At 41.5% G+C, this 72,089-nt stretch overlaps 3 protein-coding genes across 5 annotated transcripts; 1 reads left to right on the top strand and 2 right to left on the bottom strand.

Moving 5' to 3' along the window:
• Window positions 1–468: 468 nt before the first annotated feature.
• On the bottom strand, window positions 469–10,441 carry LOC100696142 (L-threonine ammonia-lyase). Its single transcript, XM_003458694.5, has 11 exons — window positions 10,166–10,441; window positions 6,848–7,175; window positions 5,417–5,533; window positions 5,084–5,325; window positions 4,802–4,967; window positions 3,611–3,710; window positions 3,369–3,444; window positions 2,660–2,785; window positions 2,217–2,384; window positions 2,054–2,111; window positions 469–1,465 (listed from the first exon to the last, which is right to left on the bottom strand). The coding sequence occupies exons 1-11, from the start codon at window positions 10,279–10,281 to the stop codon at window positions 1,367–1,369; spliced, it is 1,596 nt and encodes a 531-aa protein (XP_003458742.3). The 5' UTR covers window positions 10,282–10,441; the 3' UTR covers window positions 469–1,366.
• Window positions 10,442–15,434: 4,993 nt separating this feature from the next.
• On the top strand, window positions 15,435–23,258 carry LOC100695883 (placenta associated 9). The gene is made up of 3 exons (XM_003458693.5): window positions 15,435–15,741; window positions 22,328–22,419; window positions 22,778–23,258. Exons 1-3 carry the CDS (start codon window positions 15,678–15,680, stop codon window positions 22,925–22,927), a joined length of 306 nt encoding a protein of 101 aa, XP_003458741.1. The 5' UTR covers window positions 15,435–15,677; the 3' UTR covers window positions 22,928–23,258.
• Window positions 22,803–60,352, bottom strand: stk32c (serine/threonine kinase 32C). 3 transcript variants are annotated; one of them, XM_019367013.2, is made up of 10 exons: window positions 60,267–60,352; window positions 51,205–51,378; window positions 43,917–43,954; window positions 42,919–43,008; window positions 42,402–42,505; window positions 42,153–42,269; window positions 37,226–37,351; window positions 36,736–36,864; window positions 31,690–31,757; window positions 22,803–28,243 (listed from the first exon to the last, which is right to left on the bottom strand). In XM_019367013.2, exons 1-10 carry the CDS (start codon window positions 60,269–60,271, stop codon window positions 28,036–28,038), a joined length of 1,059 nt encoding a protein of 352 aa, XP_019222558.1. In that variant the 5' UTR covers window positions 60,272–60,352; the 3' UTR covers window positions 22,803–28,035. The 3 variants fall into 3 exon arrangements, with proteins under 3 accessions (XP_019222558.1, XP_019222556.1, XP_019222560.1); XM_019367011.2 differs by having other exon boundaries at window positions 60,199–60,346; XM_019367015.1 differs by lacking the exon at window positions 22,803–28,243 and adding an exon at window positions 28,251–31,158 and having other exon boundaries at window positions 60,199–60,346.
• Between the last annotated feature and the right edge of the window lie 11,737 nt (window positions 60,353–72,089).

Genomic DNA, 72,089 nt, shown 5'->3' with positions numbered 1-72,089 from the left:
TAAATGATTATATGTAGATTATGTAGCTTATCTAGTTATGTTAATTATGTAGCCCAATTAGCAAAGTAACAATCACTGTTAATGTAAGAAGTTATCGTTTCCTGGCTAGGAGCTTTAGCTGTTTCGGGAAACCTTGGACTCATCAATCACAGCTCTGAATGTATCTCTTCTGACAAGAAGGTGTTTGTGTGTGACGTGGGCCAAATCAGGCTAAAGCAGTAGCACGGGGTCACAATGTCCTCTGCTTACAAACTTAAGAGCATTAGCTTGTCTTAAATGGCCCAGTCTCAACTAGAGCTTTGTCCAGACATTGGTCAGTTGGACAGTGCAGACACTACTTATTTTTAAATCCTGTGTTACTTATACTTTTGGTGAAAGTAGACCAGCAATGAAGAAAAACTCAAGCTAGTTGTCTAGTCTAGCTAGTCCCCTACTTTGCATATAAACTTCGCAAATGTGAAAACACGGTTACGGTTCATTTGTCTGGAGTTTTATTTGGAGAACGGTTTTAGGAGGGTTGAAACTGCCACTGTGGACAGAACAAATACAGAAATATTTACAGCATTTTAAAAAGAACATTCAATGAAAAATAGACCTTATATAGTGATACTCTAGGAAGCTGTACGTGTGCTACAGAAGTCACACTCCACCCTTTAGCTAATGCAGACTGATCCAGGTTCTGCCAGGGGGCGGAGCCACAAGTTGGCCACCCATGACAGCCGTTAATGAAGACCCAGAGGGCTCGACACACACTCACAGAACTCAAATAATTTTTTTTGCAGAACTGTTTCTCTATAGGGACACATTTTAATTGTAATTAGCTTATATGCTTTACCAACAACTGGGGAAAAAAAGCTTTATCCACTGTTACAGATTTATTTAATCACTTGAGGATTACATAAAAAGCTTATATAATAAGAGTAAATGAAGAAAAATCTTGGCCCTACAGTAATTGAAAACACAGAAAAATACTTTATTCTGTGCCAGCCCAATGTTAACCCATTAAATGGCCCAAGTTGGGAACCACTATAAAAATAGTGTGAATCCGCCATAGCATTCAGTTAGAATTAGCATCATCAACTGGGATGCAGTTTAACCGCTTCACAGTATATTTAAGGTGCCATGATGAAGAAGAACAAAAGCAGCATTAGTAATAGAAGGAACATGTAGATTTGCACTATAATCTCAAGGCTTTTCTGTTTACACTTAGGTTTGCTGACCAAGCATTCTCTTAATGAGTCTCATATAACAGAGCTTGCATATCATAAGAGTGTGTGTGTGTTGCAGGAATGGTTTGCATGTGTTATCCCGATGGCAGGAATCTGTTTTCAGTCAGTCTAGTTTTGTGTTCAGGATTTCGCTGTGATCACCGGTCCAGCCAGCATATAGAGGGGTAGCGCTCGCTCAGCGTCTTGCGCAGATGAGCGGTCTGCATCTTATCCCTGGTTTCCACCACACACTCCACCTGTCAACACACACACATACAGTTAGTCTTCTTACGTCACTCTCTGTCTCACACACACACTCTAGAATTAGGGCAGTGAGAGGTTTGCTTGTTGCATTATGCAACACCTTTCACCTCCTGACACTAGTTCTGAATAAGCAGTACAAACTGTCAGTGGAGACTGTGGGGGTAAGAATGCAGAGCCAGGAGATTACATGATAAGTCTGCTCCATCCCTGAGCTTTAGAAACGAAGGAGAATAAAACAAATCCATTATTTAAAAAAGCTAAGATGGCCCAAGATTTATAGTCATTTTACAGTCAAGTTACGTCATAACTTGACTGTTGCATAGCAACACTGTGTTTGTAACTTGCTAAAACAACAGCCAAAATTGGCTAATGGTTGTACCAGACCAAGTAAAGCTGTAGGTGGGTAGTGAACTGAGCAATGCTACTTTTTTATATCTTTTAAATATGTATTTGTATTTTTGGTCTTTTAATTCCCGCCAACTCCAAGCCAAGAGTTCCACGGCAATAAAGGAAAAGTGGATGAGCGGATTGGAGAGGAGGAGGAAACAGAATGAAGTGAAGAGGACAGATTAGTCGCCTACCTTTGCCTTGAAGAGCTCTGACTTATCGCTGTGTCTACGATGGCAGACGTCCAACAACCTGGGAGGAAAAAGACAAAAGAGGCGAAGGAATGAATAAACTAAAGGTGGCACAGGGCAACGTTAAAAACAAAACCGATTAAGCCCGAATACGTTCCTACTCTACCTGACGTCCTCTCTGGTCAGAACATCCAGCAGCTTAGCCATGTCTCCTGGCCACTCTCCCAGCTGCACTGAGAACTTACTGATCCGGTTGTCCAACACCAAAGCTCGGTCCATGCACTGCCTCACCACTTCCAGCTCCATGTTAGCGCTGCTCACCACCACAGCCACCCTGCAGCAGACACAGAGGAAGGCTTAGTTTATCTGCAGCCAAAAGGATTAGCACTGCTGACATTGTTATGTTGCCAGAATGTGAGCTTTTCAGGCGTTAAGGAAAACATTTGAGCCCTCAGAGTTAGGACTATATTTAAAATACATGTAGGTATATATATATATATGTTTCTTTTTTATTGGGAATTTGCACTGTTTGAAAACTAGAAGGTCAATGAGTGAAGAGAAATTACATGGTTCAGGTAGGAAACCGTGAAATTAATACACTTGACCCACTTTTTGCCTTTTAGTTCTGGTAGCTGTCCGGCCAAAATGGCAGCCAATCCCATGGCTCCCTCTGTGTCCACAGTGGAGCGTTCGAACTCCTGAAACCGCAGCATTGCCACCAGAGAGTCTTCCTCACTGTAAGAAAAGGAAAGAAAAATGCACTCCTTTGATATCCGATTACCAAAATTAGACTTCGACATGGGCCCCAACATCCATAAAGATATAACTGACAAGATGATGGACCTATCATTTGAGGTGATTCACACCTGAATCTTCAGAGCCAGTCCATAACCAGACGAAATTAAATGTGATTGTGTTCACACCAGATGCACTTCTTGTGATTATTTGTTGAAATTCTGAACCCTAGGCAATCTCCTGTCGACGATGGCTCTGGTCCACTGTGTCTCCAACGCTGCTTGGTGTTTTTCTCTCTCCTAACACACTTGAACAGCAGTCTCTTTCATGCCTTTTTCCATTGATGTGTGCTTGTGCCTACTGTAGAACCACAGGGTTTCCAGCAGAAAGGTTAACAGCCTTTTTGGTGTGAAGCCTGAAGGAGTGAGCCAGCACCAAGGCAAATCTGGCTCTGCACGAGCACCACGTCAGTGTAAAAGAGGTATTTGTGTTCTGGGAGTAATAATACATCTGTACAGTGAAGTCAGATATTTTAAAAACCACAAAAGTTTAATTCTATAAATGTGATGTGGACGTGCAGTACCTGACAGTGATGACTTTGTCCACCAGTTTCTGTGCCAGCTGAAAGGTGTTAACACCAAGTGAATGCTCCATAAGATCTGAGGAGAGACAGATGATCAAGCTCCTTTATTGCAGGAGGAAAAAGTAAAAAGGAGTTTCTAACAATAAATAATGTGCACATAATCTTTTTTTTTTTTTACTATCTTCCCCTTCATGAGGGGAAGGTGTGGTACGTGACTTCAGCAGAACAAGAAATGAGTTTACCTCCATAAAGTTTCTTATTGGGGTTGCTGTGCATGTCTTTGATTGGACCGTTCATTTTCAGAGATTGTAGCAGCAAAGGGAAATCTTCTGGTTCAACTCCCTGTTGAAGAAAGGTGAGTTAGTTATTGTTCTCAAGTTTTGATGATGATGATTTCTAACCTGCATTTCACTGTGGAGTAAAACTGTTGAGATCGCTTTTGCACAGTGTCCTGGATTGACATAGTCAAGATCAAGCTAGCATTTTTGGAACTGAGTTTTTGGATGGTGGAGAAAAAACAGACAATCTGCACTGTTTTGAACCCGGGAACCCCTTCCTGTGAGCCAACAGTGCTAACAGGGCCACTGAAGCACAGTCGCAGTTTGAGCTAAATGTTAGCATTAGCATGTTCAAATGATACTGACATGCTAACATTGAGCATGGTAGTGTTTACCATGTTTGCTATCCATATTTAACATACAGGCAACCTGACAGGCTAATCAGGACTGAATGTTAATGCTAATTGTGCAGACATGTGTTCATAGGTAGTTTCACAAAGGCATCACTAAGTGATCTTACGGCAGTTCATCCTCATTCTGAACAATATTACTGGACTATATAACAAAAACAGACTAGCACTTATTTTGCAGTGCCTTATATTTTGCATGCGCACCACTTTTCCTACTGTGAATATATGAATATATTATAAAATGGTATACACAGTATTAATTATAAATGTGAAACTGTTGTATGAATATTGAAACAGGACCATCTCTGTACTGACTGGGAGCCCTAATCAGCCTCAGTGTTGCATAATATATAGGTTTTCACTACTGGGTCAAATGTGGTAATATATTTGCTTGAAAGCTTCGCAACACAAGCTGTACCAGGATATTTCTTTATAGCTGAAAATAGAGCAAGAGGGCTGTTCTGTGCCTTCAGTGCAAACAGCACGGCAGCTCTCAGAGGTTCAGCTGTGGGCAGATGGAGGAACAAGGGAAACCACTTCAAATACAGTCGCCTTGTTTCGTAACCCGTGCAGAATGAAAAACGCACTTGTGTCAATACGAGGGAGCAAGAAGCAATTGTGCAATAAAAAGTAAGGATGTAGATCTACTATATGATCTGTAACCAGTGATATGAGATGGGACAAGCAATGAGCATACAGTGAAGATGTGAAGATATGAAACTCCAGCTTCTCAATGTCTGCTTACTATGACAAGAATGCGAGAGTCGAGGTGTTTGATGGCTGCAGCGGTGCCAGCCAGTAGACCATACTGTCCTGCAGCAGGAATGACCACTGCCTCCAGTTTGGGCACCTGTTCATAGATCTCCATGCCCACAGTGCCCAGTCCTGCCAGGTACGCTGCATTTTCATCTCTGCTCAGCAGCAAAAAGAGGAAGAGCAGCCTTATGTTAAGATACTAAAACATCAGTTAGTACTGCACAGACACAGAAACTCTCATTCCAAGTCCTAATATGAATGTTAGACTGACTCTTCCAGGTAGAGGTATCCATTCTCTCTGGCCAGATGGCAGGCGTGGTTCTGGGAATCGCGGCCGGTGCTGCCGTAGGAGATAACCATGGCGCCGTAGTCTCTGTAGATCCTGAGGCGGGGCGAGGAGCAACTTGACGGCATGATGACAAACACCGGGATCTTCAGCTCCACCGCGTGGTGCGCCACGGCCATGGAGAAGTTACAGTCAGTGGCCACGATCACACCCATCCTCTGCTGCTGCTGCAAGCACAGAAACACACGCCTGACATATAATCACATGCAACAAATATGCACGCACAGCGTCTTTTTCAGCTCCCCCGCCCCAATGTACCTGCGTGAGGGAGGTGAGCAGGTACAGCACTCCTCTCTCCTTCACAGAGCCGGTGTAGTGCAGGTGCTCCTTCTTCAGGTAGATCTCCATCCCATACTGTTTGGACAATCTGGAGTACTGAGCACACAAAAGAAGCAGCATATTTCAAGAGCTCCAGCAGCAAAAAACCACTCAGGTGCTCACATGCATGCTGAAATAGTTTTCACTTCATATAATTACTCCTGACGTATGAAATCCATGGTCTTTGCCCCGAGTCATGTTCAATTTTTATGTTATTTTTGCATGAATTCACCTAAACGCTGGTGCTCATCCAGCTCCAGGAGTCTCTGCCTGCTCTTTGCTTTTTGCCAACAGCCGTTAATCCAATCTGCTTCGCACTTGGTGGGCATAATGCAATATAAAGTATGAAGCAGATATGAGGGCTCCTCCTAACTTGGCTAAAAGCTGCAGTGCATTATTAGCGATGATGTCCCCACGAGGGCTTCACCTTTGGGTGATCTTTAGTTATTATCACCTGTTCCGCTAACAGTTTCATCAACAGTAGTTATGTCAAAGCAAGCCTCAATTAAAAGAGTTTTTCTTTGTGCGTTTTGTGGTTATTAGCAGCGACACACAACCACGCACAGTGAAAATGCAGAGATGTGCAGAGACATTATAAAAGAGGGACATGGCACTCCTGATTTGAAACTAATGGGAGGGTCTTGAATCAGCAAAAGTATAACGTCCAAGGACCCAAACCCACTCTAGAGACTAACTGAAACTAAACCCACCTAACCTAAAAATGTAACTCTACTTCTGGGGGGGATTATTTGGGGAAAGCAAAAGCACATATCGGAGTTTTTTGTTTGTTTGTTTTTTCCTGGTGACTACTGAGACGGAGAGAGGTGGTTCAAGGTGGGTGACAAGTGACAAGGCCTTCTTCTAGAGCGACTCTGCCTTCATCACTCCATCAATTTACATCAATTCTGACACTTCTGTGTATCCAGTTTGCACTCAGATAGCATTACACTGTTGTCAGATCACATTTAACTTAAGGCATACTCTAAAATGAATCCCTAAAAACCCAAATGTTAAACTTTCCCATTTTTAAGCAAAAACAAACATGTTTAGAACCTGGTACAAAAAAGCTCTGCACAACTTAATTCTAACATAAAATCATCTATTTAAAATGTATCAAAGTAACACAGACCATGAATGCTTTGTTCAGTTTTTCCATGAGCAAAAATCTGCATCCCATTCAGACTAGTTCTGATATTAGTTCACCCTCTTGTGGTCCTTTTACAGCAATCTTCCTTAGATATGTGATGCCTGGCTGCTGTCCTGTCAAATTAAACTTCTGTCTAAACTGAAGGAAGTGATGTCAGCTCCCAAACAAAGGTCAAAGGTCACCTTTATTGCACGTTCTCCTGCACTTATTCTGTGTTAGTGTACCGTGCAAGGCGTCTTCTGCATCCCTGACTGGATCCTGAAGGCTGCCGCGCTGATGTCCTCGAAGCGGAGGTACTGGGCAGGAGGTCTCGGGATCATCCTGAACTCGCTGACTCGCCTGGTTTTGGGGGGGTCCATGAGGACAACCTCAGGAGCCATCACTACTTTGGTTTCGTGGACTTTCACATCACCGTTGAGAAGTTCTTCCACACCAAAGTCCTTCAGACGCTCCGGTTCAATAAGGGTGGGTCTGCGGCCCACGGTGCCGTTACTGACGGGACCATATTTGTAAGAGCTACCGGGCTGACTGGGGCCCAGATACAACTCCTCTCTGAAAACCACAAGCAGGCATTGGGGGTGTCACTTAAAAATCATATCAAATCATATTCAGAAAACTAAAGTGTGCTTCTGCACAGCTGCTGAGTCCTTCTCATTTAAAACCATAAGATTACAGCTCCTGATCCTACATTGGTCTTCTTCACAGTGTAAATTTGTAATTTTCTGCACACATACTACTGCAAGCTAACACAGCAAAATAACACACGGAGGCTTTAGCAAAGTACCACACAGTCATGAGCTGGACCGCAGCGAGATTTGATTTGCATCTTCCAAACCCCGAAGATAAAAAGTGAGCAGATGTGAGAACGCTGATGTGAATATAATAGCTTTTCCAATTAAGCAGGTTGTTGGCGTCCACTAGCTCTCAAATCATGAGGGTTATTTCTCCCAAGTACGTAAATGCACCACCAGAGGGAACTTTTAAAACCGATTACTGTTTTCAGCTGCATGTTTTTCCACAGTGAGTAGCTTTGCAATCAGCTTGTATCTGGTTTCCAGTATTAAACCAGTCGTTTCGGAAGGATAGGGAATTTTTTTAAAACATTTTTTAACAGCAGGGTATACTTTGGAAATAGTAACATAGTACTATATATAGTACAATAGAACATCTGTCAAGCAGATCTGATTTATTACTTGATTCATGACAAATTAACACAATTTTAAGATATAAAGAAAAACTAAAACCGGACCAACAGCTTAAGAAAACAATTTAACAAAAGTTTATTGGCTCAAATTCTAATTTCTATCCTCTGGATGTCAGCCAGAATCTAGGGCGGAGTTGCGAGGCCTTTGGCAGACAGTATCAGCTGATATTTTCTACATTTTAAAAGTATACATCATCACTACAGCTCCAAGTTTTATTAATAATCGCACATCGTTTGCCCTCATAGATGTGAAGCAACAATTATGAGCATAATTCACCTGAAATATATAAAATCAAAGGTTTATTTACTCAAATAATTAATCATTAAGGAGAAAGTACTTGGTATAAACTGAATATGTTTCAACAAAGTGCATAAGGAGTAATGCATAAATGTTTTTTGAGTGTAACTCGATGTAAGAACTTTGAAAAAGTGACAATTTCGCACTTTGCTTCGTCGATACGACCACTCTCACCGGCAGTCCGCTCACATTCTTCAGGCTAAGATGAATTGATTCACCTTTCACGTCGACCCTGCTTCCACTCTCGGTGACGGATTACTATTACAAGTCACCTTATGATTCATTGGGTCATTCAGCTCCTCTTTTAGGAGACACACAAGCGATTAAAAAGGCAATTTAGTGGTAATAGCAGGACAGAATGATTTATAAACGGCCGTTGGAGCTAATCAAATTGCGCGATTCATTTAAATAGCTTATTACAAGTTAGGTTGGGTATGGTCAGATTTACTCAAATGACACAACACAAAACTGGATCAGACTCCCGCGGGATGTTTCTGTCAAACTGTCAACGGAGAGGCCTTTTACACAGCATAGACGTAGTAATAGGATTATACTGATTGGGGATTAACTCAGTCACTCAGTAAAGCAGATCACATATAGTTATCAGCTACGTTTGAAACTTTGAAACAGGTTGGAGCCATGCCGATCATCGTCAGTGAGGTAAAATAAGACAACTGACTGACGAGGGTGCTTTTGCGAGCGTGCAGTTCTACAATAAGATCAATAGCCACCAGGTGGAGTAGCTTTCCCAAACAACGGTCTGAATATCCTTCAGTGGTGCCAGCTCTCTCTACAGAGAACATCTCGCTCTATTTATATCGCAATGATCTTGCCGTAGACAATACGGCAACCTTTCACCTCGTCTCCTGGGTCCATTACTGCTCTCTGCCCCACTTGTCCTTCACTCTTTTAGCCCCATCATTCAAGCACACAGTGTGTGCTCTTAACACGGCTATGAATAAGAAAAGTCCAAGGCTGCACCTGTGATTAGGGTGCTTTGCTTCAAAGGCAGAGTTCAAAAACAGCATCAAAGGAGGGCAAAGAGCAACATGGCAGCCTCAGAAAGCCTCATCAAAAGGGAAGATGAAGCGCTGAAACAGTAAAAAAAAAAAAAAAAGTAGCTCATTTTATTATAAAACAGCACAAAAAGTAAGGACAAAGCTAAAAGTGAAGGAGATATTTAAGCCCACCAGGCTTTCATCAGTGCACTATCTCAGCTTCTTTATGTCCTTTTAAAGACAAAATGCCCTGTCTGGCTGCTGAGCTGCTTCCTTTTCTGATTGAAGAATAAAAAAAAGTTCATCATATGGGAAAGGAAATGTCTCCTGGCACTACATGACTATATGTATTCCTGATGTTGCATCACTGAGTGTGCAGTTCTGCATCCTTTCGGGCAACGCTTCGACAACTTTCTTACATTCGTCGGCTGCTTTGTTTTCAGCTCTTTGGGTATAACACGAAAAGCTCCAGAAGTTTTTAATGTGCTCAAAGAGGCAGAGGAAGATCAGTTTGCTTGTTAAATCTTGACGGTCGTAATCTTCCGTATAAGTCAAACACTGAGGTGTACTTGTAAAATCTGTTTGACCCTGAATGTGATGTAATTTATCAGCGGCACAAAGAAATGCCAGTTATCCACCAAAGCTTAAAATCAAAGCTTCCTTCCTTTCTCTAAATCTGTCACAATATCCTGAAATGAAAGAGGATGCTATGGTCGAGAAAAGCAGAGAGGGTGGACTACCAAGGGTTGGGATGCTGGCAGGAAGAGCAGGGAGAAGATGGAGAGATAGAAGGAGAAGGCCAGAGTATGTGGATCTTTGAGTTTGAAGTCTGCAACAGCCAAGCATGAACATACGGTGGGTTTTGTTGAGTTTCACTTATAATTAAAGCTGAAGAAGAGACTGGACACAGCAGACGAGGAATGGAGGTAATTTAAGAAGGAGGAGCTACCTCAAAATTCTGAGGGTAGATCTGAATCTAGAGGGTTGATCTGGTTGGGGGAGTGGTCTGGGGCTCCGAAGAAGGCTACAGGTAATTTCCCACCTCTGCCAGAAGGGGTCATTCTCCTCGCTGTCTTTAAGGGCCGGCCGTGGTGAGTACAAACGCTCAAGTCGCTCGCTCAAATAGCTCGAGTAGAATAATTGAGCAGCAAAGTTCATCCTGGTCAGAGGACCTTCTTCCTAGAGTCCAACAAGTGTCTGTATCTGAATCCCTCTCCTGTCCCTGCTGCTGTGTTGTGTCCGAGGGATAAGAGGACACTGACTGGTGCTGCTCCCACGGCGTAATGTCCCACGCCCCAGCTCCTTCCTTTTCCTGTCAAGGGGCTATTTAAGAAGGGATTACCCATGGACATGTGCGCGGTGGCCATGTAGTGCTTCTCCGGTGGCACGGCCCCTCCCAGAGCTCTATTCCTGTGCTCGCACCGAGATTACTTCCCCTTTTTGTGACGCAGTGCTAATCAGACTGTCTAAGGAGATAGATACAGACTTAGGGTTTATCTAGGAAGCAGTGATCTGGAGCAACACAGAGGAGACAACAATAGATGGAGGATCAGAAATGCATGATTTTTTTTGCCACCAAAATCAATTAAAAAAAGAGACACTTGCAGCAGTTTCATCATTATGTGGCATTTCTCGTATCACAAAGTGATGCAGTCGTTGCAGCCTCTGTGAGATACAGGGAGGGAAACTGCAGGAGATTTTCCATTCAGCTGTCAGATGTAAGTGCTTACATCTGTAAGAAAGTGTAAAAGGATGTTGCAACAGGAGAGACTATGTTCTGGCACCACAAATGAACAGCTGAACATGGTAGAACTGTAGAAAGACAGGCTGCCAGACAGCAGACGCTAAAGGGAAAGCTGAGAACTTGCCCAAACCGGCGGTTTAGACTGCTCAGCTCTGATCAGGCGTCAAAATCTAAAACCTGAAGAGCAGCAGTGTTTCCAGCAGTCACCAGAGTCTCACTGGCAACTGATAAGCTTATTTTCAATTAGTTTCTTAATGAGTTGTTGCCTTTTTAGACAGCTGTGTGTGGAAAAAAGCTCCAACAACAGTTAGGAAAGTGGAATTGGGACTCTGTGCAATCAATTTTGCAACTTCACTGCAAATGGTCAATTTTGGTTAATGTTTTTCATGGTCCAATGACATCTTGAAAAACCTGATTTCAAGGAAACCTGTACAAGATAACTGGTCTCATATTACCTTCAGCTTATACACACTAAACCTGCCAATCTGCTTCGTCAGAAGTGTCTGTCAGGTGGTAGTTTGGGGAAACCATCTTCTCCAAGACATCCAGAGTTGGACTGGCAGCTGAGAACTAACAGTATATCATTTACACCCACTAACTCCATATATTGTAAGTTGTGACAGAACAGCTAGAGTTTGAACTCTCAGCTCCTTTTTATCGCTGTTGACATACACATGAAATACCACTCAAACAGAATTACCAGACGGGTACAAGATAAGATCACAACGTAGGCTATTTGTAGGCACTATAGGGGCGGCACTATATCTCTGCAGAGTACTTTCACCACAATCTGTACTGAGCCATAAGGAAAGTCAAAGTGACCAATGTCTAAAAAAAATTTAGCTAAAATAAAACTAACAAAGGGAGCAACGTTATAGATCCCATCTCTGACGAGAGCTTTATAAACACTTCAAATACAAAATTAGCCAAACAACCAGAAGCCAACTTAGGCCATAGTGTACTGAGGTTTAATGTCATGCATGCTTAGTGTTTGGTTGTTCTAAAATACTTTATAAGCTCTGCAATTTTTCAGTAAGCACATTTTGTGTAGCAATAAACCACCACAACACATATGCTAGTTTTTCTGTTTTGATATATTGCATCAGTGAACAAATGCCAGTCATCAGCCAAAATCATGCTGCTGGTGAAAATCAGGTGATAAAAATACAACAGCCATCATGTAAGATGATACAATGCTAGGTTAAGATCATATCCATTAGGACGTTGGACGATGGTGGTGTAGTGGTTAGCAGTGTTTTGTCATAGTAAGACATTTTTGGGTTTGAATACAACTGTTTGCACATTTGTGGGCTTTCTTTGCATACCCTGCCTTCCTCCCACAGTCCAAAGACATGTAAGTTGGGTTTAAAGGTGATTCTGAAATTGGTTTTGAGTGTGAATGGCTAACACGATGGCCTACAGTAGATACCCTGCCTATCCTGTCACAGCTCCATCCCAATCACAAACCTTAATTGAATACGCAGAAGAAAATAGATGGACGATAACAACTGTTTACTTTGATTTAGTTTGATCATTGTCGATGAGACATTGACTTGTCTCTAAACCAGACTTCACACACACCACCACACATCTCACTCAGATTAGATTTAGCTTCTTACAAAAGTGGCAAAAACACAGTGTATGCCAGAGAGCTGAGGTCACATATTGGCAGCGAGGCGCAATAATGAGATCCGTGTCGAGGTGGAGACGATGAAATGACCACCACCGAGGGTCCCCTTAAGCTCTCCACGACTGTGGTGACATCTGGTCATCATAACTACTGGCAGGCGTCGCAGTAGAAAACAAAGAGACGTATGGACAGGAGGACAGAAATAGGCAGTGGGAAGGTGACCTCGCTTCCAGCAGTCTGTCACACGGCGGCTCAGCGTGATGCTGGCTGTGATCCTCTGGTTGTGAGCTCCTGCAGATGCTCTGTTCTTTACGTTGCGTCTGCTGCCTGAAAACATGCATTAGCTAAATGATCCCAGGGTGAAGTCTGACACATATTTACATTTATTAGCCTGTTGATTGTAAAAAGGGGGGTTGGGGAGGAGAGCTCCAAATTCCAGTTCTAATTCCAGTTCTTTAAAATTATAATGGTACACATATATATGTGTGTATCCATGCAACACCATGGTGACTATAATATGTGTTTGTGTGTGGATTTCATTCATATTAAGGCTAACTGCTACATTTACAGTTGTTGTGTTTTCTAAATAAATGAAATAGCAACTGGGGAAATTGTCTTTATGTTTTATTAAATGTGTCCAACCTTTTGAACATGCAGCATATAAAAGTTTGCGTGTGATTTCTGGCATATTAAATTTACTCTGACAGGATGAAATTATTGTTCTTTCCTTGTGTTTTTGCCCCTTTCAGTTTTTCTTATCCTGTTTTCCTGTTGATGCTTCTGTAAAGGCCGGCCATGTGTGAGACACATAGCTATATTTTCCCGTGTCCTCGGCCTGTATCTGTGGTTTGGATCGGCTAACAGACATAAATGTCCGCTGACTCTCTTTCTCTCCGCTGATCCCTTTGCTCACTTTCCGCCAGTGTTGTTTTCTGCTTCTTAACCTGTAGATCTGCTTAAGCGGCCAAAGAAATGAGCACAGAGCAGGAAGGCTGTAGACAGTCCGGCTTAATAAGGTTAGATAATGCGTAACAGTCTTTGCTGTTTGTGTGTGGCAATGTGTGTGAGTCATCGACACAGAGAGAGCGAGCAGGAGAAGTCAGTTTACTGGGAATAACAGGAACCAATCAATGCGATTATAAAGGGCATTGTCTGCTGCTGAATTGATTTTGATTTCTTCGTCTTCCTGCTGAACAGAAATAACCTCCTGGTGGATTTTCTCAGATAGCCTCAGACCCTCTCTTGATTTGATCAAAAAACTGTTTGAATAATAAAACTGAAATTAAAAGAAAATTGTCTACATCAGTCTTACCTTGTGTCTGGATAGAGATAAGATTGGATGCACTGCAGGGTAGTGATGTAAATCAGTGTAATACAGCACTGCTATGAGTTATAAATAAAACCTTGAAATCTTGTACTTTGGGACATACGCTCACTGGTCACTTTGTTAGGTACACCTCGATGATACCGTGTTGGATGTCCTGTTGTCTTCAGAACTGCCTTAACACTCCCTTTCAACAGGAAAAAACCTCCAGCAGAACCAGGCCCAGGGAGGGGCGGGGCCATCTGCTGCGACCGGTTGGGGTGAGAGAAGGAAGTTCTTCTGCATACTTTGGTTGTAACAAGTAGTTATTCGAGTTACTGCTGCGTTTGCTAATTCTATGATGTCAACAAGGCATTTTCACCCAGAGGACTTTAACTCACTGGATATTTTTTCCTTTTTGGACCATTGTTTTTAAATCCTAGAGACGGTTGTGGGGAAATCACAGAAGATCAGAAGATATCAAACACTTAGTCCTGTGTGTCTGCCACATTCAAAATCACTTTAATCACTTTCCTTCCATATTCTGATGTTCAGTTTGAACTTCAGTATGTTGTCTTTATCATCTCTAACAGCCTAAATGCACTGAGTTGCTGCCATGTGATTGGCTGTTAGCCCACCTGATGTGTGTCCTTTTTGCTGGATAACAGCCTGCAGTGTCTTAGCAGTTGTCTCCTGAGCAATCCCAGCCCATGCTGCCGTCTCGTTGGAAGACAAAATCAAATAAAGTCTTCATATATCCTTCTTTCTTCATGATTTCTTCAAACTTTGATGAGATTCCCAGTTCTAGACACAATGAAGAATCCCCACAGTCTAATACTCCCACCACCGTGTTTCATTGTGGGGACAGTGTTCTTCTGATTGTTCTTTCTCCAAATATAAACAGTTTCATCTCATCTGACCAAAGGACACACTTCCAGTATGCATAACCTTTCTCCAGGTTGTCCTTAGCACACTTTAGTCTGGCTTGAGGGCATTTTTCTCGGTGTGTAACCTCCTCACAGTCCACTCCTGTGCAGAGTTCTTAGTGACTGTCTTCTTTGAGACTCCAATTCCTGACTTGACTAAGTCGTTCACGAGTGTTTTAGCAGTTGTCATTAGACACGTCTCTCACTAGTTTTCTTTCCAGTCTTTAAATCTTTTCCTCCCTCTGCCAGGCTTCTTCTATACTGTGTGGCTCTCCTTGAATTTCTTGATGATATTTCTCACTCCACTTCTTGATGCTTGGAAATGCTGTGATAACTTTGTGTGTCTATCTCCTGCTTTGTGGGCATCACCAATTCTTCTCAAAAAGAAATCATTTATGCTTTCTAAAGAAAACTAGAATGCTTAGAAATACTGTGTTGAAAGTCCCTTGTTCTGTTGAAAAAGCAGTTGGGAAAATTTGGTGGGGGGTCTAATAATTTTGTCCTCACCTGTACCTAATAAAGTGGCTAGTTTGCTGTCTTCCAAATAAACAAAAACAACAAGTCACCACAGGTACTTTTTAGGATGAATGCCAGTAACTCAAAACTAAATACAACCTTGTTTAAAGGCTTGCCAGTGTGCAGCTGTAAAAGACGAGTCCCCTCCCCAGAACATCTCTCCCGCCCCTTCCCAGAATCTGAACTTTTTGTCCCGCTTCTAATGTTTTCATTAGGAAAGTGAGCTCAACCAAGTCAGGGAGGGAAGGATTAGAGAGCAAAGGACCGAACACGGGGCAGAGAGGGAGAGGGGAAGAGCTTTATGGGAGCAGAAATCTTTGGTTTTTTGTCCTAATTTTGAGTTAAAGTGATTTCGGGGCTCTCACTTCTTTGTTTCTTTTCTCTCACACTCCTCACTCTTCGCCACCAGCTGCCCACCAGGTTTCTGTCTTCATCATGAGCTGCCCCTCTAGCTCCTCGATTGGATTCCTCCTTCTCCTGATTGGCTATGCCACAGCAGGTAAGGGATGGGGTTAAGTGTGGTGGGGGTGGGGGTCACAGGTCAGACAGGAAGAGTCAGAGAACACAGAACAGAGATCAGCGTTTTGATTCGCTAAAACTGATTTATGGATCAGCTTAGTGGAGATACATCCGATCAACTCCATTCTACTACATACACTATGTGTTTGTAGCACAGTGCAATAGACTTTAGAGGTTTACAGATGTGTGTGTGTGTGTGTGTGTGTGTGTGTGTGTGTGTGTGTGTGTGTGTGTGTGTGTGTGTGCGCGCATGTGTGCTCACATGAAAGCCAAACTGACATCATGCATGTTTGAGTGTGTTCGGGATTTTGCCAGCACATCTGTTACTAATTTAACTGCAGCTCTGGCTACACTTGAGCGAATACGTTGCCAGCATTTCTCAAACAATCACCTCATGTATCGTGTTCATCTGCCGCTTCAAACCAGCATTTCTAAGCTCTGCGTGTTCCAGTGTCACCGAAATCTAATGGAAATTCAGAAATATGTGGGACAATCCCTCAGAGCCAAATCTGTGTGTGACAGCCTCAGAGTGTGAATTACACTGACTTCATACTACAAGAATGGCCAACTGCAGGAAGCAAACAGAGTGAACACACACAAACACACACGCAGCAGTTGATGTCATCTAAAAAGCTTCGTTTTTATTTCACACACTAAGTATAAAAAGATAATGGGGTCATACAATAGTTATAGACTCGTGTGTTGGGTTTTCTTGAAAAAAGAAAAGATGTAAATGCTACAAATAGAAAAAGTAGTGAAAACTGTTGAACTGTCACAGAGCAAGAGGCAAAAGCAGTGGACGTGACAGTTGACTTGTAAGCACAGAAACCAGATGGCTTTTCTGATGAACTTAACACGCTGAATATAGTTCAAGTTTGTTTGTTTTTACATGAAAGAATGGAAGCGTCAGCCTGAAAGTCAGTGAAAAGTGAAGTCAACTGAAATCAGCTGATTATATTCAAGTGAAGCAGGGGTAGTGCTGTCTTTAGTTATTTCACAGTCAGCTGAAAGTAGCATTCAGCTGACTGATGTGTCAACTAAACTGGAGTCACTGCATGCCACTGAGGCAGCCACCCATCCATCCATCCATCCATCCATCCATCCATCCATCCTTCCATCCACCCATCCATCCATCCATCCTTCCATCCACCCATCCATCCATCCAGCAGCCATCCATCCATCCAGCATCCATCCATCCATCATCCATGCACCATCCATCCATCCATCCATGCATCATCCATCCATCCATCCATCCATCCATCCATCCATCCATCCATCCATCCATCCATCCATCATCCATGCATCATCCATCCATCCATCCAGCCAGCCAGCCATCTAGCCAGCCAGCCAGCATCCATCCATCCATCCAGCATCCATCCATCCATTCATCCATGCATCATCCATCCTTCCATCCACCCATCCATCCATCCATCATCCATCCATCCATCCATCCATCCATCCATCCATCCAGCATCCATCCATCCATTCATCCATCCATCCATCATGCATGCATCATCCATCCAGCCAGCCAGCCAGCCATCCATCTAGCATCCATCCATCCATCCTTGGCAGCAGTCTAAAGCTTGATTTAGACCTCTACAATAAATCTCTGTCCTAATTTATGCAGTAACCGGAATCTTGTATCCCCACACCACAACCTTCCACACCATTCAAGTCGTTGTGGTATGCATCGACCTAGCATGTAGTTATACTTCTCAGGAGGTGCCTGCCAGGTTACGTAGAAGGCTGTAAAAATGGGGTTCTGGTTATGGCATAAGTTACGACGTAGATCTGACGCAGAAGTATAATTCACGTGTAAGCAGGGATGACCTCCCGCTTCCCAGTCACCTCCTCCAGCTCTTCTGGTGGGATACCAAGACCAAGCCAGCCGAGGGATGTATTCTCTCCTGCTTCTGCTTCTAGGAGGCTTCCAGGAGGCTGTTTTACTCTGAACCCTTTCCAAATGTCCAAGCTTCTCCCTCTATATCTATTTGAGAGTACCACCACCCCAGAGGAAGTAATTTCATTCCTTCTGTCATTACCAAAAGCTCATGACCGTGGGTAGAAGTAGAAACATGGGTCCACTGGTAAATCACCAACTGTGCTTTTATGCTCAGATCTTTACTACAACAGACCAGTACTGCAGAAGGTTTTAAACTGAAAGGAGAAGGTAAAGTTACCAAACCGAAGTGTCAGTTTGGATGTCAGCAGTGTGGAAGCAGCTATAAGGAGTAAGGAGGAAAGGTCTGAAATGTCAGCTGACGTGTAGCTTAAACTTTAAAAGTAATGCGGCTGTCAGTTAAACAGTGAGCTCTGACCTGTATTGACTTCTCAATTTTACACTCAGCTGAACTGCTCTCCTATAGAGAGCCACGAAAAGCATCACATACAAACACGCTGAACACACACACCAGGTCGTTGACCTTTGTCCTCAGCTGCAGCACGGTGCTGTATTAGATCATCATATCTGTGTTTGCTTTTCCTGTGGTGTGTTTTCTTGATGTGTGTTTACGTGTGCATGTGTGTCGGGAGTAGTGGGGTGTTTTGTGATTTCTTAACCTCTTGGAAGAGCTCTGAAAGAGCAAAAACAGTCTTCAGCGAGATGGCCTGAAAGCACATGCCAACATAAACAGGAACAAATGCCTTCTTGCTGTTTGTTAACATAAGCTGGCGATTTCGCATCCGCCCCTTTTTATCGCATCTGCATTTTTGCAGACTCAGTGAGCGCCACATACATCACAAACTTCAGCATGTAGCTCCCCGTTGCAAGTTTTACTCTAAAAGAGCAGGCTGCGCTGTGTAGACGCTGACACTTAGATGGAAGCGCAGCTGTGGTTTGGAGGAATTTCAGCCCCCCTCACTCCCAACCAGATCCCTCCGTTTCTTCCCCCCGTTGTTTTTGATTTTGAAACCAGCAGCACATTCACTACAACAAAAGATTGTGGCTGTTGTGAGATCCAACAGCGAGAACCACCACTTTGATAAATTCACATCTGGCTCTTTAGTGTAGATCCAGTGTAGGAAAACTTCATGTCTTTTGCAGACTTTTCATAATTCATCTGTCACTGTCAAATCAAAGCAGCGAGCTTTGCCAAGTCCTCATACACAAGAGCGAGTGCAACAAAACCCCCACTGCAGAGCACACAGCGAGGAAGACATCTGCTTAGTCCGCTCGCTGGGAAGCCTGATGAATTTAATGTACCTTCCATCATCCATCGCTCTTTCTTGGCCCGTTTCCTGCATGTACTGAACTTGGCACTCTCTGGACACCATAATGGTGCTTGTAAAAATGTTTCCATGAGAGGTTGTAGTAAAATCAGGGCAGCTTGATGTTCAGGTACAGCTGAACAGAGGAGTACAATGTACAGAAAGAGATACAGACCAACTGCTGGGGGAGGCTTTAGTTTAGTTGTCAATGTTGAACTAAGGCGTCAGTAGTTTGTATATAACTTTATGATGTATTTATTCACTGCTCCAAATCATAATACCTAGAAATTACCAGCTCTTTAAATGACTAGAAGATGAACAAAGCCACAGTATCTCTGCTTAACTTGTGCTGTTTTTGTCTAAGATGAATACTTCCATACGTTTGACCATTTGAACCTTTCATACTAAATATAGAGGACATTACAATGTAGAGGCATGAGATGAGAAAAGATGTAGTCTTGTTAAACAAAGGATGTTCATGCAGTTGGAAATGGCTCAGTGAAAGTCGTCAACTCTTTGTGTGTTGGCCACAAAAGAAAAAATGACTAATTGACCCCTAACTACAATACTTAGTTAGGGGTCAGGGTCAGCCAAACACTTCATAAAGCTCACTAATCCTCAATAACTGCGCATGTTGTCAAGCTTTAGCCGTCTACATTCACACCAAGTGTTTCATTGTTTCTAAATGAGAGTGACGGCACAGCTGCAAGCATTCAGCCAATGGATGAGACAGTCACTTTACTTTATAAAGAATAAATACTATCAAGGGGAGCTTGGCCTGTCGCCGATAAGAAGACATTAAAAAAGAAGCAGAGAGCTGCAAGTGAACGGAAGCTTCCCCCAAATACCCGGGCTTCAAAGAGAAACAGATAATTGGAAACTTAACTGTGAGAAGGGAAATGCCTGGGACAATGCATGTGGCCCTCTCTGGCCTGCTGAAGCGAATTAACACCAAGCATCATGGCTGTCTCCTCAGCATACTAACTGTGGCCTTCAAGTACGCCTGATCAATCAGCTGCTGTTTAACTAAAGAGTCACATAATTCAAGAAAATATAAACTGTTAAAAGGAGCATTGCATTTGGAAACAAGCAGATAAGCAACATAAGCTAAAAGCACATTTCCTCTGGTTAGGTTTCAGCTCTACCTTAAATTCATGTCCTTTGTTTATGTATAGTGAGATGACAAAGACTTGTTTCTTTATAAGGACATGTAACAATAATATATACTTTGATATTTATTTGTTTTCTTTGCAAGCTAAAGTCAAGCAGCACAGAAACCTTTTCAGTTTTAAAGACAAACTAAACCCAACCTGTAATTCTTGAGCTTGTTTACATGGAGTACCATTATGTTTGCATGGCCAAACGCTGCATGTAACATATATATATTTAAAAGACACATTCAAGGGACTTAAGGGACACAGCACCCGTAATGATTTCTTTGGTCAATAACTTAAAATCCCATTAATAGTACACATGGTACCTCACTGGATTCACATGTTTGCAGGCAATCTGAAGGTTTTATCTGCAGGCTGATTATTTAACCTTCAGAATAATTCATTTATATTTGACATATATTAATATTCTCTATAATATTAATGTTAATGACACAGAAAAAACACAAAAACTTAAAAAAGAAAAGTTTCACATAGTTTTAGTAATACTTGGCTTAGGGTTTACTCGGTCCTGTTTGTCAAAAACATCTTCAGCTTGACTAGAAAGAATTATCGTCTGTTAAGCTATATGTCTGTGATATATAAGGACTTCAGTTCTAATTCGTCATCATGTTTTTAGTGTTTAGTCAAACAAAACTTCAAACTACAGTCAGTCGTTTAGCTTAGCTTCATAGAAATAGTGGAAAACATAAGAAATAATTAGACTGGCTTTGTCTGAAGGTAACGAAATCAGCCACAAGCTCCTCTAAAACCTCTCAGACAGAGCAGGAAATACATTTTCATCCTCAAACACTCAGTGAGAGAAATGTAGAGATGATGATAGATGTGAGCTAGCTAGCACAGACACCAGTTTGGGAGTGTTTTTTGTCCTTAGACTAATTCACCTCACCATGAACTCTTGTTCTTCTCATATTTCCCTCCAGTCTTGTTGTCTATTAACTCCTCTTCTCTCTTGGTTTTTGAAACAGTTTGACAAAGCCTCGATCTGCCACTCAAGCCAACAAATCCAGAGCCTTTTTGGTGGCATGGATGGAAAAAATATTATTGGGTAGCCACAAAATTTTGCTTGACTTGATACATGAGAATGTGATAATGAAGTCCTAACCACAAGTTAATAAGGCACTGTGGCAACATCTTAGTAATGCATGGCCACAAGATAGGAACTCTATTGTTTACCCACCACACCAGCCAAGTACGGCTATTATCTCATAAAGCACGAATGAACTGGATTTAATTGGATTTAATTTTATTTCTGAATGATTATCCTTCAAGACCCATCAAGATTTTCATCAGACTGTTAACATTTCCCATGATGTGGTAAACTCCACAGGGTTTGCCAATAAAGGGTTTTAGGTTGGCAAATATTGTGTATATAAAACACTTTGGACACATAGATAGGAGCAATGTTGACAGGAAGTGCCTTTATTTCTTATTTAGGGGTTTCTGGGATGTTAGAAACAAGAGGCAAGAGTTTGTACATTATTCTTCGTAAAGCTACAGTATGTTGGCAAGAATATTCAGTTTGAACCACACCCATGTGGTTATTATTTGAAGTTTGCACTATTTTTAAATGCATTCATGCTTTTGGGGGATAACAGCCCTATTAAGATTGCCCAGAGTTGTAGGTAAATGGCAGATTCCATATCTTATGGCTATGCACTGCTAAGACACGGTCATGTTTAAATGATATGCTTCCCGTGCATTATTAACCTGTGACCAGCAGCTGCATGCCACCATGGTGGTCCTGTAAAAACATGCCTGCTTTTGCGTTATCTTTGCATGCAGTTGTATTGTTCTAATTTACCTCCAGTCCTGCGTGAACACAGTGAGCCTAGGATTACACAACTCTGAGCTGATATAAAACAGATGAGTGATCGATCTTTTAGTTCAGCTCTCCTAATCAGCTGGCTGCATTGTGGCGTGACAAAGGCACTGATGTTAACTTTTATACCTCAGCAATAATGTGACCTCTCTCTTTAACTTCCCATACTGGAGCAGTTCCTTTAGTGTGTGATTAAAGTTTTGTTAAGCTCACAGGAATAAATACATCTCCTTATTCTCGTCTCTCATACTGTGTTAAAATCAGCATATTATTAAAGCACGAGTACCTTTCATGATTTATTATTACATCTTGTTTGCTTATACTGTGCATCTGTAACACTGAGTATACATCTAATGTGTTTTCAGGTCCTGAGCCCGACCTTCTGCCTCGAGCGGTGCGTTCAAGCGCCTGTCAGGAGCACACGAATCTTCACCACCGCCTGGATGTAGTGGAGAAGGTGTAGTTTCTAATTAACCTCACATTTAGGCCTCAGTGGTTTGAAACCATCAGGGTTTGGAACTCCTTCCCTCCTTGGTTTTGTCAGAATGAATACCTAAAATTCCTCAAGATTTCCTACAAAATAAATTTTTTTCATAACTTTTTTAATACACTAGTGATCTACTCCAGATCTCTACATTCATCTCATCCGGCAAACCCCAGTCTTGCTCAGATCTTACCTTACGTTACCAGCAGTTTTGGGAAACTGTTTTATTCATTCAGATTCATTATTCATCAGTGATGATTCTATTATTCATACTACAACTTATTAATGTATTATTTATTTGTCAACCGCGTATGTCTCACGCTTCCTGCAGCAAGTGGAGGACACGGTTGAAAAATTGGAGGTTGAGCTGGCTGCTCTTCTGGATGCCATTGAGGCCCCAAAGTGGCGCCACCTGATGGACAATGTGGGAAAGACGGCTGTGGACATCCTTGAAGATCCAGGGGAGAGAAGCCAGTCCTGAGCCAAGCAGACATCCATATAGGGTGGACTTTGAATTTTCTTTTTAAAGAAAAAACTCAAAACTGTGTGTCCATTGATTCTTTATTTTTCCATATGAAGTTTGTATCGTACAAGAAAAAAAAGAGGAATTGTTTTGAACAAAGCCAAGCCTCTGCATTATGTATAGTTACAAATCCTGTGACAGCCTCGTCTCTATTCTAGCCAGTCCTGGATTCCTCTTCACTGTACACTGCTATTTAGAGATCAGTTCACTAGGGATGCCTCTGTTCACCCAGTACATGCCCCTGCTCTTCACTGCCCCCTACTGTCCGCAAACAAACTTTGCCATTAAAGCTGCATTTGGGTAAAAATGACACACACACACACACCAAATTACTGGAAGGAGATTTATTTTCGTTATCAAAGCGATTGAAGCAGCATGTTTTCTGAACACACGGAGCAGTTTCCGTTTCAGCAACAAGGCCTTTCACTGATTCCCTGTAAAAATCCTGCAGCACAAGAACATTATGCAAAGTAGGATCATAAGGGAGGAAACGAGTGGCATGGATCACATTTTTCTTCTCGATTTCTTTTCTCGATGGGGCACTGAGTTTCAAACTGTATCCACAGAGTTAAGACACCTACAGAATCTCAAAAGAGTTGGTGAGAAAATGGTTGAGACATGCTGCTGCTGGTCAAACCCTATAGCACGACGGCTCGTTTTAAAACACAGAACATTAATACATGAAGAAATATGTCAGGAGGGTTTGCAAGCACGATCCAAGTAGGAATGATCACTGATATCAAGGAACGAAAGTCTAGATCAGTTTGGTGTAGCTTTGAGAAAAGCTACGCCTAAATCAACTGTTGAAATCAAATATTTTCCATTTACATAATTAACACATTTTTCCACACGCTCCTCGGGCCTACGATGAGTCTGATGCTGTGCCGACAGAGTCTGAGAAATAACCACAAATGGAGACAATCAGTTTTATTTTGTTTTTTTCCTTTTTTAATGCAGCAATTTCTGTATTGAGGTGAAGTGAAAACTTGCCCCAGTTTCAAATCTTCATCTTCTGCTGCAGAGACAACAATGCAACACTTAATCCACAACAGACACACAGCTGCTGACCTCATTCCACTCACCATGAGGGTACGAGCCTGTATACTTGGAACAAAGCATTAAGACAACCTACAGGATGTCAAAAAGGTACTGCATATCATCTAAAATATCATGCCATCCATGTAACACTGGGATTATACGATTTGTACAGCTTAAAGTTCACAAAACTCACTGTCCAGAAACAGTCACGCAGGCCGGTTATACTCTGATTTTGGACTGTGTCGATAATCAGGTGAGCGTCGAGGTATGCTATTACCAAAAGCTTGTGCATGCACAAATCAGCCGGTAGGGCTCAAGCTCCAGGCTTTGGCAAAAAACAGGCTTATACTGTAAAGGTACATGCAAAATAAAAGCACAGGGCTCAAGACTATTCAATTTCTCACACGTTTTGGCAGACTTGGAAGATAACATTTCATGTCTCTTTAAGAAAGCTTCTTAATCTAATCATAATGTAGTGTTTTAAGAAACAGCTTACTTTTGGGAAATACACCTATTTGCTTTCCCTTTGGGAACAAGGTCACAAAGCATCTGTCATTCAGGTTTGAGCGTCAACTGCACAGCTAGAGCTGGGAAACCGTTAGCCTAGCTTAACAGTGGAAGTTACATCATTTTATCAACTTCCTACTTGTCTGAGTTTTATTGGAGATTTAAAAATTCAACAAGCACTTAATAATAGATCCATTTTATTTAAAAAAAACAAAAAAAACTTTAACAAGCAGTCAGCCTGCGTTTTGAAAGTATCAGCTATTACGTTAGCTTAAAATTAGCTATGGTGACCACACAGCAGCCATTTTGACATAAAATGCTAAATAAACATAGGTCAACTTATCACATTAATTAAAGCTTTTCAAAGTTTAAATAACAGAACCTTCATTAATGGCATTTGTAGAACATGTTTACCTGGTATTTCATATTAAAATGGCTGGTGTGAAAAAGCTGTAATTACAAGTCTCCGTATCCTAGCGTCTAATGTTAGCAAGCTAGCTAAGAGCAAACATGTCATAAGCCAAATTTGATACCGTCTTTTGTCTCTTTTGATAGAGGTTAATGCAATGTTCACATCATATCAGAGTTACTGTGAACACTGTAAATATTTTTCAACCCTGCATGTGCGAAACTGTAGTTTCACGACTGCGCTCCTAGTAAAAATATACCCTCTGTGCTAGGCTAACACATCGATCTGTCAAATTGTGAAGCAGCCCATACCTGAACTAATGAGCTAATGTATTATTACAGTAGAATATACAGAGCTCTGTGTGCTTTGGATTTCATCTTAGATTCATATTTAAGTTTCCATTTGAAACATGTCAACTGGTAACACTTTACTATCAAGTGACATTACTTGAATAAAATGTATCAGAGTTTGGCTTTTTTTCATAATTATGTTAGAACAATCTGTTACTAGGCAACTCTCACATTATAACACTGAAAGAACATTAACACAGAATTCATCAAGTTCTTATTTGTAGCTTTAAAAACAGAAAGACGTTACAAAGCTGGAGCAGCCCTGCCAGCAAAATCACAACTCTTGCCTGTCAGATGACCATCGCCTGAAATCCCTCCACAGCCTGCTGTACAGATCCATCTGGCTCTCTTACGATCTGCATGTGATGTTTCAAACTGGAAACTAAATCAAACCATTGGTGGTTCAGCAGCCCAGTTAGTGGTGTAGCTATATGTTGAACGTTTTATCCATCCTTTAAGGACCACTCATTCACTACATCTAGCTGTTTAACCAGCAGAGCACATTAACACTACATTAATATTTATATAAGAATTAATCACACAAGACAAATGGTAACTTATAAGCTTTTACAGGTTTTGGTAAGGTGTTTTGCCCTGTGGCTACTCTTTATGTTAAGCTAGGCTAATCACTACCTTACTCTAGCTCTTTATTTAAAACAAAGACATGAGTATTGATCTTCCTCGGAAAGCCACTGGGCCTAAATTAATCCCCCTGTTGGGCACAAGAACATCATTTTTTTTAATACGAAAGCTTCAATCACCAAGTTGGTTAACAGCTGGGCATTAACTAACTGTTTCTGTTAGCTGTTTAGGCGAAAGTAAAGAAAGAGTGAAGCAAATATTGTAGCTAATACTGTTTTACCTGCTCGTGTGATATTTCACTCATGTCCACTAATTACACTGTGGAGACTAGACCATTCGTTGACCGAGCAGAGTGGCAAAACTCTCTGGTTTCATCCTCATCATCCATTAGGAGTGCAGAGATGCACTTAAGCCAACACTGTTCTGTCTGCACCTCACAATTAACATTACAGCAGGCGATGGCACAAAATTAACTGAGTGCAACATTAAATTGTGGCTCCAACCCCCAAAGGTTAGTCAAAGCTGCCGGGGTAAACAGCTCTACTGGTGGAAATGCTGCATCAAGACAGCAAACAGGTGTATTTCCCAAGATGCATTACCTGAAATAGACAGTTTGCACATCATCACATTATGATTGTATAAATTACGGTGTCTTCACTTGCAGAAATAACTGACTTTATGTTATCAGAGGGATAAAGAGACATACATTCACACACTCAAAGTTCCTTAGAAATGGTTGCAAATGGTAGAAAAGCTTTGGCATATATTGCCTACAAGTTGTGCCTGCACACTTGGAAAGAAGAGCGGGATGAAGTGGTGTGAAGCTTCACACAGCTCTTCCTTAAGTTTACACGTCGAGTTAGCAGTCCCACATAAAACTGTGGTGAGTTTAATTACCTACACTGTATGCTATTTACACGGTTTTTCAATTTGTTAGGCCTTCGGGTTTTTAAGGTGGTCTTTTGCTACATATTCTCAGACTGAGATTAACGGCGCCACCCTAAAATGTACCACTCTCACTACGACAATCAAAGAGTAGCTCATCAATGCGGTTTGACGTTCCGACAGGGCACAGCTACCCCAAACCAACCTCTACAGGGAGATGATCTTTATCCTAAACCAAGCACTTAACAAGATGATGAAGTCTAGTAAAGCAAACTGAGCTTTCTTAAAGATTTGTAAAGGATGCCATTGTTGGCAATGAGCTGAGTTTCAGAACCCTCTTTGGGTCAGAGCTTGGTGCAGGGCTAAAATACTATATCTTCATAAGCGTTTTGGACACAGTGACAAGCACAACCTTTCATTCTGATTGCTGGACTGATTTTAACTTCAGTACCTTATCGTCCTAAAAAGGCCTGAAGGGGAAAAAAGAAAAAACAGCTAGCTGGTTAAGACTTAAAAGAGGAAAATCTGCCCTAAAATGCATCCATGGCTACGGTGTGATTAACAAATACCGATTATCATCGACAGGCACAACTTTAAACAGGTTTACAACATGAAACCAGTCACACTGTCTTTGCTGACTGCAGAAAGCCATCAACACTTACTGGAAATGTATCACAGGAAGGTGTTGCAACAAGAGGAAGGCGCTCCAGGAGGAAAAAAATGTTCCAAATTAGGGCACACATCACATGAAAGTGGGGGAAGAGTGAACTGAAGACACAGGCAATAAAATAAACCGAGTGCCTTTGTGTGCTGAATAATTCAGTCGTCCCCCATCGGATCTGGAACAGGGATAATAAAGGGAGGCACCTCCACCAAAACCACTAACTTCATTCAAAAAGCCGCAGACTGCTATTGCTCGGGATGTCATCATGCTCGCGTGGCTTTCTGCTTATGGAACGACACCTCCTAGTAAGTGATACCTTATTATTTGTCATGCTATACTGTAACATTGCATAGAAGTTGGAGCTTACTCTAGGGCGGTAGGTACAATAGGCAGGGACTCTCTGGGATTCCGCTTCATTCATGCCTTACCAAAAAGATGCTATGGGGGGGCGGGGGGCGTAAATGATGGGAACCGTTTTGGGAGCTGCTGCTGTGCGTCAAGTTGCCACGCTGTCCGTTTCCTCCGCTGTAGGCTACGACATGAGAGAGAGGTGAGAAGGTATCTATTGGCATGGCACAAACACCGCAGCCGCCAGAGAGAGCTGCCATCGTCACTGTGAGGCGATGTGGGGCTAGCAGCTGCCGGGGGAGGAACACACTGAGCCGCACATGCTCAGTTTGGAGGCAGACTCGGGCGCCTGCTCGGGATCAGCTTCCGGTCCTGGTTCTGGCTCGTTCACGTCCTCATCGGCGGCTCCGCTTTCTGCCTCTCCGTCCCCGTCGCCGCTAGCGTCATAATTCCCGGCCTCTGACTGACCCTCCTCCTGACGCTTTTTCAACCTGAGAGAAACAGTGACTCATGAATATGTAAACACACGTGTGCATGTTTGCCCTGTGCACTTCTTTTCTTCTCTTTCCCTTCACTCTCCATTCGCCTGCTGCAGGTGGCTGCCTCTAACCTGGACATCTCTTCCTGTCCTAAGGTAGTTCTTCCTCCCCGCAGTCACCAAGTGCCTGCTCAGAGGGGATACATCTTATAGTTTTGAATATAATTAACTCACTATACAAACCATTCAAGATAAACTAACTGTGAACTGGCTCTATATGAAATCACCACATTTATGATGGCAGCCGAGATACGCCCCCATGTTGTATAATTACATTATTTTTCCAATCTTTTCAGCTATAAAATCCTCAGAAAAATAGTCAAGAGGCCTTTAGACTTTACTATATAATGCATATCACTGCGCATAACTCTAGACATTATGCCCTCTATTATAAATAGAAGTAACATGCCATTAATCAGACCAATAGGATATAATAAGACATTTGCCATAGAGGACTGCAGTAACATTGCAGCGGCAGGACCTGGTCAATAATAAATGAGGCAATAATTTAGAGCAGCACTGAACCAATATTGCTCACTTCACATACAAAGAGATACATTCTATGATAAATGGACTGTAAAGTAGTAATTTATGTCGTGCAGTGTGTATTCTGCAGATGTAAAGAAAACATTAGATGCATTATATTTAGCTACACTCTTAAAAAGCCTCCTGTCATCTCTGATTTACATAACCGAGTCATTTCATTACAGAAGCCTGGCTGTCGTACAGGTCTGGACTAATATGTAATGCTTTTCTTCCTATACCAGTAACTCTATGCTGCATGCTCTTGTGTTTTTTTGTTTTTGAATCACTGGAGGATTAAATTAGCATTTGCTGTACCTGTTCACATATGGCAGCCCTTAACTTTCCATCTGACAGTGTTCCCACTGCAATCTTACGGGCATTTCCAGTGTCAGCCCCACATTCACCAAAGCAGTCATGGTATAAGTAAAGGTGACAGTTTTTTTTTTTAACTCATCATTATGACTGCAAACCTTTGAAGTGCAGATTTATTTTTATAGATCTGACTATCATCATGAATTGTTATTGTGCCGCCTTAGTTTTGAAAGTGCGTGTGGACACGTAGGGGGGAAAATACACTGATATCGCTGCAGCAAAGTCTGACAGCAGGAGAAACTGGAGCAGTCAAAACAATCAGACGGGTCTTAAACAAACCTCCAGATTAGTCAAACAATCAGTATGCACAGTCAGAAATATTTGATTGTGTGCTGTATCTGCAATGTAACAAACACAACGGAGGCGGAAAAGGTGGAAAAAAGAAATGAAATCGCCCATACAGAAAAGAAATGTAGTAAATATTTATGTATTATATGTCGCATACAATGTACATTCCTTATACTATCGTATGAAACTGGCATCCTCAGCATTTTTATCATACAAGATATTACACTCGATCCATATTGGTTTTTTTATCCATATAGTTGTTGTTGTTTTTTTTTTAAAGTTGTTTAATATATTTGGGAGGCTTTTTACAGGTTTTAATGGTACTGGAACTGAGTGAGATCCTATTAAATTTAATATGAAGGGTTAGTTTTTGTTTGTTTGTTTTTTCCACTGGCCATCTTTCTTCTGAACAACAACAACCTCTTAAGATCCTGCCAAAGCATTTTAGTTGGTTTGAGGTCTGGGTCATAGTAACACCTTGATTCCTTTCTTTTTTTTAGCCATTCTGTTGTAAATTTGATGATGCACTTAGCACCGTTGTCATGTTGCATGACCCAGTTTCTGCCACGCTTTAGCTGACACGCATGGTCTCATTTGACTCTAGAATACTTTGGTATACAGAGCAGTTCATGGTCGACTGTGAGGTATCCAGGTCCCATGGTTGCGAAAAAAACCCCAAAACCAAACCCATCACCCCTCCACCACCGTGCTTGGCCGTTGTTATAAGGAGTTTGAGCTGATGATCTGGTTTGGGTTAGGTCAAACATGGCACTGCTCATTATAGACAAACATCTCCATTTTAGTCTTCTATGTTTAAAAGACATAATTACAGAAGTCTTGCAGTTCGTTCAGTTGTATCTTTCCAAAGCAAACCTTTGCATCCAGTGAATTCAAGCTTTCTCCTGGCAACCCTTTTTAACAAACCACCCCTGCTTACTCGTTTTCTAATCGTACTGTCATGAAATGTAACATTCTAACTGACGCCTGTACAGTCTGAGATGCAGGTTTTTTGCAGTTTCGCTGAGCATTGCATTGAAGACTCCTTGATTGATTGTGGCATTGTCACATACGTGAATGTTCCAGACCTAAAGACTCGTGTCCATACTTCCTGTTGACCAATTAATCAAGTGCATTTGATTCGCAGCAGCTACTTATACTCTTAATTCCTATGGAAGCAGTAAGGGTGTACTTAGCTTTTTACAGGACTGCAAAAAGTCCTCTGAAACTTTTTTCACACGACTGTTTATTTTCACAAGTTAGACGTTGTGTAGGACTCTGCTTTTTGTCCGTCTCCTACACGAATATCTTATGAAATAAACATGCAAATAAATCTAAAAGAGGGGAAAAATGTAAAAGGAGACACTTTCATGATTAAACAGTAAAGGCGTATAATTTTGATATAATATCTACAAGCGTAGGTTGTAAGAAATTTATATTTTTTTGCATTTTTTTCCCAGATGTTTCTCAGCACCAGCAGCACCTTGGAAAACAAGAACCATAACATATTTGAAACGATGTATTATTACAGGACTGAATGCTAGCATACTGGTTAGTGCCGACACTTTAGAGCAGGAAGCCAGAACCTGCTTTGGTCCTCCTGATCAACTGAGCCTCTTCTCCTTGTGCCTGCATTGGCTCCTGATTGACATGATTGTGACATAACTGTTAAGCTGACTGGTGATTCTAACAAGGGAGACAAGGACAAGGACAAAGATGCTTTGTTACCTTAGACTGCTGTATATAAGTCTCAATTTGTCTTTGATTTTATGTAATTTAATAAAGGAAACAGTAAAATGTGCCGACCTCTTGTCTCAGGGGTTTAAGGGCAAAATAGCTGGTTTTAACTACATATAAAGTGTCACTAATTTAGCTAAATTACTGCCGTTGGTTTTTCTAAATATATGATTGCTGCTCCTCCAAAATAAGAGGTTGCGAGATAGCTTTAAGATCAAAGACAAATGAACCCCTATGTTGCCTCACAATCTAAGAAAAGAAACATGAAAGAAGATTAAATTTAGCTCCAGCTGAGGATATCAATCCGATTGTTTAAAGGGCAAACAAGGCAAGTCGCAGGAATGTTTCTGTCCTTTGCATTCGTTCTAAAAGGATGACACTAATGGTAGCTAATTTCATTCTGGCTGTGTTGAATAAAAAAAAGAAACCTCTGCTTTTAGCCCATGTTATAGACGGTCTGCTGCTCTTCTGTTCTCTTACTTCTCTCGGTTGAAGATCATGAACTCTTGCTGCACCACTTCAAGGCACTCCTGTAGATAGTCGTTCTCCTGCAGGCAGATGACAGACAAAGCACACTCATCGTCATCTTACACATCGACCTCATCATCATCAGCATCATCGAGAACCGCAGATTTTAAAAAAAAAACACAAAACAAAACTTGACGTCAACTTCAATCTGTCAAGTGCGTGACCTCCCAGGGATATTCATCCTTCCCCCCCGTTGCTCTTTTAAACAAGTCATGAATTGTTTGTGAGCTCTCCTCAAATTGGATGTTTGGCCCAAGACGAAAATAGAAGCTCATATTTCCAAAAGCACTTGGGGCCATGACAACAGCACCGAAGGCTTCATAATTTAATAATCTCAGTAATAACACAGTATGAGTACACGCAAGCGGGCACACACATGTGCTCCACACACAGCGTCTCACAACCCTATTGTTAGAGGTGCACGCTCTTTGCACATGTTCATCAGCCCAGATAACACGTGACACACGCACATGCGCTGATGTCATGATGAGCGTCTGATGGGTGCAGGCTGCTTTTCATAAATACAGAGAGGACATCTCCCGTCTGTGGTAAATAATGTCTCAATCAAACATAACACCAAGGCAAAGAAACAGAGACTGCACTGCTGCAGTTACGCTCTGATCCTGCTCACAGCACACACAAATCAGACAGCAGACCTCATCACGTATTAAGGCGAAATGAAGAGGACATTTATATCTTGCATTGCTATTCATCTGCTATCTCAAAATCCTTTTGTTTTGCTGTAGTTGTTGGAACTGAAATTGAAATTGGTAACATTTAAACTGCAATAATTTTCTTTTTTGGGGATTATTCATTTCATCCTTTAACAGAACAGCCTATTAATTCAATTCAATTTTAATTGTACAGTGCGAAATCACAACAACAGCTGCCTCAAGGCTCTTTATATTGTAAAGTGAGAAATAGAGAGAGAACTCTAAGGCTACGTTCACACTGCAGGTCTTAACGCTCAATTCCTATTTTTTGATCAAATCCGATTTCTTTTGTCTGCTTGTTCACACTAGAAATAAAATGTGACAGCAAACGCGCTCTAATGTGAACGGTTCACAGCCCTCAAAGCAGCGCGCATGCGCAAAAGACGACGTTGCACACAACGCGCTCTGTTTATTGAAGTAAAAATGGCGGCTACAGAGCTAGTAGGTGTTGTTGCAGCAGTCTATCAATTTCTGCACAGTCGTAACCGACAGAATTTTGACAAATTAATTAGAGAAAGAAGGACACTGAGAAAAACGAGAGCCCGTGCTTTAACAATGGCCGCCATGCTTTCTCGTTTGTCTTCTCCGACGCTGATAATTGGCGTCTGTCTTGTGTCAGTGACGTAAAAGATGGATTTAATGCGACATGACCATTCAAACAGCAGTCGCTTTCTAAGACATCAGATATGTATCGGATTAAACCACATACGAAAGTGACCCAGATCGGATTTGAAAATATCGGATTTGTGCTGTTCAAACTGTCATACCATGATCGGACATGGGTCGCAAAGGGTCAAAAAAGTCGGATTTGATGTGCAGTGTGAACGTAGCCTAACAATCAAGTTAGTACTTGGTGACAGTGGAAAGAAAAAAACTCAGTTTTAACAGGAAGAACAGGCTCAGGTAGGGGGACGCAAACTGCCAGGACCGGTGGGGGTTGAGACTCCAAAGATCAACAGCAAGTATTTAACAATATAGGAATTGAGCTGTATGACAGCAAAGGAGAAATTATTGCCTCTGTGAACATGAGCATGATTAGACAGGTGTACAGCATCCGTGTAGAGTATGTCTCACTTTATCCTTCTACTGTATCACAGAGCTAAGAGCACAGGTAATTCACTACAGCTGAGGAAAAAACATTAAAAAAAAAAGATGCCAACTGGCTCACTGCCAATCTAAAAATATACAGTTTTGACAGGATGTGACAGAGCGGAGACAAAGGTAAGCCTGAGCTGCATTGTTATCCTGGAATGGCCCGGGCTCTTCATAAAAACTGTACCAATGAGTAATGCAGTGGGTAAAAATTATTTATACCACTCTTCTGGTGTTCCCTTCATAATCTTTCGCTTTTAGCAATGACAGTTAAGTCTGTCCATATGTATCTGGACAATCAAACACATTTTGACTTTCACCTTTAATTTAAGGGTTATGAAAAAAAAGCTTTGGATTAATTGTTTAGGAATTACAATAATTCATATTTAGAGGCTCAAAAGTAAGCAGGTTATTGATGAGATGTTTCATGCCCTGTTCTCTCATTATTTCATGAGCTGAAGCAGATGAAAGATACGAAGCTGATTCTGAAGTGTTGAACTTGGAAGCTACTTGGTAGTTTTTCACTGAAACTCTGTAAAAATGGATTGACATAGAAATGAAGGAGCCCATCATCAGGCTGAAAAACAAAATAAGCCTATCAGAGAGACACAGAGGAAAAACTTCTCAAGGAGGCAGGCATTTAACTTTCATAGGCTACAATTGAGAGACGCTTTCATGAATGGAAAACCACGCGACTTATCACAATATGGAAAACCACCATTTACACTTGACAAGAAGGCCATTGGGTGACGTCCGTGGGTTCTAGGCTTCATGCAAGTACTAAAAACAATCTTTGTCTTTTCAGTCTCTAAAAATAGAGACTGTGTATTCAAATGACTCTAATTCCTAAACAGTTAATGCAATGCTTTTGTTAAACCCCTTTGATCTTAAGTTGAAAGTCTGCACAATCATACAAGGACTGTGATTCAAAGTCTACTGCAGTGCTGCACAAAGGCAACACTATAGAAAATGTGTAATTGTCCAAAACCTAACAAAAACCTAACTGTACAAAGCAAAAACCACACTAATCTGCTGGAGGTAAGGCTACAAAGATCAAAACAACAGGTAAACAGCAAATCATATCGGTGCCTACGAGAAAATAACTCTTTTGAAGATGAAAAAACTAAAATTATCCCTTTGTATCATCAAAGAGAATAAAGCCCTTTTAACAGATGCAGTGACATCTTCAATTCCACCTTCATACTCGTGGCTCCAAAATCATCCTCCTTAACAGAACATAGTGCTTTTAATGCAGAGGTTATATAACTACTAAGAGCACTAAGAGGACTTCATCTCTTGTTACTAAATATGAAAGAAGATGGAGATCATTTTGCCTTTCTGAGGACAAGGATCCTGTATTTTTATTATTTTTATTGACTTTTCTTTGGTTACAGTGTTTACCAGTTCTCTGGTTTTCACTATTCTTTAGATCAGGGAATAAAAAAAATACACCTTGACACCTTTCTATTGGAACCAATCAGAAGCTTTCTGTAATTTGAGCTATGGTAGCTCGTCTGTTGGATTGGACCACGCGGGCCAACCATCGCTCCCCACCTGTCAGTTCCTTCCTTGGGCCACTTTTGATAGATACTGACCAGTGTTGGTCAAGTTACTTGAAAAAAGTAATCAGTAACTAATTACTGATTACGTCCCCCAAAAAGTAATCCCGTTACTTTACTGATTACTTATTTTCAAAAGTAATTAATTACTTAGTTACTTTTTAAAAACACGATTTACAACCTGAATAGGTGATAAAGCGATAGATCTTTCAGCCCAATTCTACTTTTTCTGCATAATCCATCATACAAAATGTAATCAAATGGAAACGTCTCTTTTTAAAACTTTAAACTTTAAATCTTTTAACTTTATGCATCAAGCAAAAATTTAATTATATGCAACATTCTCTGACTGGAAGAAATTTGTTTAACATTTAAACCTATTTTCTGCACATTCCAGCACATAAAATAAAATATTTTTTTGTGTTTACACTCACTCTTTCAAATAGATGAAAGTAAATCACAGCAGAAAATAAATAAAATCAAAGACTAGCGGTCCTGTTGCTCTATTTTCACCTGTAAAGCAGGAGTGGGTTAGGCGGAGGTTTACCCTGGTGCAGGTGTGCCGCAGCGGTCAGTGGAAGAATCCGCGAGTTTCTCTGTGAATTTCACATTACGTCGTAGCGCACTCGCTGCTTGCTTTGAAGTTTAGGGGGTTTTTTGTCACTTTTTATGGAATCAAACTCAAAATAAGGTCAGTACTTCCACGCTTTAAACGCTGCACGCTCATACTCTCTCCCGCACTCGATATATTATCCATTGTTGATCTGCAGACAGCTGTTGTCACGAACGTCGCACTCGCTTACGTCACTGTCATGAGACATTATCGCAAAAAAATCACGGTTTTAGTAACGCAGTAACGCAGCGTTCCTACGTGAAAGTAACGGTAATCTAATTACTGTTTTTGCAATAGTAATCCCTTACATTATTCGTTACTTGAAAAAAGTAATCAGATTACAGTAACGCGTTACTGCCCATCTCTGATACTAACCACTGCAGACTGGGAACACATGAGCTGTGGTTTTGGAGATGCTCTGACCCAGTCGTCTAGCCATCATAATCTGGCTCTTGTCAGTCTTAATTAAATCCTCGCACTTGTCCATTTTTCCTGCTTCTAACATCAAATTTGTGGACAAAATGTTCACTCGCTCCCTAATATGGCCCAGCTGCTAACAGGTGCCATGATGAACAGATAATCAGTGTTATCATGTCATCTGTCACAGGTCATAATGTTATGCCTGATCATGTATATTTTAAGCATTATAAATCAAATCAAAACTACCAACAGCTACCGACACACTGCCTTGGCACTTCTTTCTCAACAGATTTGAGAACTGATCACAACTAAGCAGTACTAGAAGAAATTTAGGTTATTTTAAGTGGGAAGAACAAAAGTGATATGTTGGCACAAACAGTGTTTCTATTTTTGGTCTGCATCTCTTGCAGTTTAAAAAGTTTCTTTAGCTGTACTGTTTTCGACTCACTAAGAAGCAAATTAATTGCAAACTAATGGTTTAGTTTGTGCCCTCTATGCATAAAAGTCAAAGCTGTTGGTACCAGAGGTATCACACTAAGTGTTGCTTTATGAGATAAAAGAACGGACGCAGCAGCTCTGTGCAGAGGACCGTGTCACTTACAGACTGTGAATCCTTGCTGTTGTCTCGTGATCGGTTCTTTGCCAGCCTCTTTTTCTTCTTGTGAAGAGGACGCGACTCCAGGATCATCTCCTCCAGCTCGAAGGTGGGGTCGCAGTGTAGGCGACCTTTCTGTGTGAGCGAGATGTACGTGAGATAATTAGAAACAAACAGAGGAACAGCATCCATCGTAAATGGACCACAGAGTGCACACACTCTGAGCATCAACAGGGAATAGCACACATGAATGCACTGACATGCAAGCAGGAATATAAGGTGAGTGCACCGCAAAGACGCTGCATGCAGTGTGCATTATTTAGTTGCCAAAAATGCTCATTATGATCAGTAAGCGTGAAGGAGTGCTTCAGTGTGTGTGTGTGTGTGTGTGTGTGTGTGTGTGTGTGTGTGTGTGTGTGTGTGTGTGTGTGTGTGTGTGTGTGTGTGTGTGAGAGAGAGAGAGAGAGAGGGGGGTATGCGATGGCTTTACACTAACATTGGGAACAAATCCAGCCTCCATTTTCTTCTCATACACAGCGTCCCAGTTGACGTCAGCGAGGTAGGGAGCGGTCTGCATGTCAGACAGGCTGGAGAAACGATGCTCTGGGTTCACTGTCAGTAGCTGGAAGGAAAAGACACACACAAGCACACACTTCATCAACATCACTTTCTGAGTAGCAACATCACCTTCACAACTTCTCTCCTCGCTCACAGCCAGGCTGCTCTCCATGGGAGGTGAAATAAAACCCTTACATGAGTTTTATTTTTTCCCTCCTTTCCTTTTTACCACCTGCCATCCCTTTTCATCTGCTATATCTTACTAATATGCTTGTATGTGTTGAACTCAATGATATGTTAAACCCGCAGGACTGTGAACCTTACACTGCTTTGGTAGAGTCTGTTATGAAGTTGCTGCCTTGTGTGAACACATGAGTCAAAAAAACAGACTATAAATAAAGATTATTAGCTTTAATAAAAATGATCAAACCCAAGACGCTGGAAGTCTTGCATTAATAAAAGGAACAGTTAAACTGGATCATCTCTTCAAAGGGAAGAGAAAATGGGAGCGGATATGAGGGTGAGCTTGAGCAACCATTCTCAATGTGACGAGCAGTTCATTTCACTTATCATTGGAGACCTATATTCAATCTTTTTCTTTGCTTATGACTTTAATAATGTAAAGTAATATTATTCACAGGGCTGTGCAAATTTCCAAAGTCCACAAGAAACAAAACAACACAACTTTGCGCTTTAACCAGGGTGATGTCTAAAACCTGCAGGACACCTGATATTGAGGCCTGGAGTTGGACACCTGATGGAGATTGGATTTTTGATGCTTTCCATGGAGGATTTGGAAAATTGTTTAAGAGAGAGAGGATGTAATTTTTGGTCACTATTCTAAACTGTTTTTCAGCTACAACAGCACAAAAGCTAAAATACATTTCCTCAATAAACACTTATTCCCATTGAGTGTCCCAGTAAACCAGGATAGTGTGCCAGCCTGCACACTACCAGGACCCTGTATCACTTTCATTTTTGTGCTCCCCCCCCCCAGTATTTAACATCTGCTGTCAAAACCTTTTGATCATGCATGTTTATCTAGCTAATAGCAGGTGTTTGGCTTTCTGACATGCAGATATTGAAACCATGAAATCTGCTTTTTTGGTTTTGAGTTTTATCACTATACATTCTTATGATCTGTCTGTGTAGGTTTTCAGGTCATGGCAGTGTGAGAGTCAAAGGCACCTTCATTTCTTTTTGAAGAGCCCTCACCTCAAGTGGTTAAGACTATTCCTACAATCTTTCTTTCATTTATAAAAGTCTTTCATTTATAAAACAGCTGGTACTGACTCTTGGCCGGTGTCATTTTTTAGATTGGATGGTTGAAGCCTGAAGAAATACAATAAAGAGATATTGGCAATTTAACAGTTTATTGTTTTAACAAACAGGGGCTTGGATGGCCGGTCTCCAGCTTGGTCACACACTGCTATGTGATGACATCCTATTTTTCATTTGTCACAAATCAGCCAATGTGGTTGTGTTAGTCACTCTGGCACAAACAGCACATCCAAACGGATCCCAGCGGGGTTGAGGTCAGGGCTGCAGGCAGGTCATTCCATCCTAGTCAATGATAAGCCTCGCTCTGCGGAGAGTGTTGTCATCTTGGAGGATAGAGTTCGGTCCCAGACTGTGGAGATATGGGATTGCCACTGGCTGCAGAATATCATCTTGAGATATCTCTGCCGCCCCACACCGTCACCGCACTCCGCTAAAAACTGTTACCCTATTGGTGCAGCAATCAACACTGCAACATTTTGACCGTACGACTCAACAGGTGTAGGAAGACTCCCGACTCATCGATGAACAGGACCAATCAGGCCCCTGACTGTCAGTACCTGGGGTACCAGGAGCTCTAAACAAGAACCAACAGCAGAATAAGCTGTTTGGCACTAGCAAGAGAAGGTTTGGCAAGTTTTTCATGGGCACATACTCAACTCTGCTGCTCAACCTACAAATGTGGTATTATTTATGGGGAAACAAACAGGCTTCCCAACAATAAAAGATTTATTATTGCAAAAATAGAAATAATTGACCAAAACACAATTTTACTTCCTTCTCCGTAGAAAACTAATAATTATGTTGCCACTACATTTGAACAGGAGGCGAATGCACCTTTACTAATAAATCCCCCAACAGGAGGCATTGTTAATCAAATCTGACTCCAATCAGGTTGAATCAAAATTGTTGCACTGATCAGAACAGATGAACACCACACATGAATGGAGTCGCACAGTCCAGGGAGAAAAGAAGAGCTGGTGCTGATACAGTTGTGTTTTTAAATGGAATGCCATCTGCTTCATTTTTCACCTCGGGGGTAAAATGCTGGAGATGACAATGGGATGTGGCTTTTGTTGTCGTGTTAGCTCGCTTCCTGCGCTTTATTTTCTTCCTTTTGGTCACAGGCTGATTCAGTTTTCTCCTGCAGGGCCGGTTAGCTCAGTCTCGGTGGAGTCCAGACACGGTAATCGATCAGCAGCAGAGCGGAAGAGACCGTCGCGCCGTCCAGAACACTCAGTCATTCAGACGCAGAGCACATGCACGCACTCCTGCTCTGCACTTACACTCTGCCAAAGAGTATCCTCCTGAACAAGCCACAGTTTTCCTTCCCCACTCGAAAATCTTGTCTTCAAATAACTACAGAAATATCACCAGAGGGGAGGAGAGGACTTGTTTCCAGAACAGTTTTGCTTGCTTAGATGACAACACGCTGATGCAAAGCAGAATAAGGTGGGTTTTTATTGCAAGGAAAGTTTGGAGCAGAATTATTAACATTTGATCCAGAGGGAGTTATCTCATCCAACTGGCACACTTTCACTTTTAAGAAAACATTTTCAGCCTCAATATTAGACTAAAACACTCGTTATGATGAGTTAGCACACAAAGATACACATGCACTGTTTCGTCTCTCACCCACACGCTCAGTTTCTGTGCTTTCATCCCTCAGATTCCCATCTGTCATTTTTTTTCTCCATCCCTTCTTTGCCCTTGGGGTCTCGGATCATCCCCCCTCCCCACAACACTCACGCATACACAGAGTACCTGCAGCATCAGTTCCACAGGCTCCGCTGACCTTTTTACCTCTACATCCTGCTCCTCTTTCTTAGGAAGACCATCTGCACTCAGGCAACACGGGTCAGAGTTAATCTGCCTTCACTTAATTAAAAACTGTAACTTTAGTTTCCTGGGACTGGCATTCACATTCCTAACCTTTCCATTTATCAGCTAGCTCATATACATTTTATTAAAATGTCCAAACCGAATGTTTATGACTTCTCTCCTAAACCTTGGATGAAAGCGATGCATACTGACACCGTGAAAAAAATCTTGGCACAAACACCAGCTGGTAAAGAAGACGTGAACCTGATTAAAGACAAGCCATAAAATTAAGATTACAGGTTTTTGCCAGCAAGGTGAAGGCCTGAGCCAACTAAAAACACTGCTCTTTGCTAATAAAGAGAGATAATGGATTCCTTGTTGAGAGCGATTAGTGAGCTTTGTCGTTCTGAGCGTCAGAATAGAGCTGATCGCTAAGCCTGTTCATACATGTTTGACAATTTGGATATTTGTTTACTGGGTAGATATTTGCTTTTCAGCTTTAGCAATCGGATATTTATTTTATTGTAAATATAGAAATTATGCATCTCAGCTTGTCCATCTCACACCCCTCTCACTCACGACCCTGTCCCTGTTCAGTTCACCTCACTGGTTGCTAACTTGGCAACTTTGTAACTAAATTTGGTTACTTTTATACTCCTCCTTTAAACTAAAAAGGCAGAGGGAAAAAAAATCTATAGACAGTATCTGTCTCTGAGCTGTGCACACTGGGTGACAGAGCAATAGAAGAAAGAAAGGTGCTTTCTGTGAAGAGGATCTTATTACATCACGGATAAGCAGTTGTTCCTATCATACCTTTTTCAAATTTCCTTGCACTAGCTGCATAGTAGGATGGTGCTGTGTGTTACAGTCACACTGTGGAAAACAACAGAGTTTGCAATACAACCAAACGTTAGCATAACTGTGTGCAACGAACGTGTGAACTCGCTGCTTTTGAAATGGTTGCTTCAAAGACGAGTCAGCGACCACTCGCAGTCAGCTCGCCGTCTTCAAGGCGACAGCAAAAGATGGACTCAGTCAAGTTACACACAATCTTTTTGTAATAATACAGGAATTAGCAGTGATATATCAGATGGTACGGACTATGTATACAGAAATTCACATTAACTAATTTGATTTTCAGAGTGCAGCCAGATCCTTGCAGATCTAGCAGTTTCTGCTGGATGGAGATTTAACTGAAAGATGACAGACGTTCAGCAACTTTGCTTCAGAACACAATCAGAAGACTTGAGTCCCTTATTACAGCAGTCCCCAACCCCCGGCTCACGGACCGGTACCGTGAGTCGTTTGGTACCGGGCCACAAGAGTTGAGGCTCGGGTGTAAAATTTACGGTTTTCAGGGTTTTTATCGTTAACTCAGTTTTCCTGGGTCTTTTCCTATGTTGTAGTTGTGCGTCTTATTTTGAAAGAAATATTTACACGTTACCATAGCGACCATAGAGAGCATTAAGGGGCAGAGAGGAGGATGTTACTCCCAATGTTGTTGCCGCATTTTAGGAGGACGCTGCTAATAAAGTTACACAATTACACAGTGAATTCGCGTTTATTATTATATTCATCCCACCAGGCAACTTGTGCAACCTCGTAGTGACTGAAGGTGACCACCATTGACGGGTGTTGCTCACCATTTATACTGAGATGCTGAGCCAAATCAAAATGACTGATGGCAGTTTTATTGTCAGTGGGAAACTCAAGTGTTTAAGTGTAAAAAAGTGGAAGTTAATAATGCCCCATCGTCCTCCACTCACCTTCCTCAGTAGTGAAACCAGATCCTTGGGCCAGGCTGGGCTGTACTGGACACTGACAGTACTGAAGAGCTGAATCAGCGATTCCACCGAGTTACTGGCGTGGATGTCATACGGCCTCTAGCAGAGAGACAGGGTGACAAGAGGAGGAAAAGCAGCAGGTTGAGGAAGAGAAAGACGAGCGAATGAATGGAGGCGAGTTCGTTTTTGCAGCCCGATAACATAAAAACTGCGATTTCAATCATGTCTCACCCATCCGCGCAGCACTTCGAAGATCGTCACCCCTAGTGACCACCAGTCTACTTCAAAGGCGTAGCCCGTACCTCCACTCACAAAAGACTGGAAGATCTCTGGGGCTGAAAGCACAGCAGAGAGACACTCTGAAGAAAAAGCTTGTATAATGACAGCCTGTGCATGCAGTGTTCCTTTGCAAAAATGTCATAAGAAAAGCACATTTTTCCTCGGCAATCGCATAATACAATAGTGGAACATTTGCCTCCAATTTTCACAAATCAACAGGATGTTTAATTTCTTTGATATCATTCACACACGCCTGTTTAGTGATAATGAGAGCGTAAAAATGTATTCAGAAATTGAAGGAACAGCGTCTGGCACCTTCTAGCAATTAGTTCTAGGAGCTTTAACTAACCGAGACAGTTAAATGGTACAACTGAGCATTTAAAATTACAAAGAAAAGAATAACTTAATTACACTAGGCCCCCTTTTCTTGTAGCTTTCTTTTTCATGCACAGTATAAATGTTTAGTTACCCATGTAGGGCTTGGTTCCAGCTAAGGCCGTGGCTCTCTCTCCGTCTTTTATTATTGTTGCTATGTTGAAGTCTGTCAGGTGAGCGTGACCTGAGGAAACACGAAAATCCATCAACATTTTCTAAATAAATGTCTCACTCACATCAAAAGGAAACATTTTCACATGTGAAAAGAGAAGGAAACAAATGAGGACACAACGTCCCCTTTCAGTAAGCTGGAATGTGATACGTAAGGACAAAGTGTCCTCATTATTTTGTGTGTCAGTCCGATGTCCCCGACTCCTCTGACCTTCTTGCGGTCGTTTCTGGGGTGTCGTACTCGTCGCAGCGGATTGGGAACATCACTGCCGTCTCTAAGGTTTATTTATTGTACAATTTCTGTTTTCCCCTGATGATCAAGCACTTTTCAAAATCCCTCTGTCAGCTTAAGCTGATAGAAGGATTTTGAGAAACACAAATGCACGACAGACATATTTATTGTATAGATAGGAGAAGTACAAAACACAGACGCACACACACAGGGAGGTACAGACAGCATTAGAATCACATGCAGTTGAACAAAGAAACACAGCTTAAAGTCATTCATTGTGATAAGATTTTTCGGCTTTAAAGCTGCTGAATTCACTCCATCGATATGACACAGTCGGTGGGGGGTGGGGGTCTTTTGCTAACATTGCAGCTTTAAATGACATGGAAATAGGACCAGAGGAAACTGTTTTAAGGTGGAATGTGTGCACATAGCAGGAATACATATAGTATAATCAGAATAAAACTCATTAAGAGCCATATGACAAAATATAACAGGTATCTGACAATCAATCAATAAATAAATAAATAAACAATGCACAAAGAATACTGTGATATGCTTTCAGACAGATCTGTGGTCTAAATGTGCTCTTATACAACTACAATACAACTACGATAAATACTGAAGGCCTAAAAGTCCTGTTTTGTTTTACATCCTGTCTTATAAACAGAGCAAACTGTTCACACCCTTACCTTGTTCATCCAATAGGATATTGTCTGGCTTGACATCTCTAAAAAAGACAAAGAATACGTACACATTAAAACATGTTGATGCAAATATCAGTAGAAGACATTATTTGCATTTTAATAGCACATCACTGAGTTCCTGCTGTGTACAGGTAAACTGACCTACAGCTTTCTAAACCCCTATGGATGACATCACATAGACCTTCGGAGCATGTGGGTTATCAATGCCACCTTTAAGCTTATCCATTTGGATTTCTGTGGAAACTAAATGGAACCACTAGAGATTGGAAACATCTCCACGTGTGGCTCTGGGGCTGCAGATTTGAGACCCCTGATCTAAGCTATCCAGTGGCACCGCAGCTTCAATTTAAACAGCCTCTCATTTATTCAAAGGTGCTGATGTGATCATAGTTACAATCATCTTACGTATCGAATAAGTCTGAAGTTATCTCATGATTCTGTGAGCATTTCAGGACGTTTTAAAGATTTCCAATTAGAAATGTTGGAAGGAATTAATCAGGGCTAAATAAGCTAAAAAAAACCTCCATGATATAAGCTTGGCATGCATCTCTTGCACAACTTGAGAATTTGAAAACAGCCTCACTCATACACCTCTCTTAAAAAGAGTCTATTTCATTGAGGCCCTGGTGGTAGCTATTCTAGTCTAAAAAGACCTGTAATCACGCCAGCTCCAATCATGTGCTGGATTTTATACAGCCTGAAATCAGAACTGAGAGGACACCTGGTAGACCCAGTTCCCCTTTAGACCATTTCACTATGTGTAATGTAATTATGGACAGCTGAAAACATTTGCCAACCCTGGCTTCATTAACAAAAACAAAAACTGCAGTTTTCATGCTAGAGTTGTTAAAACGTGCGGTTCAAAATGCACTTTATAAGTTGTTGTTATTAGTAAAAGTGTTTGTGAGTTTAAGCATTTGCTAACTGTCTAATCTGCTCCCATAACTCTCCATCAACAGCACCTCACATCATCATAGTTTGTGGTCAAGTGGGAAAGACCAGGATTAGACATGTACAGTATGTGTAGATGCTAAAGCGTGTGGGAGGTGTTTTGAAGGCTGATGCATGTGTGAATTACATGTTTGAACAACATGATTTGGACATCTGTGTCAACAAGCAGAAAATTCCTTCATTCCCTGCATTTCGGAGCGAGTGAGAGCACACTCAACGCTGATCCCCGGGAGAGGTTTGTCCCAGAGGGACTAACAGGTTTGTCTGCACATGCTTATTACACTGAGCACCCAAGCCCTGGACATATCCAGGAGCACACACACACGCACACACACACGCACACACACACACACACACACACACACACACACACACACACACACAGCTTGACATTTTCCAGCCCTTCAAACACTCCATGGGCAATTAACAGAGCGCACACAGCTTATTTAATTATGCCGTACATCATGCTGGTGTGGAGAATACACGCGGTCTACAGAGAGCATCTACATACCCCACAGGACACGTGTGTTCATGGTGACTGTGCGACTGACGCGAATATCTGCTGAAACTGGTAGAGGGGAGCGGAGGTGGTGGTGCTGCAGACTGATCCAGCAGAACAAAGCAGGAGGGAAATGCATGCATGTTCACAGGAGGAATCCCTGCACCAGTGCCAGCTACAGCATCGTGCAACGCTGTTTGAAGTACAGAATTCACTTAATTTATTTTGCAGCTATCACAGAGACATCAGTCTAACATGAAGCTGCACGCCAAGTGATTTCTTATTTTGAACAGGAACAAAGTAATTCAGTGTGAGGTGATCTAACTTGCAGAGTGGATAAAAAAGGAGAGAAGAGAGAAGGGATTCTCCAATTCTACTTCCTTTCTTCTCACAGGACTAATTTTACCTCCTTGGGCATGGTGGCAGCTGACTGTTGCTAGGAGACCAGAGACCCCCCACCTTTTTTTTTTTCTTCAGTTGGTGCAACAAAATAATTGTAGAGTATTCTCCTGTCAAAAACTTCCAGGGTAGAAGAAAACTGTTGTGCTGGAGGAGGGCACTGATACAAAGGGACTAGATTACGGCACACACACTTGAATCAATGGCAGAAAACATCACGTTAAGAAGAGGACGAACAAAACACTGAAGCATGTTTTTAGCTACTATTTATAGCCATTTAAAATGTATATGATGAAGACGTTTAGCCAACTATACAATGAGGGGGAAAACTCTGGCTTCACTTTCAGAAGACACTTGTCATCTCCGTGAGGCTGCCAGCAGAAGTGTAATGATGCATATCTACTGCAGACAGCCATGTCTGAGAACCTAAAGAGAGCCACAGATACATATCAAAGAAGCTGTACGCATACAGGAAGAGAATAGCACCATTTTCTCAATATTTGGTGAGGAATGACAAAACACACTGAGGGGTTACCTAGTCACTCGGAGCACTGAATATCTACTAGCAACTAAGTGACAGGTGTCAAGCAACTCCTAAACAAGGCTTTAAGCTGGAATCAATTAGGCTGCAGTCTAATCTGTGGAGATCAAATGTCAGCTCGTCAGTTTTAAACTTTTGACCCACTAGTTTTGTGTGCATCACAATCTATTAATAATGAGCTTTAGTTTGCACGAGCAGGAGTTTTAAGCTCAGGCTCCGGCTTTAGATGTATTGCACAGACATGAAGGTGACAATCCTCTTTAACTCTTAGCAAAAAAAGCAAATACAAGGTTTTACCCAAATGCCATACTATTCTTTTCGCTTCCATATTCTTGCATGTTATTTTTTATTCTGCTTCTTAAAGGTGCTTTTTTTTTTATTACGATGCCAAATATGTAAGTATGATGAATGCTTCAGTGTATCAGTCCATTGCAGCATTCAGAGGCCTCACATTAACGCGCTACCTTTACTTTAAACCAAGTCATAGCACTAAAATGTTTATCATTTATGATTCGGGGGAATTGCTTTTTGTCCCCAAAAGGGATGCAGGTCCCCACAGTGTGACTATATAAACAGATTTATGTCCCCACAACATAAATAACACACAGACACACAGACACATGCATATGGACACACACAGTTGCTGGAAGAAGACATGTAGCCCACATAAGGTTTTGAATAAGGTTCAAACAGTTTTTCAGCCATCTGTGGCTCTAAATCTGCAGCCTGCAGGGATGCAGCTCTTTCACTGACTGGACTGCACGCACGCTTACAGCTGCGCTCAGCATATCTGGACAAAGAGCTGTGTTTACTGAGTCCACTGTGGATGAAGGATGGGGACAATTACAGAGAAACCCATATGACCCATCCTTAGGTATGCAAAGTAAATAAAAACAGCAACTTCAGCGCCTTAAAAAAGGTTACAATTTGAGACTCACACCAAGACTCGCGAGAAACTGAATATAAAAAAAATATCTATATCTATATCAATCAACCGACATTTGCTTGTGTAAGGCTCATTTATGCTTGTTGTAAACCTAGAATGTAAACTAGGGTGTTTCACAAAAAAATAACAAAAAATGGCAACTTTAAAATGAGAGAAAGACAGAGACTGCATCTGTGATATCAGCCGTCCATTTCTTTGGTTTTTGAGACCAGACATCACAGCCGCAGAGTAACTCTCACTGAAAATAAGAAATCACAGCATACTCCTATTGCAGGGACACATAAAGCGGGCCTGGTTTAAAGCACAACCAGCTTTACTGCCATTCTGGACACTAATGCTGAACATAACTTAGAAAATAAGCACTCCACAGAATTTTAAACTAGCCATCCAAACTATAATATAACTATATCTGACAACAGAACTGGACTTTTGAAAGCTTTCAAACTGAGGCACTGACTGAGTAGCTCTCACAGTAAAAGCTAGCTTGGTCCACGGCTTTAAATCTAAATCTAAGTATATAAATGTATGCCATTCACTTTATTTTAAGCCTTTCATTCCCAAGATTCTCTAACGTGAAGGGTCTGGGTGGAAAATAAGGGGTTCAAAGCTCTGTATGACTCCACTTTAGATCTCAGTCATAAAAGTAACGACTGAAATTTTAAATTTGATTTCTTTAACAAATGGGGAGCCAGGCTAATACAGCATAAAGTGGTTTTGAGTAACCTTGCTGCTACTGTTTGCACCAACTGTAAATGGGCGACTGCTGTATCAATATGTTATACGTTATTAAATTTTAATTTCTCTTACAGACCCCTGATAAAGTCAAAGCTGCACTAGGCTAAAATATAAAACAAAGTATTGAAGAATTTGAAGACAGACATCACTCCTAAATTCTACTTTGCGCATTGAATATTTCGCTCTTTGTACTGCTTAAAAACTCTCCTGATCTAGTCTGAAACGAGCTGTGATGGTCAAAGGCTGCTTAATGGATTAGATTTTCTGAAGCCTGAAAACAGACCAGTAAAGGAGTCTAGTTTCCTCTCAGACCACTTAAACTGCAACATGCTGAAAGTAATAGTAGATTTTGTTTTTTGTTGGGCCACAAAACCCTGTTTCCAATCTGTCCTAAAGGGCAACATATATTCTTGGCCATACTGTGGCCATGAATTTATAAATACATCAGATCGTGTGCAAAGGTGCTTTTTGTTGTAAGGTAAAGACACGACAATAATACAGAGAAAATCCCAACAATCAGACGACCCCCTATGAGCAATCACTTGGTGACAATGGGAAAGAAAAACTGCCTTTTAACAGGAAGAGCCCTCCCTGAACCAGGCTGAGGGAGGGGCAGAATATAATTCAAAACGGTAAGATCCAAGTGGAAGGAGATGAGGAAGATAAACGTTGGGTCAAAAATATCCATCCTCAAACAAATGAGTCACGTTTAAAACCTGGAGATCGACATATAATGCAAAGAAAGGGACTGTGACTTTTTATGTTCTCACAAATTAACCTTTCAGAGCAGAAAACAACACTCACTGGTGTTTAAGAGCGATGTGTGGCCTGACTCCTCACATTCAAAAATAACTGGTAATACTGATGTAAGGTGCAGAACCACAAAACAATGAAACAAAACCTCTTGAATACTGAAAGTTACAGACACAACCTTGAGCTGATCTTCAGTGTTTTTTTTACCACACAGGGGAAATTCTAGTTCACTGTATCCAGTTAAGCTACGTGTTCTCGCTGGCTGGCCCTGCAGCATCTAATGTATTTGGAAAGCATTGCAAACACGTCTTATGGATACGTATGGGTGTATTTGGGAGTTTAATGCGTCTGTCTCTCTCGGGTAAACACGCTGTGAATCAAAACCCAGAAGGCATGACATCCAATGTCACGCTGGAAATGAAATGTTTTTATTTTCTTCAAGGTATTACAGGCAAAAACTGGAGTGTCTGGGACACTGGTCAATTTATTCTTCTTTCAGTTCAGAGGACAAAAAAAGTCGTATACAATAGTAAACAGCAGTATATAAAATATAGTCATAAGCATTTTTACAATGTCGTAATTGCACCTCTGTACACCACCACAGTGGATTATACATCAAACAATAAAGATGTGATTGAAGTGCAGACTTTCTGCTTTTATTCAAGGGTTTTAAAAAAGGCACCAAATTAACTGTTTAGGAATTACAGCCATTTTTATACACAGTCTCCCGTTTGTTTGTTGTTTTCTGCCTGGTGCTGTGGTTTATAGCAGGGAAGTCACTTTATATTGTGGGTCACATACAGCCCACTGTGACCTAAAACTGGTGGGACCAGTGACACTCCCCTTTCTGTCAGTTTAACTACACATTTATCCCCTGAGACATCTTAATATTGAATTTAATTTAATTCAATTCAATTTTATTTATATAGCACGAATTACCAACAGTAGTCACATTAAATTGCTTTATATTAAAACATAAAATATAAAGTAATATAAGAAATCAAAGGCCATTTTTAAGAAATGTTGCTGTAATAACTGAATGAAATATTTCACAATGACTCTTTGGGCTCAAATTGTAAGAAATCAAATTTTTAAATTTATTTATTTTCCACTGTCGGAACAAAATAAATGAAAAAAGCAGAAATAATAGATAGGAAAAAATCCTCTTTTCCCCACACTGTCATTTAATTGTTTATATATTACTTATCTACTTTGGTGTAGCATGGCCATCTTTATCAGTTGGAAAAGCTGTAACACTCATGAAAATACAGTTAAAAACTCTGCCCTCCTTCACATTTTCCAAAGCTGTCCAGTGCGGGTCCTCACTGGGCCAATTCTGGTCCCCAGGTCTTATGTTTGACACCTTTGCTCTATAGCAGGGGTGGAGAAGTCCAGGCCTCAAGGACCGGTGTCCTGCAGGTTTTAGAGCTCACCCTGGATCAACACACCTGAATCAAATGACTAGTTCATTTCCAGGCCTCTGGAGAACTTCAAGACATGTTGAGGAGGTAATTTAGCCATTTAAATGAGCTGTGTTGGATCAAGGACACATCTAATACATGCAGGACGCCGGGCCTTGAGGCCTGGGGTTCCCCACCCCTGCTCCATAGGGTTGGGATCAGGTGACTGACTTGGCCAGTGAACAATATTCAATTTCTTTGCCTCAAGAAACTCTTGGATTGCTTTTGCGGTATGCTTTGGGTCACAATCCATTTACACTGTGAAGCATCGTCCATCCGTACTGCTTCTATCAGCAGTCACATCATCAATAAACATTAGTGAGCCGGTTCCACAGGCAGGCATACACGCCAGTGGAACAACACTGACTCCACAGTGTTTGATAGACAGTGTGGTATGCTTCAGATCATGAGCTGTTCCTTAATTCGTCATGGAATAATGAGGAAACACACCTCATCTGGCTGTGGGACTGACTGAAAGTCAACTTTCCAATAGCTTCTGAGCCTCTGAAAACAGGAGACTTTGAATTCCTGAACATTTAATTCAACACTTTTGTTCAACCCTCTGACTTAAAGTTGAAGGTCTGCACTTTAATCACATCCCACCTGTTTTATTTAAAATCTACTGCAAAATCACAAAATGTCTAATTTCCAAAATAATTATAGACCCAACTGTGCACACTTAGGCCTTTTTCCTTGACTTTGTCTGCTGGACACATTTGCTTTTCTCTATGCACATAGATATGTTTGTTATTTCCACCTCCAAAGCCTTTACTCCACTGCAATCTTGCAGTTCTATGCAGAAAAAAAAGGGTGCAGCTTTAACTTTGCTTTATGAAACAACCTTCAGAAACTGTCTCCTAAGGGTTTGAAGGGCAAATTTATGAAAGCGTTTTCCATATAAAAGAACACTTCATGCCCTGTTTATAGCCATAGACTTTTCAACAGCTTGAAAGCTGCTGGAGGCCTTGAATTGAAATGAAAAGAAATACCTATGGATGATGTGCTGGCTCTGCAGGTAGTCCAGCGCCAGCGTCATCTCACAGAGGTAGAGTCTGACTGCGTCCTCGCTGAACTGGACGTTCTGCTGCAGGTGGTAGCGGAGGTCTCCTCCCAGCAGGAGGTCCACGACCATGAACATATCCTCCTCGTCCTGGAACGAGTACCTGAGTGCAGTGGGATGAGACGGCGCTCAGTCACGGCCCAGTGTGGGAAAACATGCTGCGCAAACAACCGCGAAGACTGAACACACAAGACCGCAAACACGCTCAGTATGCTTTTCATGCAGGACACAGAGTGCGTTACATGTGCAAATATTATCAGACACGCATGCTGATGAGAAGCACGGAGGGTCGGCGGATGAATCTGCACAGAAGCAAATGCAAACATGCACAAATATGGCACATGCACACCTCACAGCCACAACATAATATCCATGCCAGCTGTGTGACAGAATGCAGAAAGAGAGGACGTCACTGTCAGATCAAAGCTCGACAATAACTTAGCTCGTGGCCTGCTACACATTTTTTGTCAATCAGGCTTACTGGTCATGCACAACAAATTAAAACACAGCCTCTTAGTGATCCAGGTGGGGATTTGTAACAGTCCACTCCACAAATTCAGCTTCAAAACATTAAGCAACACCGGTGAACACAAATGTTTTTGTACAACAGAATCTAATCTCTCATCTGAGAAAAATAAAAGCAGAATAATATCTTAATAGACCCGGAGAGGGAAAACACACCAATCCGTGGTGACTTCTTCCATCAAACTTGGCTTAATGTGGTTGCTGCTGAGCCAATTCTTTACTTTCCCATTAAAGTTCTGATGCTGTGGCGATATCATTTCTTTTTATAGCTCACAGGTTTCCTCTGTATCTTTGGGCTTGGCTGTGAACACTCATTGGGGGTGGGGGCATTCTGATTGCTCCTATTCAGGTGCAATTTCCTGCTGCTCCGTTAGAGAGAAAGGGAGTTTGCTGCAGAGGCCGAAATCATTCAATCTTATCCACAGAAGGAAAAACCCATTTGCAGAACTGCTGGCTTTTTCTCTTCTCCTTAAAACACCACACGATTAACTGATGAATCACCCTCGACATTCATGCGATAGGATAAATAAAGGGGGGAAAAAAAGAGGTGCTGCAGAACGGGGCAGAGAAAGTTTCCAATACACTTCCACATTCCCTCTTTCGTGCCACTGCAGCCTGCACTCAATAGGAAATGACAGCAGAGCCACCCTACATCATGCACAGTACACAAAGCTGCCCTGACCTGTTTAAGATCAAACTCCCCATTAAAACAAAACAAACAAAAAAACTAATATTAGCCTCAGCAGATGGCCAGCTCTAGGATGGCGTTTGCTTTTGGCAGGGTTTCCACACTGTCACCTTTTTATCACCTCATTGTCACAGCCCGATTCCTCAAACCCAGTTGACACACGAGCTTCTGCTGAGGTGGCACTCGCTATCTCAGCGTACCACAAAACTTTCAGCTTCCCTCGTCCACCGCTTAAATATCAGGGCTCCTGAGAGAGAGAGCGAGACTGCAGAGGCTTGGACTGCTTGTCATTCCCTTCCCCGCTTTCACTGAGGTGACACGGAGATGTCAGATACAGGCCGACAACTGGAGCATATGAAAAGCTCCAGCACTGACAAGCCTTGTCACCTTTAAGACTCTCACAAAGCACGGGATGGAGAAGAAACACAAACTGTTTTCTCTCTCTTTTTTCTTTAAGGGGGGGGGGCTTTGCTCCAAATAAACACAGTGTGAAATCCACAAATTCGACAGTTCTGACACTTTAAATAAAAGCCTCTCCTGCTGTGAAATATGATCTGAGCTACCGTGGAAAGGAAACTGAGGTGTATTAGTTGAAGAGCACTTGTCTGGAGAGAGTTTTTGAAGACATCCATCCTTCCTATTTCCTTTCTGGCGCTTGCTGCGGTCTTGGTCGCAGTGGTGGCAGCTTAAGGGGTGAGGACGCGCCAGCCAAAGTGCCGATAGTGTTTGTGACTTTGCAAAAGGAAAATCCAAACAGGCGCGCCAGCTTCACAGAGCGATCGCCCTGCTGTAGAGAAGAGAGGAAAATATGCAGGGCTTGAATATTTCGCCCTCTTCATTCAACTACTTCTATTTATTTTTATGTGTCAAAGCCCAGACTGCGTTAAAGGACAGAGTTTTGAAGTTGACTTGGGCGCCTTGAGCTAATATTTTTGCACAAGATGCAGTCATTTGATCGAATGTTCACACAAAAACAAATTTAGATTTGGGAACCTCTAACTCTTTCATATTTGTCTTGGAGACATTCACTGTAATATAGCTACGGGTCAACATAATGTTTAACCACTAATCTCATTTTATGTGCTTCTGCTGCATTTGAGATGAGGATAATTTATTGAGTGCCGCTCTCCTAATGAGCACAGAGGAATTGTTGCACAAACCCTTGAGTATGAATGAATGCCTAGCAGTTATTTGGGAGAAGAGTCTGGGGAGAGCCGTTACTGTCCAAAACCACGAGGAAGGACATGCGGGAAATGGCCGGGACAGGACTAGGCTGCCACGATTGCGGGGACTAAGAGAAGAAGGTTAGCCGGCTGGAAGGAGTACAAGGAACAGGCTGAAATAATCAGGCCACAATGACAAATGAGCCCGGGGAGGCAGGGAGGAGAGAGGGAAATAGAGGGACAGTGGAATGAGTTTTGAGGAAAAAGCTAGAGTGAGGCAAGAGCTTGTGATTCTGTTGGCTCTAACCGCTCTACAAAGTTTCGATGGCCTACATAAAGTTGATGATAGAGATGGCTCAAACTGGCTGTGTGGCTCAGTCACAAGACTTTTGCATGATCCTTTGAGGATTCCTGTAACAACGGTGTGAGTGAGCACTGCCTCCAACAACTCACCTTAAGACAAAACACCTCCACTGGCCTGCTTTCACAAGGCACACTAAAAATCCTATGCCCTAAAAAAAAAGTTCTTCTTTCAGAGTAGTGTGTGTAGGGCACTTTGAACAAAAGTCCCAAGTCCTTTAGTGCTGGCAAGTCTAGGATGAAATAAGCTTTCATAATGCAGTTTTCTTTGGGTCACATTTGGCCTTGACTTATAACTTTGAGTCAGGTTGACTCTGGCTGCCTCAACTCAACCCACTGTCAACCTTATATGAGCCAGATGGTCAGGTGTGTTGTGGCATTTAGGTCAGAACTGGCCCACAGATGACTTGTCGTTACCTACATCTAGTCCAGCTTATGACTTGCGGTCAGATATAATTATTATACTCGTAGAAACCGATATTCAACCCAACCACAAAACACTTGCCAGAACTGAGACATAAGTGCCAAAAGTAGCCCAGAATAGGCCCAGATGTGTCTGAGTCTGGATATTGCCTGGAAGCACGCTTTATTAATTATGGCTCAGCCATACCAGTGTGACCTAAGAGCAATCACTTTCAATACAAAGTGATTGCATAGGACACCTGTGGGGAGGCAGCCTGCCTTCCAACAACCATGACCCCACTCAGACCGACTGCAGTCACACAGATTGGTGAAGGATTGCAGACACACTGCACACTGCAATCAATCTGAGTCAGTCTATGCTGATAAGAACTTGTCTGTGAAGCGTCTCTTTGCAATAGGAGATTCAACTCAATTTGCTTGTATTCTGATCATATTCCTATATAAAAGCAGGGTTGCTCAGCACCCATGCAATTTTGCAGTTAATCTTATTGCTGTTTTCTTACCGTCTTGATGCGCCAAAGTCGCTTTGAAGACAGAAACTGACTGCAAGTGGCTGCGAGCCTAGTCCCCATCTTTGTAGCAACCATTTCAAAGACAACAAGACTGTAAGCACACGGTTACAGCAGTCTCCCACCAATGCTGTTTCTCATGTTACTGTAGCATTAGAGAAACTGACTCCTGTGTTTGTGGAAAAGATCTCGTAGTTCGTCTTTTATGATGATGATTTAAGACTAAGGCCCCTCATAGGGCTTGTTATAACTGCTGACTGGAGGTGTAGAGGCTAATTTGTTCCATGGCCTCCCGAGGCCTTGTTCCATCCAGGTCTGCAATCAATATTCCTAATGGAGGCCGAACAGTAGAGAGCACATCCATCCTCGGAGCTGCTCTCGCTTGCTTTATATGAGTCTGATGGAGGGAAGGATGGCATGAGGCAAAACACTTCATGCAGCTGCTCCAGATGACTCACCCTTGTTTTGATTTTTCAACCTTTCACATTCTTCGAGATGATCCCGAGAGAGTGGGGAAGCTCTTTGACAACAGCTGCCATGATGCACATCCATTTGGTCACTGGTGCATCTCCTTAAGGGAGAATTGGTTGGAGCATTAAAGGGAAAACCAAACATTTACTATGATGTACAGACCAGGGGATCAAATTCCTTTCTGCACCCTGCTGTTAGTTATTCTCTGCTTCTGGGTGGGGACCCCTGCATTCTGGGGTTTCCGACATTGCGAGGAAAAGAGGAAGTCGGCGTCTTCTCACGGTTCGCAAATCCTTACAAGGATTTGTGTGGATTTGGAGTGTGCAGCAGATGATAGTTAATTTTTCCTCCTCTAAGGTAATCCATTCAGTGTACCCTTGACTCCTACACATCATTTCTATGCGGCGAGGGAATGGTCGCAGCAATTACCGTGGGCTGCAAACTTGACATCCGCCCAGCTTAAAGCAGCCTTCCCCCGGCTGATGGGATTCAGTGTGGGCTTTCACAAGACCGCTTCTTAATGAATTTCTTGTGATGCTACGGACGGAGCGGTTCAAAAGCACAGGAGAATTCAACGACGTCTCAATGAAAGCGAAACCTCCATTTCCTGACGCAGCGTGCCAGGCTATGTAGGTATCAGCTGGAGGAAACCTAACAAATCCTTTTATTCTGCACATCTCTCTTTTTTTGACAAAACATAATCAGCACCAAATACTTTCTTAGTACAGTCTTGTGTGCACCTCCTGTCTTCATAATAATCCCCCTCCTCCTCCTCCTCTCTGTGTGAGTGTGGAAGTCATCTTCATCTGACAGCCGTTTGGTGGATTTTCCAGCATTTTTTAAGACTCTGACTATCTGTTTGCCTCCCTCCTGGCACAGTATCAATAAAAGCACTCCTGTGAAGCTTATCAAAACAGGCGTTTCTTGTAAGTTGGATCTTTTTGTGTGTTTGTTTTTTAAAAATAGGCATTTCCCAAAAACCCTCAACTGCTCTATGACATATGCATTAATAAAGTACCGAAGTGCCCAAATTCCAAGGACCAGAAGTCGTATGGTTCTGTTTGATAAGCCTATGGATACCAGCAACTGTCTGATCAGCCTACCCACACAGGGAAACAATTATTTTCTTAGCTATACAGTAAGAGGGGAGACAGGAAGGCAGACTTCTCATCACTCCTCTCTCATTACCTGCCTGGCTGAGATGTTGTATCACGCAGCAGCTAAATGGAGCAGTTTATCCGATGCATACAGGTGCATCGCAAAACAATCCTGTCACGCACAGATGCTCACAAAGCGTCTAGTAAACTGCGACAGAAATAAACTTGCGATAGAGACTCAAGCAGTAGATTGATTTGCTTTATGTCTCACTGTGTTCTCACATCCAGCTTTCAGGGAAATATCAGAACTTTCTCGTGATTAGTCGTTTCCGTCAGTCCAGCGTAAATCCAACTGCTTGTTAAGGAAGGAACTAAACAAACCTGTATTTGAAGTGATCTTCTGAATACAGGTTTGCAGGAAAACACCTCATGTTTCTCTCGCTCTATAAGCGTCAGAGAAGTCTGCAAACCTGAACGCTTTAAAACATCAACGCAGCTGCTTAAGTTCAGGGTAACAGCTGCATCCAGACATATTTACAGATATCTGCCTGTCACATCATCTAACAACAATGGCAACAGCCTGTTGACAAAGTACTCCTGCCTTCTGGATCCCTCACTGTTACACCTTCTTTGTTTGTCCGTCTGTTATTGCACTTCATGTGAAGTTAGACAAACCGAAACATTTCATGGCATTATTAGATTTCAACACATCACAAAAACAACTTAAAATGCACAAACGGTAACACTGCATTCAAGAATCTGTCATTCACTACTGATTCAACCAACAGTCATCATTGTAACTTCTTTCCAAGAGTGACTTGACAAAAATAAGTCAGACGATTTTAGTTCGTGGGCCAGATACAGTCTCATCTCATAAATGGGTCATACCATATGACACATAACAGCTCTTTTTAAAGCAAGCTGAAATCATAGGCCAAGTGAAAGATCCTACAACTCCTCCTTTAAAGATCTGACAACTTGTTGGCTCAAGACTTTAGTGTGAAAGTCTTGAGCCAACCCTCATGTCTTCATATTTTGCTTCCAAGGAGCCAGACTTTCTAAGCAATAGTTATTCCTGAAGGTCGTTTTAAGTGTTTCACCATTTTTTCCAGCAACATTTTTATTTCTTCCTATTATTATTGCTTGTTAAGCCAATTAACACTGAGCTGTGAATCATTTATTATAAAAAAGACAGATGAACCACTGTTATGTCTACACATAACAGACAACTTGGCAAATAACCGATTTGAGACATGGTCTCAGTGAAATGTTGGCTGTCAAGAAGCCATTTTTAATGAACAGAAACAGGGAGAAAAGACTGAGGTAAGCCAAATTATACAAGGATCACTCTGATAGTCAGTGGCAACAGTTCTTATGGAGTGATGAATCAAAATTTGACATTTCTGGTTCAAACTGCTGTCAATATGTATGGAGCAGTGTGTACAGCCATGGTAAAACAGTGGAGGCTCTGTCATGATTTGGGCCTTCATTTCAGCCTGTGCTGTTTTCTCCAAAAGCTGATGAATGCAGAAAAGTCCCATCAGATTTCAATCCACCATGTATCATCTGGAAAACATCTGACTGGCAACAGCTTTATTTTGAAGCATGACAATGATCCCACACACACTGCCAGTGCAGTAAAAGCATACCTGGAAACGCACACTGGAACTTTATCAGTCATAGATCGGCTGTTCCAGAGGATTCTGACAGAGAACGGAAACAAAAGGCGGCCAACATCCAAAGAAGAGCTTTGAATGTCCTTCGGGAAGCCTGGAAAACTATTCCTGAAGACTACTTAAAGAAATTAGAAGAGAGCTGCCTAAGAGAGTTCAGGTGGTGTTTTAAAATGAAGGTGATGATAGGACCAAACTGTCACTCCCTATCTTAATTGCCCCTTGGGGATAAATAAAGTCTCTCTGATTCTGATTCTCATACATTATATTTACATGCATTTCCATTTCCACGTTTCAATAAATCTGGACCCATTTCCTATTTTCCTCACAAAACAAAGAAATGGGGGGCGGCACAATCCTGTATTCTCCTCATTTAATGACTAATCCATTTATAAAACAGATAATGAGCGGCCTGAGCTAAGCAAGTCCAATTTCAGCAGCATGGCTCAGTTTTTTCAGCTTCATTAAATCTACTCTCATTACATGTACTTTACAATTTACAGATCACAGCTGAAAAGCACCAAAAATTCACATGTAAATTTTTTGTAACTGAGCAACAACATTTACATGTTTATTATTCAAATCGTTTGTCTCGATTTACAAACACTTTATTGTTTTTGGCATAATCACGAATGAATTCTCAACACATTTTATTGGAGCTATTAATGACTTCCCTGCAATTTTCACAAATTTTTCCAGTGGAACTTGTATTTGAGTCTCGGGCTGTAGAGTAACTAAGACTAGTGCTCTTGATTATATTTTAATATGCGTGGAAGTGACAAAGCTCAATTGGCTTCCATTAATTAGGAGCAGAGGCAGAAACTCCTCGCAGATGAAACACAAACCGTCCGCTTGCACGGATACCGCTACAGGTCTGCAAGTTCGGTTTGCAAAATCGTCCTCACCGTCCTAAAATAACACGTGTCAAAGATAATGGTCCAATTAGAATGAAGACTTATGGCGTTTTGAATATAGGACCAATTATACTTGGAAACGAGAGGAGCTGCTCGAGTATGAGTTTCTGTGTGCTCCCGGTGAGATGGACAGGCCATTTTTTTGGAGCATCTCAAATGCAGAGAGAGGAGGTGTGAAACTTCTCAATCCCACGTAGCCACAAAGATACAGTTCAGCATGCTTGTCACTAATGGGTATTTAAAACAGTGCTGCTTGCAGAGAGAGAGTGAGGGTGAGCTGAGCAGCACAGCTAGAACTAGAAAACTAGAACACAGAAGGCTTTGGCAGCCATAAACTCCTGCAGGGAATTATAAAAAATAAACAGGCCTACTACTGTACGCTCATTAAAATGCCCTCAGTTTGTTCTAGTGAAGTAAGAGTATCTAGCAGGCAAATGCATTCTGCAGATTGATCTTAAATCATTCACAACTTGGTAAGGAATGAGCCCCGGACACGGCTTTGTCTCGCTCCGCGTAATCAATCCATCACGGAACGTGGGAATATTCTGACAGCGATCGCTCGGAGACGACGAGCACGTGCACAACCGCTCTACCAATTACAGAGGAGCAAAGTGCTTTGTGTAATACGGCGTGAATGCCGTGCCAGGTCCCCAATTACATTTAGAAATGTGTCCCGCCCGAAGATGAGCATTGAATAATGAAAGCAGCCTTCATTCACCCACATATCATACTCGAGGGAAGAGTGAGGTCATTTCAAACCACAGTAATTATCAAATGTGTGCTTCATGGGCTCAGAGCCAAAATTAATATCCCAGAATATCTCTCCGCTATAAATTGTTTCTTAAGTTAATAGCTGTTGGTTTCTGAAGGAGAATTTGTTTCAAGCTTTAATTAAACTTTTTTTTTTACCCACATGCAACACATAACATTCAAAAAGAGTGCTTCTATTTAAAGGATGCGACAGATTTTTACAGCAAGCGTGCACACGTCTACTGGGAATCACTTGAGGGCGGACGCACGGAACGCACAGACAGGCGAAACAGGCAATCGACACAGACAGAGCCGACCACACTGAAAGTGTAAAAACATAGGATAGTCACCAGAGATTTACTAAAAAAACATGTTCAATTTCCTGTAGGATCTCAAGCTCTCTAAAGACGTTTCGGACCTCATCTCTCTCTATGCACTGCTGTTTGTTCATGTACTTCATGGCGTACATCTTCTCGGTGTCCCTCTTTTGTACAATGCATACCTGCAGCAGGGAAAGGACAGAACAGAGGGAGGGGGGGGGAAAGGGAGAAAAGACAGAAAAACAAAATTGAGCACGTTAGTACAAGATAAAATAAATATTTAGCTGCTTTTCGTGCAGGTGTACAAATGCGGTCACGCTGCTGTGTGAATGAAATGTTTTCTAAACAGCCTACGGCATCGTTCAGCTGCTGATTAGCACGATAACCTGAGTGGATGCCCTGCACTCATAAACCGAGCAGCTCAAATAAACTTCATTTTCAAACACAGGAGTCAACAACAGAAACCACTTCCAAACAAATCACCTCATTATTTATTCAACCACTGATTACAGTTTTTTCTTTTTCTCATCAGGAAGTATCAGTGAAGGGTCAGGAAAAGGACAGGCCTCCAGAGGGGTTGCTACAATAACATTACAGCTCGCAGTCATTAAAAACAGATCACAGAGCAAGTCCTGCTTAGCAGGCCACCGCTGGATTTTATCTTTTATGTTTTCTGCCCGTTTTTCCACTTTCATCTTCGCATAAAACTCCAGAAAGACTGATTTAAAGCTTGTGTGTGAATAACACACATACCCATTACACGTGTGCTGTGTCATAGCAGACTTGAACACATGAAATCAGAATCAGTCCTTTTGATGTGGCTTTCTAGCCGTCTCCAAAGGATGGTAAGGGCTAATTTGCATGACTGTTGAGCAGGGATGCCACCAACGCGCGACGCTGTCAGTAAAATGCTTAAATGGGCCAGAGGGAGAATACCCATTTACAGTAGCTTCTGCAAAAATATCGTCTTTCTTCAAACCCAATTCTTCTATATCACACGAACATGAAGCCTGCAGACAAATATGTTAACTTGGCGGCTCACCCAAGTAATAGGCGACTCGTTTTAGCATCTTTGTTAAAAAAATGCTTCTTTTTTGCCATCTAAAAAAAAAAAAGACATGATATCCAATTGTACAATTCCCTTGCTTTTATTTTGAAAGTTCAATGGGCGCTAACCAGGTACCCAAGGCCCTGAGACGGCCAAGTACCCAGGTACTCATTGGCTCTTTGGTCAGATTGGTGAACTACTTCTCGACATCTTTAGCTTCTTTAGCTGCAGGGTCCCTTTATCCAGAACTTCCAGCAGGTGGCGAGCTGGTTCATGTGCCACAAAAAGGATCAAACACGGTAAAGTTGGATTTTATCCATCATTTGAGAGCAGCCAATTCTACTGAAAACCTCCTGAATCTGTAGGAAACACTGGTCCCTAATCGAGCAAAGTCATTAACTGGAATGTGGGTACTGCAGCTAGATTTCTATTAGCGACCGTTGTCTTGGTTTTGTTTATCTGGGTTTCAACAAGTGTGTGTGTGTGTGTGTGTGTGTGTGTGTGTGTGTGTGTGTGTGTGTGTGTGTGTGTGTGTGTGTGTGACAAAAAGACCCGACACAGGGAGAGTATCACAGTGGCAGCAGGTCAGCAGGAACACCATTACTCATCCTTGTAACACATTTAAAAGATGCCAGCCTTGTTTTTAAAGCCAAGGAAGGGGCCAGGGTGGAATATGATTACAGACCACCTACATTTAAAAATGTCCTCTGGTTTTCCTCCTTAACTGGATTTCTTCCAACAACATGGCATCTTGTGCGCATGCTAACACAGCGAATGTGAAAGTTAAAAAAACCACATAAATCTCAGCATCAGTCACTGTCCAAATACCTAAAGAACAAACTCTAAGCAGCCGTTTTGGCCACCGCTGCACTGACTGTAACATTTGGCCACCTCATGATGCTAACCCCCTCCCTATTCCTGTTATAGACACTCAGCCATTGCTGGATTGAATTGTCCACCAAGGATCTTCTCACAGGTCTGCTTGTTACAGTCAGATCCACACAGATGGCTGTTACACAGCACTCTGGCCCTGCTGCACTGCAAAAAACACCCTTCGCAGCTAGTCATTTTTCTCATTTTTTCAGTCTTAGAAAACAGGAAAAAAATGCCAGAGGGAAGAGAAACTATCCCTCGCCTCCATCCAGATGGATGTTTGTGCAGCTGTGCATGCTGCAACACTTTTCACAAATATGATGATACAGTCCTGAAATGAGTTACCGAGCCCTACACTGCTATGTTTAAATTATGTTTGCATTACAAACAAATAAAGAGGCTTCAAGAAGCTAGATACTTCTGCCAATGAAATAACGGTTTTTCCTCTTGATTTGCTGGGAAAAAATGATTTCAAGACTGAACACCAAGCTTAATGAGGTGTTAAAATAGACATTATGTGAACAGTGACAGGAGGAAAGCCATTACTGTGTAAAACATCATCTACTTAATTGTACTCATGGTTTCCCCTGAAGCACAGAGCTGTAATGTGTGCCAGGTCTGACTCGCTGCCTCTCCATTTTCTTCCATCTGGATCTTCAAGTTCACCCCCCCTCCTATCACGCTCACCAGCTCATCGTAGCTAACATTCATCAAACCCATTCTTCGTCTCCTAAACTGTTTGTTTGCCAAGTCTCCTGTTATTGTTAAAACTGTTGGTATATTACTGCACACCAATGTGGAATACAATAATATCAATTTTAGGACAGTATTTTAATGACTCGCACAAACATGATTTATTAAGTTTACTATGGTTTGTCTCACAAAATGTATTTAGTGATGCAAATTTTAAAGTTATTTAATTTATTTAGTTTTGTACCTGATGTTGGTTTAATAGAACATAAGTAAACAGACAGTATAAAGGCAGCCACATTACGTTTTGAGAAAGCTGTTTCAAAAATGGAATTTTACTTATTATAGTAAAGATCAACATCACTAGAGAATAGAAACTAGATGTTCTGTTTCCCCACGACTCCACACTGTAGTCACTTAAAAGCCGTTCTATCCTTTTCAAAAGTTTTTAGAGATAAAAGCAGGATTTTCAGATGTGCTTCCCCCGATTCTTTCTTCAAACAAAAAGCACAATACATTTTTAGAGATACTCTAGACTTCCTGTAAGTTTTATTAAAGAAACTGCTTCTTCTTTTCTTTTTTTCCCCAAAAGGTCCCCTATGCGCGACTCCTGCACAACATGGCTTTGTGTTCACTGTCGATCATATAAACAATATACAGAAGTTCATTTAGTAAAGAAAAGAAAAAAAATGATTTACAGAATAAAGCAAAATACATTTCAATATCGCTTCACCTGATTCGGTTACACATCGAAAAGGAGTGGTAAGAAGTGCACGCGTATTTAACCTCTTCGACATCAATCGGTTATCAATCAATATTTATTCAGCTTCCTTATTGATATAATCTGCAGCAATAATGATGATTTCTAATATAACATATACACCACATTATACAAGATATCATCATGTTTATGTGATGATGTGATCTGATTCAATGTGATGTGATGACTTACCCAAGAACAAGTGTTCTCATTAGTGGTTTACATATTCCAATCGAATGATTAAAATTATCAGTAAATGTGAAATCTTGAGGTCTGAAGTCTTTTGACTGAGAGAACAGTAAAGATGATGAATGGCTGTACACAGCATGTGCTCAGTTAATGACAGCACTGATTAAGAATGATGTGCTTTACATTTTTTCACTGGTCTTGCTGATGTGCACTTTAAAAGCACATGAAGAGCAAAAAATAAAATAATAATGGAACTCCTTCTCTTCTCTTAGAGCTCCTTCCAGTTTCTGTGTTTATCATATTTGTGGGATGTGATGCGCTTGGAGCCTGCTTTTGCTGCTGTGATGCAACATGTCAAATGTAAGTTGTCTGACTGAAATCTGTTCTCATGTTGAGAGTTGAAAGGTCACCAAAGCAAATCAAGTAAAATCTGAGAAATGTTTAGTTTGTTTAAATTTTTAACTGTAACACTATTTCTACGGCACATTATGTTTATAATGTACAAATTGGTAAATATCTCAGGTTCACAGCTTGTTGCTTAGGACCGCAAGGTTTACAGTTTTGGGTTCATGTATAATCCATCTGTAAAGAGAGCCGGCGGAGGCACAGGGGGAGCTGAAGGTTATAAATAGTGTCAGGCTTTATACATGAAAAATCAGTTTGAATGGATGTTTTCCTCATCACGCTTTTCTGTGCTGACCATATTCCGTTACCCTGCATTGCACAAAGCTACTTTGAAATGTATTTATTGGTGATTGTGTGTCAGTATTGTAGAATGTAAAAACACAACATTTCCAAACCAATCAGATATCAAATTGTCAGTCATCTTCCACTAACCTCGTGTTATCTGGAATCCTCAGGAGCCGGTCAGCAGAGTGAAATGATGACTTTTAAAAAGGATTTATTCATTTATTCATAGAGTGTATTAGCAATTCAATGCATTAGACCAGTTTAGTATGGAGCAGAAAAAAAGTGACAATTTGGGGGCGAGAGGTGTGAGGTGGAATGTTTTGCAAGCTATTTGCATATGAATGGAGACGTTTTCACCTAGAATTAAATCAGTGGAGATGGAAGATCCCCACAATCGCCGAGTGTGGGACTGAGGCGCCGTAAAGGGATACCTTCTGAGACAAGTTCTCTCAGAGCAGTCGTGGACACTCAAATGTTCCTAATTATTCTGTAACATTATCTCTAAAACGCTAACGGTCGGTGTGAGTCAGCCTATCGTTAACACTGCTGGCCAGGCTCTCGTTGTTAAATTCTAATTTAGGAACACCTGCTAGTCAGATTGCTTTGAATATTTGTCAGAGATAAAGGTCAGTTTGTTTTCAAACAAGCAGGGCGGAAGAGGGGCAAATCCGAGGATGGTGCCAGATCTGTCCGCTGGCTGACCGGCTGCGCATCTGGGAGAAGAGCTGGCTAATAAATTGGCACAGCGGCCACGTCAGGCTCTGGACTGACCAGCCTCCAGCCAGCAAGAGTCATCCAAAAACAAAAAAGAGAGAAAGAAAGAAAAGAACAGTGCTGTCTAATAAATGAGTTAAAAGTCCCAGGAAATGTTAGTTCAGCATAAACAAAATGATCAGGAAACTTTAGAAAGCATTTCATGCACACATTTAAACTTAAATATCTATTTAATCTGCTTCATTGGCACTGCCTGCACTGACAGCAGCTGGCTGGAAAATGGCAACATGTTTCCCAGCCTTATTTAAATTTTCTAAAACTGAAAAAGTAACAGAAACACAACAGAAACATGCCTGTGGATCCTTTAGGAAAAACTACCACAGTGGAGAGGTTTTGGAAGCTTTTACTTTTATCTCAGACACAGTTTTAGAAGACATGTTGCTGGGTTGTGATGATGCTGTTCGACTAAATCTGTCGACATTCAGATAAAATGATCAAAATCTGTATTTTGCCTAAAAGTGCCTTTGGCGTTGTTCCCTCTACAGCAGCGACACACAAACACATGTGTGTAAGTCACATAATTGACTTCCCCGAACGCTCTATGGCTCTTAGTCCCAGTGTGCTGCTTCCAACTCTAGAGTTTAATTAAATTAAATCTATTACGTTTTCTGTAGTTACTGTCTAAAATATACACTGTTACGATGTTGACTGTTCATATCAAACATGTATAATGAGGTTAGTGGATGCACGAGCAATTCCCAGTGGTTGGAAACTGTGGAAGAACCAAAATTAAGGCTGTTATACACCAAATATGTTGTGGAAAAAACAACATCAAATTCCAATTTTTTTTATGAATATAAAAACAATAAAAACCGAGAGTACATAGAAGGAAGAAAAAAAGTTGTAACTGACCTCGAGTGAGCATGCAGCTTTTTTCATAAAACAGGACTGCAGTGAAAACGCCCTCAGTTCAGATTCAGTGATTAGTCAAAAGATCTGAAAGCAGCACTGGTGACCTTACTAATATGATTATAAAAACTCAAAAAATAGTCCCGAGGTAGTCCCTGACTTTCTTACTGTGTTTCAGAGAAAGCGACGATACATACAAATACGTCTTCTTGTCTTTGACTTTTTGGACCAACAACAAATATTTCCATCTCATCTCTGTTCAGTTCTAAAAACTTTCAAGAGATCCAACAGCCAACGCAGCTTCTTAATTTGTGAATAGGGGTAAGATCAACTGTGTATGAATGGTAGGGTATATGATGATTCCTCATGATAGTACCAAGTGGGAGCATGTAAAGATTAAAAAGTAATGGACCTAGGACAGACCCTTGGGGAACACCTGATTAAATTTTGTGCAGATCTAAAACTTTAGGTATGATGAAAACCATTCAAGAACTTGACCTTTTAATCCAACTGAATAAAGGTCATGATGCATTTAATTTTCTTTAAAAACAAACCAAAATTCCCGTCAGCAGGAATTGTACTTTACAACAAACATCACTAAAAGTGAGTCAGTAGAGTTTGGCTTATTATTAGCAGCAAGCATTTACTGAGAAAATCTCTGTCAATGGAATACGCTACAAGCTATATGAGCTTTTGGATACACAGACAGACAATTTGTGTTAATTCACTGGGATTTGTCAACATGGAAAACTGTCCTATATTGTGTCTTTTTGAGCCCAGCAATTTATGGGAGTGACAAATAGCCAGCTGCATTTACTGATCGCAAACATACAGAAACAGTCCGAGTGTTATTGAATTCAGCAGTGCAGCTATGAGACCGCTTTAGTCCCATGCACCAGGGGACTTGAAGGGTGGTGTAGTTAATGAGCAAACACAACTGAAAAGGAAAAAAAAGCCCATTCATATGGGCTCTGACCAGGGTTTAGACTTGGCTCCAGATTTCATGTCTCCAAGCAGCGGGAAGGACGGCGGCGCTGGCTCTGGGTGAGATGCTGTCACAACGCTGGCTGTAATCTCTGACCACCAGCTGCACATAGCACCTGTTTATCTCTCCTACAGAGTGCTTTTTAGAGGTGGCCAGACGAGCGCACAGACACACACAATAAGCATTAATTCAGGGACCACGCCATTTCTCTGTATATTTCTCTATGTGCTGTTAGAAGCTATTGGATGCAGGGGGAATCTAAAGGCAAGGAGTAGCGCCACAGATGAGAGCACCTGCCTGTCTCTGCCTCACAGAATCCATGCTTTGCATCACAACAGCTCAGATGCTCACTTTTAATAGTTTTGAGCTCTGGAGCATGAAACCAACTTTGTTTTTGTTTTTTTGTGTGTGTGTGTTTTTGCAGCACAATCATTATTTAATAAGGACTAAGAGAGGCGAATGACACTAATAACGAGGAGCTTGGCGGGCTGCTTCCTGGAGTTGATCTCCGTAGGGTCAGCCAGGGGCGCCTGGCAAGCAAAGAGACACGTACCTATGACTGAACAGCACATGAAAACATTCAATAGTCTAAATAAAGGCAGCTCAGTTATTCACCCATATGTTCTAGAAACCTGAGGATCCTTAATGAGGCGATACGAGCAGCAATTACAGATTAACAGTGGGGCTTCTGAAGGGAGCAGCTACATGTAAACTCTGATTTAAAACCAGAAGTAATCCATTAAAAAAAAGCAACAAAAATTCATTAATTTTTCAGCAGAGTGCACACTGCACAGAGCCAAGTGAAAGAGAAAAGATTATTCAAGGATGCTGTAATTAATATTGTCGTAGAAGAAAAGGCCAGTGCAGCAGCTGCTGTATATTACAGCGTCTCAAGCGTTCAAATGTGAACGAAACCATGATTCAGGTTTCTATTTAAACAACGCAGCCTACCTAAATTTGCTGGAAAAAAATTCCACTGGGACTCAGTGTGACCTATCTGCTGGTATGACCCATCTATTGCAGATCATGAGACTAATTATATATTCCACTGAGATGATCTGTCCAGCTCTAACCTCAGCCTTTTTACCCAGCTGCCGAACGGGTGGAGGATGTTAATTCAGGAGGTCACTGGATAATGATTCCACGGGGCATTGGAGAATTCACAGTTAAAAAAAACAGAAGAAGAAAAGATTCAGTCTCTGGAGTGAAAAGCACCGGATTTAGTTGAGCTAAGGAGGGGGAAAGATTCTTGAATGTAACCTAGCACGTCTCCGCTCATTTTTAAAGGAGGTAATTCCTTAATTAAACCCAAGAGATGCTTTATACTTGAGTTATATTAAAATTCTATCTGGACTTAAGACACCGGTAAGTCCTAATACAAAAAAAAAAAAAAAGTTCAGTGGTATTAAAAAGCTGAGTACACCATGAGAAGCTTTTTCAATTCCCTTATTCCTTATTAACTTAATAAAGAATTATGAAAGAAGATGAGTGGAAAACACTGAAGACTGACAGGTCTATTGGCAAGAGCCTCAAACGATGCTTAAAATAGCAAACCAGGAAGTTCATTACTATCTTTTAATAATGTGTGTCATCCATCACAGAGAAGAGATCGCATCACATGTAGTACCATTACTCATGGCTTTTACAATATATATATTAGACATCACAGTAAGGCAGAGCGCCTTAATAATAAGCGCACAGCTCGGAGTTTAAGAGCCTTGCTGAAGGACACAATTGAATCTAAAGCATGACCGAGGTTGTAAACCCTGGCACCAGTGCCCCAAGGGGCTTGTGATGACTTTTAGAGGCATTACAAGATGATTTATGGTGGCCATAAACTTTATATAAAAGATGGACGTATCTTCAGGGTCTGAAAAGTGAAGCCAGTGCGGAATTACCTTAAACTTGGGCCAAGTCTTGTTGCAAAACGAGCTCTATGTTAAGACAGACCTCTGCTCTCTTCTTCTCAGACCGCAGTGAATGCTCTTTTGATGAGTTTATGGTCTCAGTCGCTATTTCGAGGTCATGATGTTCATTTTGTAAACTATCATCAATAAGGCTGATAAAGCAGATGCTTTATAAGATGCTAAATGCTTTCAGTTTCCATCATAAAATCTTACACACTGCATTAAAGTATAAGAGTAAAAGTAATTCAGAGTGGTTGGCTCTCATATTGGCACTGGCGATGGTTTTATTATGTTTAAATATGCTTCATACGCCCAGACCCATGAATTCATATCAACTTAAGAGCTTGAACTAAAAACAAACTGTAGAAAACTCCTAATTTATTCTTGTTGTTTTATAGTTCACCATCTGTTGTAGATGACACTGCTAACTGCAAATGGGAGACAATCTCTCAAAACATATATTTTTACCATTTTATGGGAAGATTCTTTTATGCATTATACTGAACTGAATTTATAAAGAAGAGTCTGCTCATTAAGACAAACAGCAGAAAACTAAACTTGCTGGAAAGAACAATTTAAAAAGCAAAAGACCCATTTAATAAGGGCTGAATTCTATTCAGTTTCAGGTCCTTGTACTGCACATGCTGGCTCAATGCACTTCTATTAGTAGAGCAATGAAAGTAATCTTTGTAACCCACAAATATACTGTATATTATTCAGATTGACTGATTGGTTACTGGGAAGGTTATGGCCCTCCACAACAGTCCCAGTTGGGGAGGGTCACTAAGCCAACTCGTCTCTGCACAATATTCACTTCTTTTTCTTTATAAGCTTAGTTTTGCAGCCCTCCACAACAGTCCTAGTTTCTCATGTGGCCACTTGGGAAATTTAATTGCCCACGGCTGATCAAGAACCATGAATGACCTTTTAGTGTGGGATAGCAATAATAACATTATTAAACCCTAATAATAAGATATGAGGTCTTGGGACAGACTACCACTCTTTCACCTTTTTTGTATCAATTAATATATTGATGAAATCACAGTCCTGTAACGTTTCAGAGGAGACTGACCTGCAGCCACGCTCTCTGTGATTTTGCAGGCTAAAACTCTGAGTTTATATCTCAGCATATAAATCCAAATCTGCCTTCTTCCACTCTAAATCTTTCATATGTTAAAAAAAAAGAAAAAAAAAAATACTGATCTAGCTCTGCACCCCAACCATCTGCCTCAGCCTCCGGCTCTTTTCTACCCAGGCCTCCCTCTGGTTAATCTCAGTGTTACGCACTCCTTGAACACATGCACTTATTAAATGCTTATTAGCTGAACATATCACTTGGTAACAAAAAAAGCCCTTTCATGTTGCGCTTCAAAGCGGAGGGGTCCCTGTTAAATCCCACTGATGGCTGTATGTTGTTTACCTTTCCGATCCACCTTCCTCCTCCGCCTCGTCCTCTCCACTGTTCTGCTATAGTTAGCAGTCCTATCAATTGCTGTCAGAAGGCCTAAAGCTCCAGGGACTACAAGGCTTGCAGCGAGGAGAAAAAGGTTGGGTGTTAAATTTAGTGGGCTCAGTCAGGAAGCTGCAGATTTTGTGTTTTCTAGGTCAGGTAAGTGCCAAGTCGGCCAGAAGCCTCTAACTGAGACACACGGGGGAAACATGGACAGAGAGGGCCACTGGTCGAGAGAGGGATGATGGGGGGGAAGAGAAGGAGGGCAGCCTGTGTCTTATCTGTTAAGTTCTCCAGAAATGTACTGTATGTTAAGGGCTGTGCATTCTCCGTTCCCTCAGGTTAATGTTCAGCTCATGCCTGTTGTTGGTAAGAATGATTTAGAAAGACATGCCTAAGTAAAGGGTAACCCGGAAACGTGCAAATGCACCCACTCCTTTGCACCAAACACGCTCCTCTTACCCACGTTTCATTCTGGTAAGAGTGCTTTGAGTGAGTCGAGAGAGGAAAACACAGTTTCAGGGTCTGATAAACATGTCATCCTGGGAGAAGAAAGAATAATTTGCACTTTCATTTGGTTCATTCCACTGGATGTCTCCTGCTCCACAGCGGCTGCTGTCAGCCTGCAGGAAATGAACGTGTTTACTGAGCTCGGCCATCCATTTGCTCAGCTGTGGGAAGACGGCAGGCATGACCATTAATACTGGACTTCTCTGAGGCTTAGCTGTGCAAAATGAAGCTACGTGATACAAGTAAAAAAGAAAAAAAGAAGAAAAGAAAGAGGAATACATTTTCTTCCCTAGTATGAGAACAGTCTCAAGTACAGATACAAATACATATAAATGATGGCACTTGCAGCACAAGCACACCTGCATAAAAACACATTATTCTAGCAGACTGAGAGTGCTTCGCTCTACAAAGAAAATGATTTGCTTTAGGCATCATTTACAAAACTCTACAGAAATGTATTAACTTTTCAACATGCAGTGGTATCTTCAAAAGTCCTATTTGTCTGACTAACACTTCAAAAGTTCAGACCATCGTTTAAGGGCATGTTCTGCATATCTGACTGGCTCAAGTCAGTGAACTTTTAGCACCGTTGCTACAGTGACAGTGGATAAAGGATGTATGTGACCAGTCAACCAGTTGGTTTCACTCATTTTTTTCCCTCCCTTTTATTGGAATAACCCAAAATATTGGTCGAATATTGGTATGGGTCACAACTGGCTGTGTTGACTGATATCTTCATATCAACATATCAAGATGCAACTGACTGCAAGTGGCTGATATTGATCAAGTGTGTCACATCAAGTTTCTGCTCTTTAAACCTTTAAAAAATCTGATGAAAAAAGATGAAAGTAAATAATTAAGATTGTCGGTACTGATATCAGATACTGGGCTGCACAGTAATGCAGTGGTTAGCACTGACAGCAAGAATAGAACGGATTTGAATAGAACAGCCACTTTCAGGACAGTCATTCAGGACAGTTTGTGTGTTAATAAGAGAAGGTCCTTGGTTCCACCTTTCTGCGTTGAGTTTGCATGTTTTCCCCGTGCCTCTGGGTACTCTGATTTCCTCCCACAGTCCAAAGACATGCGTGTTGGGTTAATTGGGAATTTTAAAATGGACCATACCTTGAGCATAAATGGTTATGTGTTTCTATGCAGCCCTGCGACACCCTGTGACCAGTCTAGGCTGGGATAGG

The sequence above is a fragment of the Oreochromis niloticus genome, linkage group LG13 (genome assembly GCF_001858045.2).
Source record: "Oreochromis niloticus isolate F11D_XX linkage group LG13, O_niloticus_UMD_NMBU, whole genome shotgun sequence".
In the NCBI taxonomy this organism is placed as follows: Eukaryota; Metazoa; Chordata; class Actinopteri; order Cichliformes; family Cichlidae; genus Oreochromis; species Oreochromis niloticus.
The sequence above is the reverse complement of the archived record's forward strand: the minus strand, read 5'-3'. Positions and strand labels throughout refer to the sequence as shown.

Excerpts from the sequence above, each read along its gene's own strand:
- LOC100696142 (XM_003458694.5), bottom strand. The coding sequence starts at position 10,281 with ATGAACTTTGCTGCTCAATTATTCTACTCGAGCTATTTGAGCGAGCGA. Across the intron at positions 5,326-5,416 it reads TGCTCACCTCCCTCACGCAG|CAGCAGCAGAGGATGGGTGT; the intron begins GTACATTGGGGC and ends CTGTGCTTGCAG. Across the intron at positions 2,786-3,368 it reads GACAAAGTCATCACTGTCAG|TGAGGAAGACTCTCTGGTGG; the intron begins GTACTGCACGTC and ends CTTTTCTTACAG.
- LOC100695883 (XM_003458693.5), top strand. The coding sequence starts at position 15,678 with ATGAGCTGCCCCTCTAGCTCCTCGATTGGATTCCTCCTTCTCCTGATT. Across the intron at positions 15,742-22,327 it reads GATTGGCTATGCCACAGCAG|GTCCTGAGCCCGACCTTCTG; the intron begins GTAAGGGATGGG and ends ATGTGTTTTCAG. Across the intron at positions 22,420-22,777 it reads GCCTGGATGTAGTGGAGAAG|CAAGTGGAGGACACGGTTGA; the intron begins GTGTAGTTTCTA and ends CGCTTCCTGCAG.
- stk32c (XM_019367011.2), bottom strand. The coding sequence starts at position 60,317 with ATGTACGCCATGAAGTACATGAACAAACAGCAGTGCATAGAGAGAGAT. Across the intron at positions 42,270-42,401 it reads TCGAAGTGCTGCGCGGATGG|AGGCCGTATGACATCCACGC; the intron begins GTGAGACATGAT and ends TCTCTCTGCTAG. Across the intron at positions 37,352-42,152 it reads TGGTTTCACTACTGAGGAAG|CTACTGACAGTGAACCCAGA; the intron begins GTGAGTGGAGGA and ends TTTTCCTTCCAG.